Genomic DNA, 72,089 nt, shown 5'->3' with positions numbered 1-72,089 from the left:
AGGTAGAGTAAAGGAGGGAGCTTGCCTACTGTTGCATCAGCATGTTAACCGAGGGCAATATGATGAGAATAAGCTGCATAATGAAGCGTGGAGGCAGCAGAAGGAATGTGTCCAGGAAGCCACCTTGTCTCCTCTGCTCTGATGCTACGAAATCCATCAGAGCGGCAGTCTGGCAGGTTTGGCATCCTGATTCACACGACACTGGAGATTAAACACACGCAGGCAGATGAAACCACTAATCTTCAAGATCCTGGTTTATTTTTGGTGTGATGTTTCTGCGGAGCCAGATCGGCTGTCAATCAAACGGTGTGGGCGGCGCTCTAAGGTCTTTGTTGGATTTTGGAGGTCTTTGCTGCGATAGGCATCGCTGATCTTCCAACAAGGCCTCCAAATGTTGTAATTGCCTTCCAGAGCGACACAAATAAGTGTTTTCTCACCAGCAGGACAACATCCGTTACAAATCACAGATTTAAAAGTGTATTTTGATCCTGAAAAGTACTTCATCTGCACGTAAGGGTCAGCAAAGTCTATGACTTTGACACTTCAGGCTGCTGTTTGCACCCGTTTGATAATAATAGTGAGTGATGGCGACTTTTAACTATGACCACAATCTTAACCAATCCCTAACCACGACCACGTTTCCCATCACTCTTTCCTTGTTTATTGACCTTTGACCTCCAAAGTCGAACCGGTTCATCCTTGATTTCAAGTGGACGATTGTTCAAAATTTGAAGACGTTACCGAGATATTATCTTCAAGAGAATATACGGACAACCTGAAAACATAATGTCTGTCGCCAGCACAGAGGCTGAAAAGATGCTTCTACTTCTAGGGTTTGCCTGGTTTGCATTTACAATCTTCAAATGCCAAAAATATGCAGATTATGTCTGTAGAAATCCAAAATGAAGACCCACAATGTTAAAGGGAAGACACAAAACCTAAATTGTTGAACCCTCGCTATGCATCCAATGGACAAGTTTAAGCTTTGAAAATGAATATAACATCTCCATTTAAACCGTTTCTTTTGTGTGTGTCAAGATAAACCTGATAGAAGTTATTGTATAATTCATAAGAAATGTACTTTGAGAGAATGACTAAAACATCTTGCAGTGTCTGTAAAATCCACTCCTTTTTATTTCTATTAAATCGAATGATTTGTCCGTTTCAATGAAGACAACACAGTGATCTGCTTTACTTTCAGACAACCAGAACAAATACAAATAAAACATCAAGTGCGTTTTTGAGTGTGTGCATGTGAAGCAGGGGGATAAGGCTAATACCTGTTGCATAGGTGTGGTCGGTTAGATCTCCTGTTACCTGGTCCTCCACTGCAACCTGAGCCTCCTCTGTTTGGACAAATTGACACACTGAACCGAGCTGACAGGCAGCCAGATTTCCCTCTCTGTTTATCTCCATCTCTCTATTTTTCTGTTTACCTATCACTCACTTTCTCTCTGGTGAAGCAGATCAACAGAGTAGAAAGAAATGAGGGCATCATTATAAATGGATATATGCTTTTTTGGGGTCTTTTTTTGTCTTGTTTTGTGATTGTTTCTCTCTTTTTTCTTTTTGATTCAGAAATATAACTGTCTAAAAGTTTTCATAATTGCTCTGTCATGTTCTCTCTCTCTCCCTCTCCCTCCCTCCCTCCTTCTCTCCATCCGTTTAGGGTTTCCATGATCTCATTATGTGTCTATGAAAAGGGACAGGTAATGCAATCTGGCCTGGCGTGGCACGACTTTGTGTGTGTGTTGATTACCTGAACAACAGTCAACAGAGTCTCTAGTCTCTATTTCACCCACTTATCTCGTCTCGAAATAATCATCTAATCAGGCACACGCACACACACACACACACACACACACACACACACACGTAATGTATATTAATATGTGTGTGCACAGCTTCTAATCCTACAGTGCATACAGTGCAAACAGGCATGAACACAGGCTGCTCACACACACACACAAACCTGTTTTACCTTTTTGCATTGACTCACATTCATTCCATGGAGACTGAACCATAATGTCAACTCACCCTGAGAATAATATTGGTAATATTATATATATATTTCTCATTGTGATCAAACCCCATGAAAAGATCCAAATAAATAGTGTGGACGTTCTCCACAGGACTAAAACTCCTCTGTATCTAAATTGAATTATTTATTGTACCTTTTCTCTAGCTATAAACGCCTCGTACTTCCCACTTGGAAACATGCATTTCCAACCAAAACCTAATTTTCATGCGCTGACTACATAAGCGTCTTGGAACCCGGTAACGTGCGACCGGGTTCACGTCTCATCAGCGGCATAACAGACTTTCTTGTTATCGAATTCATCTTAACAGAATGGCAATTTAGCCTTTGATCTGATTATGCCATACGCCATCTGTGTGGCATGTGGTGTACACATATTGCTGCATGTCTTTGTTTTCTTTTTGTCTTCTGAACTTTCCAGTTACCTAATGTGTATTTGTACTGTTTACGTATGCTGGAAAGGGAGGAGGGGATGCATGCATTTGTGCTATGTTAAAAAAATTGAAAAATCTAATCAACAGCGACCAAAGAAAAATCTGCAGCGAACACACGACAGCTCGAGAACTGAAAAATAGATCAATCGGCCGATGGGAGAGGGAGGAGAAAGCGGCGAGAAGAAAAGGGAGGTAGAGGGAGGGAGGCCGATCGACTGCAGCTCTGACCTCTCAGTGCACACAAAGCCCCCCTCCCTGAAGGAAAAAGGGCCTCAGAGCCCTCCACAGCCAGGACATTTCACTGTATCAATTGCCCCCCCGCTCCTGCGCCCTCTCAGCCACCCACCCCACATGGTTGGACAGCCGATAAGTTGGAGCTGAGGACTAAAAGCTCCCGCAGGGCGAGCGACAATAGGACTCCTACAGCCAAGGAAAGCAAAGTGCTCTCTCTCCTCTCCTCCCTCACTTTATTCTCTCTCTCTCTCCACACACAGTGTGAGATGAGGAGAATTAAGAGTAATTCTTCATCACGGAGTCCTCACTTTTTTTTCCAAACGGAGGACCAATGTCACACATTTTACATTTCACACGCGCGCCTATAGTATACGGTACATTTTTAGTAGTTGAAATCAAATAATGTATATTTAGAAAACTAAAATCTTCCCGCTGAGGTCTTAGTTTTAAATAATTCTACATAACGATCAATAGTTGGTGGATAACAGGCTGAGAAAGAGCACCATTGATGTGATGATGCTCATTACTGTATGAGCACAAGCTGAAAACACTGACACAGTTGTTGGCTTTAACACACACACACACACACACACACACACACACACACACACACACACACACACACACGCACACACTCCCCTGCTGAGTATCAAAGGCTCTTAAAAAGTTTTCCTCCGCCGTAGACGACAGCAGCGGTTGCCAGCTATAAGACGTATATAAGTTGTGATAGAAAAAGAATAGAAGCCTCCTCTGCTGCAGAGGAACGCGTGCGTGACGTTGGTCCAGGTGAGGCTATCAATGCGTTGGTTCATGCCGACTGCAGCTCTATGGAAAGCTGCTCTTTCTTTGCCAAAATCCCACTTTCAATACCAGTATAAACCCCAGTCGGTGCAAATTAACGGGGAGCGTTCGCCATCAATCACTTTCTAATACACAGAACTCGACACAGAAATCACGGCGCCACAATCCGAGGTGAGCAGTTATACAGGAGAGCGATTCAGATGTCATGAAGAATGATGCACCGACTCTGTGAAGAACTAGATTTGCCGTAATAAATTTTCGAGGCCGTACCAATTACACCTAATCTAAATGTTACAGCCAGGCCAGGTGAGGTTGGCATATAGCAAGCGAACAAAACGGCAAAGACGAGCAGGGTATCCGTTTATGTGTTTGCCAGAGAGGCAGACGCAGTCACATGACGGTACATTTCACATCTCCTCATATATTACATGGCTGGTAATGGCTGGTTTTAAGTGGGTTAATCCCAGACGGACTATTTTGTGAGGATGCTTTGTTACCGGGTCTTGCATTGCAGGATGGAGCTTCGTTTCTTTAGCTAGTTGAAGGAAACTGACCCTTTTTATCAGTTATTAAAGTTTGATATTTATTCCAGCTTCCATTTTCTAAATGTCTTTTGTTCAGTTTCTTAAATGTAAAACATGCATTAGGTGCTTTATCAAGTTAAGAACGTGAACAAAAGTAAAAGTGAAGTGTGATTTGTAAATCTTAGGAAACTGTTCCTTTATTCAGAGAAAAATAATCATCACCAGTAAATCTGTATCCCTGAGTTATCGTCATCATCGCCTTTGTTTTGTTACTGATGCATTTCATGTTAAACGTCATCATCAGAGGTTTCCTTCTGCCGTCATCACCTCTGCCATTTAACGTGATGATCACCAGAACCCTTATTGTCAACCTCATCATCATCACCGCTGTTGTCGTCCCCTTCATCATCCCGACCTCTTCGTCACTTTCCATTTTAAGGCCTTTGATTGTTCTGGACCTCTTGTCCCTTTTTGGCCAGTGCCTGGAGAGGGCCTTTAGCTTTTAGGCTGAGCGACTGATGGTTAGAGAGAAAAGGGGATACAAAAAAAAGAGGAGAGAGGGCGGAAGAAAGAGGGGAATCGGCTGTAATAGGAGACACACAGCAGGGGGGCTGTTTACTGTCACTGAAGGAGGACAAGAGAGAGCTGGGGGGGGGGGGGGATGCAGGGAAACGGACAACGAGAGGGAAAGATGAAGAAAGGAAGGCAAAGAAACAGATTGCACAGCTTCTATACAGAGAGAAAATGTTTCTTTAGGCGCACAGAATGCCTCACTGTACAGCAACAAAGAGCCTTTATGTAACGTCTCCAACGCAGTCTGGTCTGCCAGTTATGTGCCGTCACAAATATTAGGAGTTTTTAAAGCGAGCTCTGAGCCGGCTCCTCCACGGCATCTCATGTGCCGCCCCGTAACGGTGAGACTAAATGACACAACGTTCAGATAAAGCTCGCTCCCATTGGTTGTTGGTCGTTCCACCGGTGGATTAAGGAGACTGGAGATCATGTTACAAGATGCCACTTCATTCATGTTGGTGAACGTTGCTGATCAGGCACATACCATCAAAGGAGTTCTGCACTCGTGATGCTTTTCTAGCTAGACTGGTTGACTCCACATTTCTGTTTTTTGTTGTTTTTACCGTAGCATTAAACACAATTTGTTTACCCTGAATACTGAGGATTGTATGAACATGAACTGGGACTTGGCTCATTAAATAAAACAAGATATCAGGAGATTCTTCGAGGGTTCTGTGAAGCGCCATGACCAACCAACATCCAAACCATTTAACCCGACTCGCCTCTTCAATGCCTACGCCTCACTTCCCAGTTCTTTGAGACGCACGATCTGAGTCACGATGTGGGCAACGCACCAATGTGTGAGGCGTGACAGGAATTGAATAAAGCACCGCTTACTGCCATCACATTTGGAGGTTTTCAGGTTTGACCTAAGCATTTTCTGTTTTCACGAACAATCTGCCAACCAAAATAGCATCTAATTCAAATGTATCCATTGGACAAGCACTTAACAGTTAGTTAAGTAAGCCGTAATGCACAAATAGGAGGTTAAATATTCAGCTTGCTTGCTCAATATTTGTCCATAGATGTGGAAAATAAAATGTTGTGTCGTCTACTCTTAACTCCAGGGAGAGAAACGAAAACAAAACAACACTTATACTGATTTGAAATGAAGACATTTCCAGTTCTGTATCTGGAATTAGATCGTTTTTGTACCAACGCTCTTAAGGAAATGTCTCTATGCACACACACACACACACACACACACACACACACACACACACACACACACACACACACACACACACACACACACACACACACACACCTCGAGTGTGTCTTCCAGACGCTGTTGGGAACATTAACACACTGACACTAATGTATGCTGCTGCTTTGAAGATAGCTGAGCAATAGAGTAGGAGGGAGGAGGGAGAGACAGAAAAGGAAAGGTTGATGAGGGTCTTACAGTGCTTTCCAGCAATCAATAACAAAAAGTCTTCCAAGAGTAAGCGGAGACATGTGTACCGACATGTTTGGCTGTAGCTTCTCAGTGAAAACGACTTCAACTGTGTCCTTGCTGAGGATTCAACCTTCATCAGCGTTTACTGTCAAATGCGTTGACTGGATCGTAATTGTTGTCTCTTCTTTCTAGTCAAGGATTCAAAAATCCGCTCCAAAATGATTACCATTCATATTTTTATTTTTCCTAAATGCACGTAGGTGATACACTCCTGGTGTATCTTGGCGTGGCATTAGCCCGGCAGACCAATGGCTGAAATAAAGCAAAAATATAAAGTTTTAATGCAAAGCTCCCATCTCATTGAAAAACACATGATTCATTTTGTCATATGACCACATTGCTCTGACTTGACTTGCACGCTAAATTACTCATTTTGGTAGAGTCTCCCTTTGCATGCTATTGAACACGGCTTTCAGTGTTTGTGGGTGGGAAGCTGGTGAGGGATTATGCTTATTGTTGCTGTATTACTTGTCTGTGAGACTCGTACTGGACTGTTTCAGGGAGTCCTGGGCCTTATGGTACAACAAAATAAAAAAGCTCTGCTTTCACAAGGTAAAGTTAACATTTGTACAGTTTGCACTGACCTCCAAAACTAAGCATGAAATATTCTACATCGCATTTATATAAACCGTAAAAAGACCCGGTCAATGCAGATGAACTTCAGGTTCCCACTTTGAATGGTTAGCAGTATTCAAACTGGGCTTTCAAATCCTCAAAGGTTTTAGAAGAATAAAATGATTTCCGAGAAGGAATAGACTGCCTTGAAAGTACTTGATGTATAAACACAGCATAGGAAGTCAGGGAACTTCATGTCCAAATGACCGTGAGAACCAAATACCTTCACATTATTTTAATAAAAGCATCGTCATGCATGATGGGAAACCTTTGATTGATGTTTCTTATTCATCAATGTTATAAGGAGTTGTTCATTTTGAGATGGCAGCAGCAGCGATTTTATTCTCTGGACTTCATTTCCAGTGTTGTGACTGTTTGGCTCGACTCAGTTTATGTTCGAACATGCACAGAAATCTCAAAGTTATAAGCTGAGTTCATTTTTCCTCTGAGTTCCTTCTGAGTTCCAGATTTGACAAAATATTGTCTTCATTTTTCTGCACAGCTTGGAGTGCGATACTCCACACTGCCAATGAAAGCTGGCAAAGTGGAAGCCCCATTCATCCCAATATAAGCATTTGCTGTAGTATTAGCCTTCATGCTAAGCTAACAGACTCTGGCTCTAGCTTCAAACATGAGCGTGGTAACACTCTTCTCATCTAACTTATACCGTTTGTTACTGAAAAGATGCTTTGAGTAAACACTTCAGATGCTCTTCAGACAAAATGATCCTACCATAGATTAAAGAGGGCTTCCTGCTTGTTCACAAAAACACTCTTAACCTTTAAGATTTCTTGTCATCAGATAACGCGGCCCTGCACTGCACCCAGGCCTCACTTTCCACACAAATACATCCACTCAAGCTCTCACCTGTCGAGCTCTTCCAGCGTTCTTTACCTGCCACTGGGCCCGGCTCCAACAACTGTCAATTATCCGTAAACCAATCCCACAAGCGATTGACAAGCCAGTAGAGCCAGGGATCGAGTTCAGTCTCTTGGGGATCTGTGTGCGTGTGTGTGTGTGCGTGCGTGTGTGTGTGTGTGTGTGTCTGTGTGGAATCAACCAGCAACACTACTAAGCTCTGACTTCAAGCAGCTCAGGTTGACTAGAAGTCGATAGGCTGATAAAACTGCCAAGTGTGTGTGTGTGTGTGTTTGTGCGTGTTTTTGTGCGTGAGTGTGTGTGTGTGTGTGTGTGTGTGTGTGTGTGTGTGATATAGGCTCTTGTTGTCTGAAGACAGAGACCATGGGAACACATGGACGCCACTAATCCTGTAACTACCATCGAGAGAAACCACACCAAACACACACAAGAAGTCTGTTCGGCCCCATTCAACGTTTTTGTGGAGTTTTCCTAACGACATGTATATTTCACAAAATAACGATTCAGCTGGTTTCACTCAAAGGAAGCCGTTCTGAACACCTACGGTATGAAGGTGCCCTTCGTCTCGAAACAAATGTACTGAACTTATCAGAAAAACAAAAGCATCGGCAACTTATTCAAACGACCACAAAAAGTCGCCGTGAACATTCACATCTTTTTAAATCGTTCCTTTAATCAACTAATATTTATCGACGCTCGCCTATATGTGATCATGCAATGAGTGCAATCTCGTACGAGTCGCTTTTTAAGCGTCCTGTAAACGAGAATCCTGGTTTTGAAAATCAGGGTTGAGATTTGAGAAACACAATGTTCCCAGCATGCTACATTCTGCCAGAGAGGGAGGACTTCTTGACCATGAAGACGCGTAACTGGGCGTCTGACTGGTGTTTTACATGTATGCACGTGTGTGTGAGAAAGACTTCAGACAGGTGAGGTGAAGGGAATTGGAGCAAGTCGCTACCCCAACATAAGGATGAGGATAGCATGCAACATTTCATTTCACAGACACCAGGTCTGTCACATGTCGCAAAGGAGGACATGGATCCATGTGTGGAGGGCGTGGGGCCGTATTAATGTCCTGCATGTAACACGGGGATTATTCACCTTCTTTGTCTCCATAATACTGGTCTATCAATCATAATCTGACTGAAGGATGAATCAAAGAGGAAACGTTCAACTCCTCTCAGATGACTGCTGGGAGTGATGGGAGGAGCTGTGGTGGAAGGAGACGGATGAGGGAGATTATGTTCTGTACCGCTTTGTGTATTTATCAGTTCATTGCAGATGGAAGACAAACTAAATGCCCACAAACATTGTTGTGCAACTTCACTTAATGCATCTGACATATCTGGCAACTAAAGAAAGATAACTGAGAGCATTTTGACTGGTTTATTTGTATTTGTATTGCTCTTTCTGACATGGCTTCGCAGCTCAAGAGGGACTGAATGCCAAACCACAAACGTATAAATCAGACAAAATACAAGCAAACAAAATAAAGAATCTTGTAAAATGATGGAGGAGGGTTTGGAACACAGAAGACATGTTTTGGGAGTTTATTGAGCTCATTCCACATCATTAAAGTGTGAGGCCTTAGCACCTTGCCAACACCTTTATCATAGTCAGTTTAACCTTATATTAAATGCTTGTACTAAACCTATTAACTGCTGTGGTCAGGGAAGAAGCTTTGCAATAATGAACCGAGTGACACCAATTGGCTCTACCTATCAACCCACCATCCACCGACACCGTTTCCATCTCCACAACCTTGAAAACTCCCAGAGGTTAGAAAACTTCAGCAAGTACCACAGCTCCATAGACATGTCCCATTGTCAACGGAATAGCGGCTCTCTGAAGCGTCCAAGGTTGGAGAAGAAGAAGTAGAAGAAGAAGAAAAAACAGAGCTGGAGAGGCCAGCGAGTGGAGAAAAAAAAAAGAGACGAGGAAGAAAGACGAGAATGAATGCGAACAAAAGTGAATACAGTTTTCCAAGGCTGCTCAGATTGGATCAATTCAGCAGTGACTGAGGACTGTGAAGAGAGGTAAACATGGTGTGTGTGTGTGTGTGTGTGTGTGTGTGTGTGTGTGTGTATGAGACTCAAGAGTGCAGGAGTTTCAATTCAGTCAGTGAGGTCTTTGTCTTTAAGTGAACTCAGTTAAATGGAAGGACTTGGTGCCACGGTTCAGCGCCACACTTTTCTTTAAGTTATTTTCATCCTGTCTGCCTGTCTGTATTCTAACTGTCCTGTCATTTCAGATCCTGCTGCACGCCCCCTTCATCAGTCACTCCCTCCTCGTCAGTCCTCATTCCTTGCACCTGGCCCATCCCTGTCTCACCTGTAGCACATCCCCTCATTAGTCTTCACTACTTAGGTCCCCTCAATTGCACTTGTCCCCTGCCAGATTGTCTTGTGCTTTTGAACCTAGCTCTCCCTGTGTGTTACCTGTTCAGTAAAAGACTTATATTCTTTATCTCTGTCTTCCGGAGTCGTGCTTTTGGGTCCTTGCGTAATCGGACCGTTACACGAGGAGAGATGTGAATCATCGGTCGGAGCCAATTGGACACGCTTAGCTAATGCAGCAGTAAAACCTGGGACAGACGGACGGACAGTCAAACAATGATGTCACAAACCTCTTTTCTCTGGGTGATCGTCCTCGCGCCTTCATCTTTTATTCCTCGGTCGTGGATCGTCGAGTGTAAGGACGTCACAGTCCACTGCGTTCACGAGACCGACCCCCTTGACGCCACTTAAAATATAATTCATTAAACCTATTTAGCGATCAATGAGCTGCTTTTATGCTATAGGACAGTCTTGAAGCTTAGTTTTGTGTTCCTGTCTCAACCCTTTCGTGGCTCTTTAACATGAAGGTGTCGTCAAAACATCGGGTCACGACTTATATATAGTCTTTGCATTTAGAATATCAAGTTATTGCTAAAACAACTTTGTGCTCAAATCCAGCTCCCATCCTGTCAGGTCAAGTCAGGAGCTGGGTCCAATTTCAAGAAGAAATGTGGCCAAGAAAATTCTCAGCATTGAAGGAGAATACCAATCCTTTAAAATGTCTGAATGTGCAGGTCAGGTTCACATGAACAGGGCCGATCACAAACCAGAGCTCTTTCATCTCTGTTGCTTTTACGTCCCTTTTTTGTTTGTTTCTTTGCTTCTCTTGCAAATATATTCTTATTTTGTTAATAGTCATTTTGGAAAATGCAGGAACTTGCTTTTTTTTGCAGAGTTAACCGAGAAGATCGACATCACCCGTCTGTACGCTAAATATATTTTTTAGAGCCAAGAGACGCTGCTTAGCTTAGCACAAAGACTGGAAACAGGCAACTAGCGCCACACTGAAGCACTTGCTGTGGTTTCACAGGGGTTATGTGCTGGCGGCCTTTCGACTGAAACAAAGACCTTCCGCCATGCCAGTGAAAGTTAATTGGTGGAGCAATAACTTTATGAAGTTAAGTATCATGCAATCATCATTCAATCAACAGCAGGTGGCGACGACGTGAGAAGAAGAGCCGTAAAGCTCCAAGAACGTAAAGAAAGAAGGGATGGAAGTAAAAATACTTTTGTGTTGCTTTCATCAAATATTGTATCAACTAAAACAGTGATTCTCAACTGGTGGGATCCGTTTTCAGTGGCTCTGGTTCCAACTTGTTTTGCACTGGTTTCCATGTTTTCAGCAGCGTGTGCCAGGTTGGGTCAAACCATCCTGATATGGGGGAGACTCTTGGTTTTTAGGATAATTAAATTTAACAGCCTACTGAATATAACATTCACAACTGATGGCGCTGCCTGCATGACAGGAAAAAACTCAGGAAATTGAGTGCTGCTTATTTTTCTGTAAAGCACAATGTTTTTCAGTATTTACCTACTGATGAGGTAAGAACAGTTAATTTTGCATATATGAATCCGATTGAATGGTCGTTTGAGTCTTTTTGAAACTACTTCTTAGTTGTTGGACTTTTTTGTTTGTGCATGAAAGCTGTTGAGTCTGTTTAAAAATGGCTGAAGACTCTGAATCATTATGTATGTTGTAATTCCTCATGTCCTCAAGATGCACTTTTTGTTTTTTAATTAAAAGCAGCTAATTGAGTGTAAAAGGGAATAGTTCCCTCTCTAGCATCGCCACCAGCTGCTCGTTTTGGTTCATCATTAACTTCTTTTTGTGTTAGCATACATATTCTGTACCATCTCAGGTTCAAACTGCAGCATCTTTTCATTCAATACATTTGAAAAGTTGAGAATGTTCCTCGATTTGGGTCCCGGAGCCAGACCAGTTGAGAACCACTGAACTAAAAGATGAATCAATGAACAGATTAATGCATACTGTCTCATCACAACGTACCGCGCTCCGTCCCCTGAAGGCCACTCCTTCACTGACAGCATCCGGAGAAGGACAGAGCACCTGAGGAACACAATAAGTACACAAAAGTTGTTGATTACATCTGGAAGGTTTTTGTGGCAAATGATATTCAACGATGCTGCCTGGGCTTTTCAGAATGAGGTCAATACTGTAATTACATTCTGTGTTACATCCAAAGAGGAGGTTTTTTTTATTTGAAGTCCTTTTGCCGACCTCTTCATTGATAAACCAAGACAGTGGCATTGGACAAAACAGGAAGAGACGCATCTCTTTCACTCCTTCTGCGAGTGTGTGTCCAATATATATTTTCAAAAGCTGCATGATTCAGACAGCTCCTCTTGAATTCATTGGAATTGCCTTCTTGTTTTCTTCTTTCTCTGGTTGACCTGGCCTAATTATCCATGTAATGATATAACCCTGGGGGGAAAGGGGATCTCCCTCTGTCTCACACACACACACACACTCAAATAAACTGGGCCTCCCTATTCCCACAGAAAACCAAAAAGCCTCCTGCTGAAAGAAGCGACGGCAGGGAACGAATTTCCCCCGCTAATTAGACTCGACCCTGCCTCTTATTCACAGCGGCCATGAGAACAGAATATCATCGAATAGGAAAAGTACACAGTGTCCAAGAAGGAGTTCTACTTTTATACGCCTCAAACCCTTTCCAGGTTAGACAAAGATGCTTCAGTAAATGATGAACAGAGAGATAAATGGGCAGATACCTTGAAACCAGCAGCACAGCCTTGTGGGATATGATGGACAAACCTGGACCTTCAAAACTTTGGCTCCTTTGATGCATGAATTTCAGGTGGATTTAGCGGTTTTAAGCGTTGGTTTTGCTGTCCTTTGCTGTTTCTTTGGTCTTGAGCCACATATTTAGCTTATATATCACATAGATCACCAAGATATTATTTTTGTCAAGAGGATGAACCCTTTTGATTTTATTGCCAACGTCAATATTTTCCTGTGATGCCATTTTTATATTTGAACCACGTCATTAATTGTGTCGTTGACTCAGATAAGAAAAGTAGTCCTTTAAGTGATCCTTTAGCACGGATAAAGAAGCCCCTTCGCTGATTTGAATGAGTGCAAAACTTGTCAAACTACTGTTTACCGACAATCTTTACGAGTCACGACAAAAGAAAACTACTTCGGCTTGGACTGTTGTCGTGAAATCCTTCCTCATAATATTATAAACGACCGCACAGTGTTTTTCATAAGACTTCAAACTGATGGATCTATTACTCAAACTGGACTTCCTGGATCGTATTGCATCCTCACTCCTGAAGCAAACGCCCACCGACTCAAATCTGTGCGAGAGTTTAAATGTCTTCATCTTTCTTCCAAAAGAATTATCAAAGAAAGAAAAAAAAGATTAAAATAAATAACCATCAAAAACACAGTACAGTGTGTTGCATTGGGCATCAGAGCAAGTACAGTTTTCCTTTTTCTTTTTTTCTACAGAACACATCCATCAACAGCCCTTTGAACAGTGAGGCAGGTCAGAGCAATTATGTGAGATTGATAGCGTCTAAACTTACACACACACACACACACACACACACACACACACACACACACACACACACACACACACACACACACACACACACACAGCATAGAGAGGCCCACGGATAGAGACAGTGTATCTCATCTTGCTCCAGTGTCTTCATCTATATGTGTAGCGACACTGCAGCTAAGGTTAGCATGTCAAGTTTAGGAAGTAAGATCACAAAAAGTGTGTTCTTTGTTTATTTCCCTTCTCTCAGTGTGCTACTCTTCTTTTTTTATGACACTGTGGTCATAAGACTTCTATCAACAAACAAACAAAGCTGGCTTTGGTGAAAAGCTACCAGGAGAGAATTCCACAAAAACTGAATGATGTGGGTTTTTAGTCTGCGGTCGTGTGAAATTGAGGAAAAGACTCTGGCAGGGAAAGCATTCTGGCACATTGTCAAATGGTAAAACATCTGAACTCATTGAAATGGCAGTGAAGCAGAAACACAGCAAAAAAAATGTATTTAACTGTTTGTTTTTGTAAAATGTGCAGAGCTTCAGGTACAATTCGGCAACTGGATTTAAAACAAATCCCAGCATGGGGCCACGACTTGTTTTTATCCTTCACCGACAGATCAGCAGGGTCTTATACAGCACTATACAGTTTTAACATTATCTGTTGTAACCAGCAGAAGTCCCTGGCTATTGATGATGGAGGAAACACAACGAAGAAACTACAGCTGAAATGTTTCAAAAGTTGAAATATACAAAGTCTGTTTCTGAAAACTGTGCAACAATAAAACTTGATTTTTCAGGTTCAAATCTTTTTTTTCAAATGAACAAAACATATGACCTGGATTTAGCTCCATAATCATTCCAATAGGCAGAAACCTTTACAGCTTAAATACAAACTTTGAATGACACAGGAAAGGAGTGAATTATCTGTGCTAAACAAATAATAGCGGAACACTACAACTGTGTGGTAAAATGTGCATTTGAACTAGTCTGGACATTGCAAACAGAAAAACACAAACTTAAAATTCCTTGAAGGCGAGTACAGTTTAAATACCATTAGTGCACCATGCGGTAATGGGCTCTTCACTGCCCCCAGAGGCCAGAAGAAACCCACTGGTCCCCCAAATGGCCACAAGGGGCAACAATGAGCCTTTTCATAACTCGAAAACTATTACCGCAGAAAAACATGGAACTCCATATTCAAAGCTGACAAATAACAAGGACTAGCCTGCATTCTCATATGAAACCCACATTTATGATTGATGCCTTAAAAGATACCAGGTCTCTTGTGATTGATAAAAGTCAGGATTAGTAAAGTGACTACAGTAATAATATCAAAGGGAACCCATGTGGACTCCGAATAAAGATTTTTGAAAAAAGCAGAAAGACTGAATTTGCCCTGCGGTGTGTGTGTGTGTGTGTGTGTGTGTGTGTGTGTGTGTGTGTGTGTGTGTGTGTGTGTGTGTGTGTGTGTGTGTGTGCAGAGACAGACAACATTTATTGACAACGGCCGCCCCGCTCGATAAGAGGAGGCATTCAAATCAATCAACCTGATTGGTAGACAAGAGGGAGGGTGAGAGTACAGACTGGAGAGGAAGTCATACAGCATAAAAAGAAGGTTAATTATTAAAAATAAAAAATACCAACAACACCATGTACAAATACTCCATTACAAGTAAAAGTCCTGAATCTAAAATCCTATGTAAGTGACACTACAGTAAAAGTACAGCTAAACTTAAAAATACTAATTTTGAAGAAAACCTGGCTTGTGACTGATATAATAAAAAAAAAAGCATTATTAATAGTGATGCATCAATGGAGTGGAGCTAGTTTGAACAACTTTGCACTACTTTAGTCCAGCAGTTGCCAACCTGTGGGTCTGGGCCCCCTAAAGGGACACGAGATAAACCTGAGGGGTCGTGAGAAGATTGATGAGAGAGGGAAGGTTTTTCAGCATCGAGAAGAGAGAGTAGGAAGCGGCGGCTTCTCTGTGGCAGTTTAAAAACACTTCAACATTCTGAATCACTAATTGCGATTCAGAGATTGGGGAGAGAGAGGGAATGAGTTCGTAGCTAACAGCGCTGCTTGGAAGAACAGCAGAGAAACGTCAGTTTTGAGCCACTGGCACTTGGACTCCGTTCAGCATTGAGAAGGGGGATACACGCTAATCAGATTAGTTTGTTTCTGCACTTGTAAGAGGAGACAGTCAGCAGTGTGATGCAGTCTGTGTTCCACATTTAGCCTCCACCAACAGGAAACAGGCTATCACCTCCTGTTAAATGACACTGTCCCACTTAACCCCGGGGCCAGACGGGGGCAAGCTAAACAAAACAAGTACAGGTTATTGTTCACATTAAACACAATGCACGTATTATAGATATTTCTTGTGTATATTCCCAGTCGGAGAATAGATTTTGGGTATACTGTATACAATTGTGTCGCAAACTGCAGAAAAAAAGAAGAAAAAAAACGTTTTTTATTTGAACCGAATGACAGTCGTATGTGTCAAGTGTCCATCCATCCTGCAGTGATACTTTGAATGAGATGCTTCCAGTATTTTCTGCCGTAGGTTATGTAGCCTATGAAAGCATATGTGAAATGGAGAATTGAGCGGTGGCCTTGAGTGAACAGAGAAGGTATAATGGTCTTGTGTATTCCAGATGACGCCTCAAGCTTTCAGTGAACTAGAAGTCTTGAAGCCTCAGATTGTCTTGTTTTGTGTGTTATCTGATTCTATTGTGTGTCAAGACATACATTGATGAGAGTGACAAAGGAGTGACAAGACTGGAGCACAGATGGAAGAAAGTTTCTGCACAATTTCCCTCGTTCGGAGACTGAAGGTGAAGGGGAAGAAGAAGAGACAGTAGGGGCTACTATAACAGGACTTTTTTTTTTTTCAGTGTCAAGTGTTGCAGTCTCTACTGTGTGTGTGTGTGTGTGTGTGTGTGTGTGTGTGTGTGTGTGTGTGTGTGTGTGTGTGTGTGTGTGTGTGTGTGTGTGTGTGTGTTAATGTTCACTAAACACTATCAAATCAAATGCAAAAGCAGCCTCCCTGTTGGTGAGCTTGTGTGTGCATCCATCCTCAAAACATTCCTCTTTAAAGGCCAGGCCGTAATAATGAGACAACCCTTTGTGCGGACAAAAGAGGAGCCTCTCCCCAAGGCCCCCCCCCCAAAAAAAGGAAAAACAATGTGTACTGAGTCATAAACAATTGGAGGCAAATAACAGCAATTTCACAGCTAATTCATAGATTTCACGTGTGGATGCCTCCATCACCTCCCTCCGTTTAATGCTGTGAATAGAGACACACACGTTGACACCACGACCACGAGACGAGACATGTGTGTGTGTGTGTGTGTGTGTGTGTGTGTGTGTGTGTGTGTCAGACCTACTGCTGAGCACAGACATGTGCAGAAACACACACACTCTGTTGTTACTACAAGTGTCAAAATGACCGTATTTAAGAGGCGATTGGTAATTGTTAATTCCATAAAATCCACACAAATCAGATCCCATTGATTTTTTTTAGATCGTCAGTTTTCTTCTGTCGGCCTCTGATGATGTGCGGAGGGAATGAGTGACCATAGGGGAGTGGCCATATTAGATTACATTAAGTGATGGGAACTCTTGAGGTGAAAAGGAGCCGGTGAAGCAAAGTGTTGGGCAGCAGCTAACGGCAGAGTAGAGGAGGAAGACGAGGAAGAAGAAGAGGAGGCCCAGGACGGAGCCTTGTGGACCCTCTAATACCAAGCAGCGTGGTTTAGCCACAACAAGTTAGATGCGACTTCATATCTGGCGACATGTGAGTCATAACCATTTTTCATCCAAGAGCAAATAAGCGTAAACGTACCCAAACGTCAAACTTTTCCTTTAACCCCTCATCTCACAGCGGAAGAGGATGTTGCGCATGGCACCTTACAGGATTACTACTGAATTCTCACATTTTGAACAGTCACCTGTTGCTTTATTACAGCTTCACACAGATAAGTATGACTCTTAACATGATGGGAAATGAAGCGATATCTACTCAGGGCCTTTGATTTCTCTGCCAGTCCCATTTCCGTCTCCGCCGTTTCATTATGTCTTTTCGATATGCCGAGTATTTTTTTGCTTGATTGGAGGTGTGAATTCATCTCAATCTAGCACACTTTGTTCCAGCCCTCAAAAACACACACAGACACCTACAGTACCTTAAAAAGTGTGCTACGTGCTTCAAGCAATCGAACCTCAAGCAGTTCAAGATGAAGGAAGCCTAAATTGGTGGTGAAGAGGTTGTAAAGGACTTGGTTACACCTTGAATTACACCTCCCACCTTGCTATAAATTTCTAATCTATACAAAGTAATACACCATAAACATGAAATTAGAGTGTATAAGTCAATGCATATTTATAGTTTAAGTTTTTAGTGGTGTTTTGATGAAATAGGCGGTAAAGCATTAAGACTTTGGTCGCTCTGCTCTGTTTTAAAATGATTTAATGAGTCATTGCAATTTAGCAGCAGAAAAAAATATCTGGGATGGTAATGGAGGTCTGTTCAACCACAAAGGGAATGCACAACCACTTTTCATATTTCTTCTTCTTCTTCCCCACATCTCACCTCTTGACAGTCTTGCCCTAGATATTCCTCCATCCCTGTCAGACACACTAGCAGGTCTCATCGGCTGCCAGCTGTGGAGGAGAGGACGGGGAGATCAGCGCAGACGAGAAGTGAAAAGGATGAAGAGAATCCAATCGATCCGAAACCTCCATCCTAATCTTGTTGACGTCCTCAGATGTGTAGACGGCAGCCCTGAAGCAACTTTGGGGAACAAATTCAATCGAAAAATTATCTTCTTTTTTTTTACGATTTAATTCAGTGTCATTTACAGCACAACTGTTGGTTTAGTTTGAGCAGCATATGCGAGCGCAGGCTGGTTAAAAGCTCTGAACTCTACTAAATATCCTTTTGATCGCATCTCATCAGCTCCAGATGTATAGAAACTCCTCAGGTGCGTTTGATTTGTCAACTTTGAGCCTTAAAGGCCTCAGGAAGGTCGGGCACATCAGAAATACTCTACTGCATCCCTGTGGCTGAGGCATGAAGTGCAGCTGAAAACAACAATAACACATGAGAGAAAATAATATTTATATTTATTTTATTTTCAAGCAAAGGTACAGTTGTTTGCCATCAATAGCTACAGAAATGTTGGCAAAAATCCACAAGTAAATCTTGATATGACTGTTAAAAACTGTATATAAAAAGACCCCAAAACTGTACATCAATTAACATAACTACATTTATATGTATTGTATATATATATATATATATATATATATATATATATATATATATATATATATATATATATATATACTGTATCTGAGAGTACAGCGATTTATAGATACAGTTGGTTATGAGAAATGTAACACTATACAATAACACATTGTAAAAGAGAAAGATAACATTCTGTTCGAAGGCTGTCAGTTTTGTGTTTGTGTTGAAAGATCAGGGCAGTGAGACCTTGAATCCACCGCTAATGGCTTTGGAAGTTTCTACAGCAGAGCGTCACTCGTCAGACACGTGACGAGTGACAGGGATCTGTATTGAAGCATTAAAGCTATGCAAACGTACGTCCAGTGTTGCTTTGTCACAACTCAGTTTGGTTGTTCGAAGACTCTTCTACGTCAATAAGACACACACACTCACACACATCAAATACTGTCTCCAGAATGTATAAAAAGATCTCTAACATACATACAAAAAGCACTACGGGAACCGCGGGAAGCCTTTTGTAATTCACTCAATATGTTATGTGGATTCCACAGTTCTATAACAGCCGGACGGAGACACAGGAAGTACCCGACTATCTCTTGCACAGATTGCCTCACACAGAGAAGGAAGGGTTATGGCAATAATTAGGATATCCTGACTTCCAGATGCCTTGAAATGCCAAAAGTTAGTCAGGTTTGATCAGAGAACTCCAAATCATAAAGAATTTTCCGTTTGTGGTCGATAGTACTCAATCCAGAAAGACTAATTAGAATATTTAAACTGCTTCTCCCGTAATACATGGTGTGGTGGATTCGTTTGCGGATTGCAATAACCGATTCTCCTTCGTAACATGAATGACTTGAACATTGTAATACTTTTCACTACAACATGGCAAGTGTTCTGCAAACACGTTTTTTGTTGTTGTTGCAGTGGATCATTTACATGCAAGGCAATATTTAAACTGTAGGTATCGAACCATGCAGATAGTTTGGTTTTATTTGCCCAGGTTTTGAGATGTCGGTCCAATCCAGAGACTGAACTGTGAAACGTTTTCATCGGGATTATATCTTTGGTACAATGTGGTTCCAATCTGCACAGATACAACTAGAGGTGAGTGAGAAATAGTTTCTTTTTTTGTCATTTGGTTGAAGTGACCCTTTGATTCGCAAGTTCAGAGACAAATGATGTGGATTTTTACCATGGAATCCAACAGTATATTATGTTCATTTGATATAAATATTAAAATAAAAATCCCACATTTTGAGAAGTCAGAGACGTTAAATTAAAGAAAACTGCAGAATATATATCTCAAGTTTTCCATCTTGAAGACAACATCACATCTGACAGACATCGTTCCAGTGTGCTCCGACCACCGACTCATGGGGTAAAGTGGATTTTTACACAAATATAAAACAATAAAAAATAACATTGCAGAGACCCCATGTGACATGTATACACATTTGGATTAGAAATGAAGAAAAGAAACAGATATTAAACACAAGTCATTGAATGTTTCTGTTCTGAATTAGTCTTCATGGACAGCGTGATCCTGCGGAAAACTGATTTTTCACGCACACATTTCACTCGCGGATCCATTCCCTCAGTCACTCCTCAGTCATGCATCCGTTCATCCATCATCTGCGGCGTGTTCGCACGATCCAAATGCCTCTTATTAGTCGTGAATGTACCATAAAGCAAGCAAAGAGAGAGAAACTACCACAAGGCACCTAATGTAAAGCAGCTAAACGCATCTCTAGCGGCAGCAAGGCTTTGGTTCAGAAGTGCTCTAATAACGCAGAGTAGAAAACGTCTTTTCTACTCGGGTCTCACAATGATAGATGGATAGATGGATGGCCGAGAAGATGCGGAAGAGGACACAGGAGAGGATGGTCAGGCGGGTGGAGGCGGTAGGAGAACTCCCACAGCAGCATCACTTCACCACAGGAGAATGAGAGAGAGACAGAAAGAGAGAGAGACAGCTAGAAAGAAAGACAGAGAGGTTAAATGTTGAAGCAGGAAAGCGTGAGACAGAATTCAGAGACGATCCCTTTTCAAGGTAGATCATCTCGTTAGACTCTTGTAGATGTTGAAGCACTCTTTGGGGGCATCAAGCTCCATTTTCTATCTTACCTGTATCGACCTCTGCTTATTAATGTGCATTCCATCAAACAATCAGAGGAGAAGATGGATACCGCCGGAGCGAGTTGTTTCCTCCAGTCTTTATGCTAAGCTAAGCTAAGCTAACCAGCTGCTGTCTCCAGCTTCATGTCTATATTTCAAACGATCAAATTGAAGAGAAACTGTGCTTTCAATTAAGGCATCAAGCAGTCCAGGGGCACTTGATATAATTATATCTATAAAAGGAAATATTTTTGCCTGTTCATTTTTAAGGTGCTTTGAGGAAAGTGAACGCAAAATCAAAGTGCTAAACGGCTTGACAAGACATGCACCCAGTGTTTTTAACATCTAAGTTAGGCAGCTGTATTTTTCTACCATAATATCTTTAAGTTTACTTAAAGACCTCAACTACCTTTCACATTCTTTCTGCTGGCCACTTTCCTTTAGTGTTGAACAGAGCCATGAGTGTGTGTGTGTGTGTGTGTACATTGACCTATAGACACACACTTCGCCCGGCTCGACAGTATATCCAGCAGTCGATGTCTAAAGGGCGCCATATTGTATTTTTGTTTCTTTGGTAAAAGGTCTCTGTGGAAGATAATGTGCTATTTACAAGGTGACATTAAGGCGTTGAGAAACAGCTGGGAAGCCGTAAGCCATTTCTACCAATTCTAAGCCATGAAGACTTCTGTATACAGCTGTATAGATACATGTAAGAAGAAGCTCTACAGTGAAAGTGCTTTTAAGACAACAAGACAGAAAGGGATTCTGCAGACATGAATGCAACAAGCTAACACGACTGCTAGCTAACACACATCTCTTCCACCAATCACTCCAGGCTACCTACATGGGAGTTTGAAAGCTTAGGTGTTGAACGTGCAGCGAAAGTTGGTTTTTCTTTCTTTGTTCCTTGAAGACATAATATGCACTGACGTTTAAAAAACAGGAAAAAAAGACCAACTCAGACCCACTTCTACCAACACTTAGCTCTACCACAGCCCTCCTTACAATGTTGTAGAGAGTCCTAGGGAGTATTTCGGGAAAATATGTTTGCACACAGGCAACACCAGTTAGTCCTGAAAAGAGGCAGAACGAGAAAGAGAGAGATGGAAGGAATGAAGAAAAGGAAATGTTTGGTCAGAGAAAGCTGGAGCTGGCTAAAGCAATGTTACTGTCTTCATCATCAGCAGTCACAACACATCATAACTGCTCTGTAAAAAGTCATAGAAATCATTCAAATTGGAGTAAAGTACACGTCAGCTGCCAGCTATCAAAGGCAGGCAGGCTTAAAGGGCCAGTGCACATACATATACATACATATACATACATATATATATATATATATGAGTCTGTTTTGCTGTGACATCGGTACGCTGAGCCCTTTGCACGTTGTGGCGGCGAGCGAAGCCCCTGCGGATGGAGTCCTTCTCAGAGCCGACCCACAGTGCTTTGCGGCATACTTGGCTGCTGACTTGGTAGCAGTAGTGAAGGTCACTTTCATTGTCGCCCCTTAGAGATGGATTACCCGCTATTAGCAGCATAGTCAGTTATTCGCCTCCAGGAACATAAATAAATTAGTTTTTCGTCACTTTTCCGTACTCTTTACTTTCCAGTGACCTGTTCGGCTTCTGGACCAATTTGTTTAATCACTCCTTCGTTGAGTTCAACTCCAAATGGATGCTAGTGTATCCGATATCAGAATAGGAGAACAGAGATAAACACCAGACAGAAATAAACTAGACGGAGGTCTCTGGCCCCGCCCCGCCGTAGGCGTGCCCCTGCCCATCGGCGAATCGGAGGAGGGGGCCGAAGGTGCAGTAGTCTGGCGTTCTTCGCCAGCGCGTGAACATGATTTTCTTGTGAAAGGGTTCAGACCTTCGAGGGTTCGGGGCGTTCCTTTGGTTGGCCGAGCCTCGCCGGCGGCTGCCAGCCTTGGACGGAGCGTGGAGGGACGCCAGGGGGGTGAACTCGGACAGCTGGCCGTTGTAGAGTTTATCAGCATTCTGTGTGCGAAGAGGGAGGAAGAGGAGGAGACACAAAGTGAAAACAGAGACGAATAGATGTTGACTGCACCGAAGAGGGCCAATGGCGGAGACACATGGAGGAGACATTGTTATCCCAGCTGGCCAGGAATCAAACTGTACATACATTTGTGTATGTTCATGACGTTTTTCATGGTTTGGCTTTAGTTCCAATGAATGGAAATCTTCGGCGGTATGTACAGTAATACAGTAGCATCTGCTTATCTTCTTCTGTTTGCTTCTTTTTCCCGCTACAGCAAATTAAAGCAGGAGCTTCATCTAAAAAAGGCCAAATGAGCTCCTGCAAAAAACAAGACACTTTCCTCTGTCAGGAACCTGAACCTGCGTCAGCCGGCAATTCAATTATTCATATGATTTAATTAATAAAGTACGTTAACCCAATTGGCCAGCTGTGATGATAATATCCTGCCCATCCTGTTCAGACACATGCAGCCAGAGCAACGGAAGTACACACACGAGAAAGAGTAAATAAATACTGGAACGTCGCACAGCGGCATACAAACAAAACCATGCAAAGGAAACATATTGGAGAAACATGCATGAACGTCCAGTCCAGCTACGTGTGGAGCCGTCTGGCTCTGAAATGAGTCACTAGAGGGCGCCAGAGCTCCACGTGAAGAATCACCCAACAGGATGCGAGTGTTTTTTAGACATACCTGGAGGATTTTCAGATCATCGAACCTTTAAAACCCTCACACACACACACACACACACACACACACACTCACACACTCACGCTATACCCATGTGTTAGTCAGGTAAAACTCTCAAAAACTGTGAAACTTCTCACCACGGCAAAGTAAACCCCATCACTGTAGGATGTTAACATCACCCACCGTTACCAATACACACACACACACACACACACACGGTAGCAGGGTGTGTGTTTTACCGTGCTGAAGCCCTCTAGGCTTCTGTGACAGCTATTCCATCTAATAAGGTGACAGAGCTCTGGTAGGTCAGGGCCCTCTCAGACCCTCTATAATCCTTCACACGCTGTGGACACACATACGCACACACACACACACACACACACACACACACACACACACACACACACACACACACACGTATGCAATCAAACACAAACATATTAAGGGTCTAACACATTAAAACACACACAGTCTGACATCACTGGCATGCAATCGGACTGTTGGACAAAGGAGTCACTTCATGCAAAAACAGCAGCAGGGATAAAGTAACAGGATACAAAAAAAAAGGAGGAGGAAGAGGAAGAGGAAGAGGGATTGTATACAGGTTACAGACAGGAGGAAAGGCAGAGGGTCACCTCTAGGAGGGCTGGGTTAGAAACTCATTCTGCTGGAAGTCTGGGACAGCATAAAGATGGTGGAGGGCTCGGAGGCGAGGCACCGGCGCTTAGTCTGCCACGGAGGAGAAGACGAAGGGAGGAACCAGGAAGTCAGAGGGAGGAGGAAGAGTTAAAGCTCTGAAGATCTTTTCAAAACGACACACGAAGGTTCACATTTACAGAGGTGAGGACATGAAGCCACATCTGGACAAGGTTCAGGAAGGTGAAGAGAAAGGAGCAGTTTGAGACAAGGAAGAAGTACGGAAGGTCAAAGGTCAAACGTCACTGCAAACAGCTTGACAACAAAACACATTAGCTACACATCTACAACAAACCAGAAAGGTTAATAACCAACAGGTTTGATGGACATTTAAACATATTTGAAGTGTTTTGAGTCTTTTCTTTATTATTAAGGAATAAAGGAGCACTGCACACAGACCGGCAGACTTACATCCAACAGAGTAGGGACGTAGTCAAAGCCGGCGTACATCTGCTGACCCACAGCCACCAGAGACATTTCACACACACAGTCCATAAACAGTATTATAGAAAGCTTTAAACAGATATTTAATTAGATTAAGACCACTTCCAGTGTCGCAAACGTCTAGTTCTTCTCAAAGATCAGAAGTAAACGTGCTAAATTGATTTATGAAACACGACAAGCAGAGGGCGCTGTTTTACCGGAGCTTGAAGGAAAAGATTTGATTAGTAATTATTCCCAAAATGATTCAATAAATTTGACAGATAGATATTTAGATTTAAAAATGATCCCTATTATTCAATCATGGATGCAATTCCCAAAACGTTATCATATGCTTGGCGGTAAATATGTATGAGTATGCACCCACCTGTATGCGCTCAGTCGTGGTGGGCCACAGCGTCCTACAGATGACCTTCTTCAACACATCTGGCAGCAGACTGGCTGTTATCAGGAGGATTATGCTGAGCCAGGCCGGGCCGCTGGACAACATCTGCATGAACACATAGTACATCCTCTGGTAGTTGAGGAAGGGCCTAGAGGAGAGGAGAGGCAGCCAAATAAAGAAAATGAATGTATTTTTCCTCAGTAGTTTATTAGGTTTCAGGCTGTCACATTAGATCATGCCTCCATTATCTCAAGAGCTCGACTCACATTTAAAAAAAACATTTATTTCAAAGCTTACCAGATGATTCCTCCCCACAGCAAAGAGAAGACCACAAAGAAAATCAGTGAGCCCCAGATGACAAAATGGTTGATCCAGGTCCAGTAATGAGTATCTAGAGCCAACTACAGGAGAGAGGGGGGTAAACCTTCCGCCTGTCAAATGTCATAGCTCACTTTAATGATGCGAGCCGAGTGCTTCTGTGAGTGCAGACTGAATGTGCATGCGTGGTTTACCTTGAACGTAACAGTGAAGACCAGCACAGTGAAGACGAGCGTCCCAAACGTCCAGTTTCCAAACATCTGCAGAGGCAGACAACAGATGCTGTTAGCGATGCCGATTTCTGTTTCTTGGTCACTCTACGGGCCCCGGTGTTGATGTGGCACACGGAGATAAACTAGTGCAGGTATTCAATCAGTCAAACAGATGGCAGGGTGCTCAGACGGCAACATTCAGGGGAAGAATATGCCTGATGATATGCAGGTGAGATGAGTACAACCAGAAGAAGTGATGTGCATTTATTGTTGACTTTATAGAATAAATCTAAAACGTTTAGTCATGTCAATTTGAAACTCTGCAATGCGGGGTCTCTACTCGGATTTGGAAAGAAACCTTTTTGTGTTGCTTTCCAGCCAAAAAGGTAAACGCCATTACCGCAACTAAACTTGTGCATAACTCTTTTCTGGGAAGCTCGGAATGGGAAAGAGCAATAAAAAAATCTATTTCAGCCGAAGAGAAAAGGATCTAAAAGGCTCTCTGCTCTTTATGACCGAAGGCTACAGGGTTTATGGGAAATATGATCTTAATTATTAATATCATAGCTCACAATGCTACTGACATAAGACTTACAGTAATTATGAAAAGGGCTTTTTCCATAATTATCCTGACAGAATAGGGTGAAGATGATGACCTGGCTTAACTAAAGAAGCATTAATGTATATATAACATTTTCATTTTTTTCTTTTCTTAAATGTCCTTAATCCGTGAGAAGGAATTAGAGATGTGATGTATAAATAAATTAAGTAAAAAAGAACATAAAGGTAAGCATGAAGAGATGAAAAAAGCAAGCTCTTTTTCCAGGCCACCTGATTAAGTGTTGGTTTTAATGTTCATGTTAATGTGAATGTGATAAATGAAATGACAACAGTTATGACTTATAACAGACTGTATGACTGTGGTCACATTATAAACGATCCAAAGTATCAAGAGAAAACAATAAAACATTCAAATGTTTGGATTGCTATTATTAAACGTAGAATTACAGAGATATGATAACATACTTTGTTTATTATGGATCGGGGATCATTTACGCATCTGTGAACCTTAATGACGGAGTTCAGTCAATAAACCAGGACCCTTCCCAAAACTGTTGCACCCACCTGTTTCTGATACATAATTCACGTTCACACTGTTTTGGGTTTTTAATCTGCATCAATAAAAATCACTTGGCGCCACAGAACAACTTTTAAACCATTGATCTGTTGATTTATTTTTCATCGTTCTGGTGTTTTTCTGTGCAGCTGTTGACAAAACGCAAATGCACTAAATTCCCTTTTACTTTCTGTAAAAATATAAGAAATGGCCCATCTCCGTTATTTCTTTCCAAAAAGGCCGATAAATAGTCCTGATGGCTCAGAGAGGAACCGCAAATGTGACAATGTTCTTTCTTCTGCTCTAAAAAGAAAACTAGATTAGAAAAGATGGCCGAACGTCTCGAATGTCATGTAATGGAAGTAGGAGGGCAACTCTTTTTCTACATTAATGCTTTTAATGTTGCTTTTTACTGAAGCTGGAACACACACACACACACACACACACAGAATGGAGAGTGTTGGATCACTACATTAACACCTGGACACATGAGAACTGCACAAACGTCTACAGCTGATGTGTCTACAGCAAGCACTAAAGGACATGAGATGAACGGTGGACGGGTGATGAGGTTTAGTATCAGGCTGTGTGACGGGACCAAACAGGAAATTGGAAACTGAAACTAGGGAGAGATGAAAAGAGAGACAGGGACAGGCTTACCATCTGTGTGTTGGTTGTCATTAGCTGGGAGGAGGAAAGAGAAGCAAAAAAGAAAAAGCAACACAAAGGTAAGAGGAAGAGGAAGAGGGAAGAGGAGAAGGCTAGAAGAAGAAAATCATAAGAAAATAAACAACAGTTTTGTGGCTGGAGAAGAATAAAAATCCAACGCATAAAACAAGTGAAACAAAGCAACTCAAAGCAGTGGTCACTGTGGGAGTAACGCTGCTGGAAAATGAAAAGAAACAAATAGAGAAACACAGAGGAAGATGGAAACCCTTGGATGTGAATGGGAGAACGTCTCATCTTTTAAAGTCCACTTGCACCGTCTTTTTAACTGTTTAAGTCATTTTTTATTTACTAGCCTACAAATTAGACCTCTTTAAGTGTTGCGTTCAAATGAGAACACAACATCTAAAAAGCTATCTATCTAAAATCTATCAGATGCTTCACATTAAGAAATCCACTTTCAAAGCAATGGTGTGTCTTTCAGTGACGGCTGCAGCTCAAACACTGAAACTGGGTGATAAAACAGGTGAGAATAAGATGAGATTTAAACCACAAAGAAGAATATTCTTGGTTTATATGTGTTAAATAAATGTAAAACATCTTAAAGACTCTGAAAAAGCCAAATGAGAAGCAGCAAATTAGATGTGAGAGATGTGTTTTTTAGAGAACTGGACTTGATCTAAAAAACAAACATGCGGCGCACACTTTTATATCAATTTCAAAACGTCCATCATTTATGTTTTTTTTCTTCGAAACAACAGCCTGTGGATGTTCTCTTGTCCAAGACTGCATCTCTGTCACGTGGAGGTTACCTGTCCGTTGCTGGTGAAGGTGGTGTTGTCAAACAGGAAGTAGACCCCGAAGAACATCACGATGGCGTCATACACACCCAGGATGGTCCAGTATATGAAGATGGGCCAGCGCAGCAACGAGTTCTTCGCAATATCTCTGAAGACAAACACAAGAATACAGTGAACAGAATGAATGACTCATGTTGACTACCTCACATGTTAATCAATACTACATTAGCTGCCTTTGGGAGGACCTTAACCAGAAATGACTGTCATAAAAAATTCTAATTAGATTTAGCTTTCAAACGCAGTAATTCATGAATGCATCACTGATGTAGGCGCCTCATGAAGACTGAAACACTAGATGACCTGAGACTTATTATGTGCCCTCAGAAGTCTCGTTGTTTAGAGAGAAAGTCAGATTATGTGAAACCTTGAGTCCTCTATTAGGAAATATTTGAGCTTTGACCAAATTGGACCCAATCAAACCGAGTTAAAGTGGGAGGGTTCTGCGCTCCAAGGCCTGATCTGATTGTATTGAGCAAATGTCTCCCGTGAATGGATGTAAAAATCAATGGAAAATGTTTATGCCTGCAGTCTATTAGTCAAATTGATTTAGTGTACTCTTTTGCTTTTAAAAATACCTCAATCTTCTGCTATCACTTTGTACATAAACACTCCAACGGAGGGTTTTATGACGTCTGAGATGTATTCACGTGTTACTTTTGCTTATGAGGTTTCAGTTCACTGTGTTTGTTGGGGGTCATCTCTGGAGGAGGTCAATAAACCCCAGGAAGTCAGCAGATTAAGAAGAGAGCAGCGGGTAACCGCTCCACATCACAGACTAGATAACGGCAGTAACCTATAGAGAGACGGGTCCTTCCTCAGGATGTCCATGTGAATGTGCTGCTCGATGAGACTGTAGAGCAGGATGGGCAGCGAGGTGAAGCTGATGTTGTACAGAGTCAAGTAGGCTGTGTCGTACAGCGGCTGGGGAGACGGGCGGAGAGCATGAAGCATTGTTTTACTTCTTAGGATTGTTTATTTTGTGTACTTGTGTGTGTCTGTGTGCACCAACCTGTTGTGAGAAGCCACAGAAGAACTGGTAGAGGAACTGGGGGAAGATGAAACAGACATTCTGGGAAAAGAACGGAAACAAATGAGATGAATGCAGGCAGCAGGTTAGCAGTTGTCTTATTGAGTCAAATTGAGTACTTAAAAGTTCCACCTCTACCAAAAATACCACACCTAGAAACTAAGTAGTAAACTCAGCAAGAAAACTATAACTACCGTAAAAGTCGGGTTACACGCCGCTACTACCTTCGGTCAGTGACAGTGTCCCCTTTTGCTCCCCGCTGTAGCCAGCTGGCGCTCATGCTAGTTCTCTGCTAACTTCCGCTAGCTCACCAAAGGTAGCGGGACCAGCCCCGGCTTGACACCCCACTTGGGCAGAGGGGACACGGGCAGCGGGGAGCTAGCAGCAGCAGCGCTAGCAGCAGCAGCGCTAGCAGCAGCAGCGCTAGCAGCAGCAGCGCTAGCTAGCGCTGCTCCTAGCTTGCCACAGCGGGACACTGATTGGAGGTTGGAGCGTCTTGTAACCCGACTTTTACGGTAAGCTACAGCCTCACAATCAAACTACCCTGAAGTAATAATAATCTAAATGTATACGTAATATACTAACGGACTACCTTGTAGAAGAAGTATTGCACGAGTTCAGAGATGCGTATGTAGTAATAGTGTCCATGGACGAGCAGCATCTTCTTGAGGTGTTTGAACTTTGGGATGGCGTAGTCGCTGTTCCTCACTGCCTGACGACCCTCCTTACCCATGATGCCTTGAGACGCACAGAAAGGACACGTTGCACACATGTAGGAGAGGTGAAGGGGCGGACTTTCACGGGGATGTCGGGGTACTAACCGATGCCAACGTGGGCCTCCAGGATCATGCTGACGTCGTTGGCTCCGTCTCCAATGGCCAGCGTGATCGGGTGCTCCTTGGAGGCTTTGATCAGCTTCACAATCTAGAAAAACGAGTAAGAGGATACCTCCTTTTTAACCCCTTAACAGATCAGCACAAAGCATCGCTTACATTTCAATTAAGACGAAGAAGAGAATAAAGAGTCTAAAGAGAACACGGGTCTTTGTACCTGGGCTTTCTGGAGCGGCGCCATCCGGCAGCAGAGCACGGCGCTGCAGTTGCGGCAGATTTCTAGGAAGATCTCTTTGTAGTTCCCCGAGCTGGAGTCCTCCTGGGCGGGCCTCATCACAGCAGAGAGGGTGGCTCCGTCGATGATCAGACCATAGTCGGTACAGTCACCTGATAAACTGGACAAAGAGAAGACCTGTCAAATACAGGACGCCGGGCCAGAAAAATGCTACACAGCATGAAGCAGGTTTTTTTCTCAGTCGACCCTCACCCAGAGAAGGAGTCCCTGGTCATGCCTCCCTGCTGCCGCAGCACGGTCCTGCTCAGGTCAAACAGGACGTCGTGAAGGCTCTGCTCCTCGGTGCGCTTGGTGGTCAGCTCCAGGATCTGGGTGTTGCGGTGAAACAGCTTGCTGGCGTAGCAGGTTGCAGCCGCCGTCTCCATCTTATCGCCGGTCAGCACCCACACCTTCATACCTGCCTTGTGGAGGGACTCGATGGTGTCTGCCGCTTTTTCCTGGAGCCTGTCGTGAAGGACGGTAGGGAAACAGACAATATACTAGACTGGATTTCTATAGAACAAGCAGCAAAATGTAAACGAGATCCTCTACCTGTCCTCCACAGCAGTTGCTCCCAGCAGCATCAGGTCTTTCTCGATGATGTCGTAGGCCTCGGCCAGTCGCTTGTCTCGGTCCTGGAGTGCCAGCTTGGCCCCGTTCAGCAGGTGGCAAACCTCCTGGTACTGCTCGGGACTCAGAGGCCGATAGGCAACGCAGAGTGTCCTCAGACCCTCCTGGAGGAGAGGAGGGAGTCAAACTGGGTGAGACTGAGATAGCAGGGAAGAATCAACAGATACAATCACTTGAAAGACTTTGAGTTTGGGCTCTGGATGCGAGTGTGAAGTGTGTGGGCAGCAACTGCTCTTTCCATTTGAACCTCATCAGCACAACGCCCACATACTGAAGATCTGTCTGTTCCTACGATGAATATATAGCGAGGTATTTATGTAATTCATCTTAAAGGGCATGCTGAACTACAATCCTCCCCCTCAGATACTTTTATTCTGTTTCAATCAACCCGTCATATTCATTGGTCCATTTGGAAGCAGTTTACAGCTATAATGTGCACTTCCCTTTCCTTCTTCTTCATCAGTTGGAATTCCCTGCATTTCTAAGGAGAATGTTGGACAATCACATGTGTGTGTGTGTATTAAGATAATTATATATTGACGACTAGCCCAATGACACTTTGTGGCTGCATGTTTTCGGGTGGATTCTTTCTCTATTGGATTACGTGTAACCCTGTAATGAGCAGAAACACGTGTTCATCAGCTGCAACGTCCAACAGCCGACGGACATGCTATCTTATGTCTATTAGAAGTCACATTGGACCGTCCATGGATAAATACAGAACAACCGTTTAACGAAAGTGGGCCGTGCTTCCTGTGGTAACCGTGGAAACCACTGTGGTCGACCAAGCTCGAAGCGCTCACAAGATGAATCATGGGAACAATGTTGCAAGAGAAAAATACTTTCATGAATCTATCGTAGTAGATTATGGTGTGTGTGTATCCGTGTGTGTATCTGTGTGTGTATCCGTGTGTGTGTGTGTGTGTGTGTGTGTTCTCACCACTGCGTTGTGCTCCACCCGAGCTCTGATCTGCTCCACCTTGCCCGATATGACCCTGGGGAAGATGGCGGAGTCCGCACCTTTACAGAACAGATAGAGCTCACCTGCACATAGAGGCAGAAAAATAAATGTATGAGAAAGAAACCATATTAATAAACCTTAAACATACACATGCACAGTTTGAAGCGCGTTACCTGTGCTGGACCTGACAATGACGCTCATCCTCCGCCTGACGGAGTCGAATGTCAAAACCTCCAGCAGCTGAAACCTACAAAAAATAAAACATACAAACATTTAAATTATCCTTAAAAATCGTATAAACCTTTAAAAATCGGACTAAATGAACCAAAACATAGATGATCAGTTTGAAAGCTGAAACCACATTCAGCCGACATCAATCATCTCCGTTCATCACTGTTCTAAATTTACACTCATAGCTGACAGTCGGTATGTTCAAATAAAAATGACAATTACATACACAACAATAATTAAAAGTACTATATGCGCTTTAATTAAAATAATGAAAAGCTGATGGAAGAACTGCTGCAGAGGCTGAAAGAGATAAACAACATTGTCCTAAAGGGACACACTCACCTCTCAATCTCATCCTCCCTGTTCAAGATCTCCATGTGGCTGTCTTTCATTCTGAGATAGGTGAAACCGAGTCTGAGGCACAGAGCAAAGCACCGTTATTGGAATTGGAGTGGCATAAGTTAATGTGTGTATGTGAGCGAAAACCATAAAAAGACATAAAAATTAAATGTTTTTAAATGTGTGTTCAGATGGGTTCGCAATTTAAAAGTCTGATTATCACTGACATTAGTGTGAATGTGTGTATTAGTGTGTGTGTGTGTGTGTGTCTGTGTGTGTGCGCTCCACCTCTTCATGCCTTCCACCAGCGCCACCTCGTCCGGGGAGGAGGAGATGTAGAAGGAGGTGGACTTGCCCTGGTGGATGCCTTGCTTGATCCCGTCCACCGTCTCCTCCTCCTTCACCTGCACCGTGTGGCACAAACACAGCGCCCGGAAAAACAGCTCCTCGTGCTCCTGCGCAGCACGACACAGTGTTACCCTCACGCACACACACACACACACACACACACACAAATACACTCTCAACTGAGGCTATGCTCACCCTGGCCCCAGGGCCTGGCGATGTGTCAATCATGTCCATACTTGTTGCACCAGGCATCACCTAGCAAAAACACACATGAAGCACATTTATATAACACGCGTCTAAAATATAGTATAGTATATAATATAATCACAACTTCACCATTAGAGGGATTAGAGTAAGAACATACACATAAAAGCAGAGGCAAACATGTAAAGTGTGTATGACAGGTGCGCAAAACATTAATGGAAAACAGTGAAATAGAGCTTTTTGGTTGTTGTTGCAATTAGCAAGTTGAAAGGTCCAGAAAAGGCGATAAAAATAAATCAATGTATGACGCTAGAGCTTTAGCGGGTCGCTACCTGTCCGTTGCAGATCACGTTAGGTACATAAACGTGTCCGTCCACGCAGCACTCGATGAACTCCATGTTGTTCTCTGTCAGAGTCCCCGTCTTGTCTGTGAACACGTACTCCACCTGAGAGGAGAGCGGGATACGAGTTACAGCGGGACGCGCCCCCACGTGACCTCACTGCGTTCTTGTCCCAGGTGCTCTTCGCTACCTGCCCCAGCTCCTCGTTCAGGTCCGACGTGTTGACCACGGCTCGCTCTCCCAGCTCCTCGTCGAACATCTCGTCGTCCCACATGATGAAATAGGATCCCAGGAACTTCTGCATCTCCACGGTGACGTACATGGAGACCGGAATGATGTAGTTGAACAGCACCATGAAGGCCAGGAAGTCTGTGAACGCCCTGATCACCTGAGGAAGAACAGGAGGTAAAGAGGGGATGAAGAGGTTTTTTGCTTCATTCCAAACTGAGGGATTCTAACGGACAGACTCACGATGTGTCTCTGTCTCTCGGTCTCCGTCCTGTCGTTGTACCAGGGCTCGTCTCTGTTGGCGTCGGCCTGCCACACATACTTCAGCACCGTGTTGATGAGCGCCTTGCTGATGAGGATGCACAGGTAGACCACCAGGTAGGCGTTCATCGACCTGCAGAGGGAGAAAACAGGGTTTTTTTTGTTTTATATTTGAGCACATTGAAACCCATAAGGACCCACAGTGTCACACGTCCTTTAAGTGTTCTGGAAAGTTCCATATACAGCTTCATCCTTGATTTTAACTCATGAAGTCCCAAAGTGACAACTACTGAACATCTTGGTGGGTCATGTGACAGGGTCATGTGATTTTGTGTTCCCATAACAACCTTTCCAAAATGGCTGATCCAGGTTGTGACAGATCTGAAGAAAATGCTAAATTTAAAAAGCTTGTTTTTCATTGTTAAAGGTAATATTATGATGCTTAATTGTATTGCATTTCTTGAAGAAACTGATATAAAACAAATCAGATAAAAATTATTGTGACACATACGTCCCTAATAATACCCCGAAGAACCCAGTGTGACATATGTGCACAATGCAAAAAATAATTATGATCTGCTCAGTTAATTTGGCTGATTCAATAATATTTAGCCAACATATTTTATATTGTTCAATCCAAAGCATATTAAAACAAATAAAAAACAAAAAATCATGTTGTAATTATGTCGTTATTAAAACCATGTTTTTACCATTAAAGCCCAATGTGACATATATGTAACATTTCAAATATTTAACACAATTTTGAAAACAATGTCAGAAATGTGTTCTACGTGGTCTATTCAGTCTGTATTATGTCCCCCATCATTTTCCTTAAAGGAGAAATGGGTCCGGGTTCTTATGGGTTAACACAACACATATCTCATAGATAGAAAACCAGAAAACCAGAAAACCAGAAAACCAGAAAACCAGGCGCAAGGAAGAGACTGGATTTGATTGCACAGATACTTCAGCTCACACAACATTTATTCAGAGCCAAGTCCATTTTGGCAAAAGGAAGACAAAAGCCATTCCCACGAGTTAATCAGGCCCAAACTGTTGCCGAGTGTAAATGTAATCGACCTCCAGTCAGTCATATCTACAAGCCATCTGGATGCAACACGCATGTCAACGCCAGATGGAAGGAAAGCGATCCAGTCAGTGCAACACTGGGAAGAGATGGCTGGGTAAAAAATATGAATGATAACCTTTACAAATTCATGATATGTATATGAGAAAGTGAGAGCCTACTTTTCCACTGCGGACCGTTTCTGAGTCTTGGACTGGTAGTTGAGAGCCATCTTGGTTTCCATACCGGTGTAGATGGCGACCGCTGAAGGGGATGAAGAGAAATGTTTACTCTTTGACAAAACATCTTAACTCAAGGTTCTTTTACTAAATTATTCTCGAGCTTTCAATCGCATCTAGCGTCTTCATCAGCGGATCGAGTTTCCATTGTTCAATTTAAGACAACTGAGACAAACTATCTGCCGAGGGAGGGACAGGGAGAAGCAGTTGAAAGCTCATATGCTGGTTTATTAGTGTATTTAATGTGATATTACCATAGATGAACTCAGTGTTCTTCAGTGTGGCTCCTCTGAGCAGCAGGTTCTCTGATCCTAACGGCCTGAAAAACAGACAACAGCTCATTGTTACACTGTCTGATCGCTCTTATTGTGAAAGGGTTGCAGCTGCATTCTTTTCCTCCTTTAAACTACGCCCCCGCTCAGGGACAACCGTGAAAAGAAACTGATTCAAACTCATTTAGAGACACATTTTCACCCAAAAGAATTAAGGGAAAAGTAACAAAAAGCAACATTTGTCATGTCGTAAAAAATGTGAAATTCAGTCATAGAGCTGTGATTTAATATGATGGGAAACAATTGGTGGACGGATGTGATATTTTGGAAAACTCTACCTGGCCACTGGCTCGTTGTCCATGTAGATGTTGATACGGCCCACGAATCTGTGAAGGAAAGACGGAACAGGGAAGAAGTCGTATTTCAGACATGCATTTGTCAAGTGTTTTCCCAGGTGTGTGTGTGTGTGTGTCGTACTCACTTGTACAGGTCCGGCTGCGGTTGTTCACATTCTATAGTAGCGTGGATGGAGTCCACCTCCTTCTCTGTGTTGTAAGCTTTAGTGTCCTGAACCGCATGGTATGTCTAGAGAAGACAGGACGGAAGTAAGATTCAGGTTGAACGGGGTGAGCTGACCGGCCTGTACATTAACACACACACACACACACACACACACACACACACTGTACACACCTTGTGGCTGCTCTCTCCGTCCAGACTGGCTGTAGTAACGAAGCAGGTCCCGTCATCGCGAGATGAAGACAGGAGGATGAGGTCGCAGGGAAAAGTCTCATTTTCTTTCATGAAGACGACGTCTCCAACCTGAGACGCAGACAGAGGAGAGGCGTCTTAATTCTCATTTAATTACGACCGCGTCTGGAGCTCCTGAATGTAGCGTCTTCAAGGATGCTAGAGAAGTTCACCTAGCAGTTCAAACACACGTAGCAGTAAAATCCCTCGACATGAGCCAATGAAACGAATGCACCAAGGCTCTACATGGAGTGAGAGTGAGATACAACATACCCGGAGCTTGCGACTTTGCTTGCGGACTACTTTCCCGTGCTGCACCACGTGGACGGGACACTGGTTGACAGAGTTGTCGGCTTTGTGCCTCAGCCAGTCCTCGTAGCCCTGACGGAGAGAAACACACGGGGTGAGGGTGTGACGGTGCCGAGACGAGGAGGAAAGCAAAGCGGTGGCGAGAACCCGCCGGGTCTCACCTGTTTGATGGCGGTGACGGTGATGACGAAGAAGAGCGGCAGCCCGCTGGTGATGGGACTGGTGGGAGTGTCGATGATCAACTGGAGGGACACACACAGGCAGAGGGGGTTCAATGGCAGACATGGATTTAGTATAATAATACATCAAAATGACAGACAGATAAGTAAATGCTGACCTCTAAAGGCCTCTACAGGGAGACAATAAGAAGAACAATACTATTTATTTGAATTACGTTGGATAAAACTTGTTTTCTTCATGTCAAGTGGATTACGTGAAAGTTGTATTATTTTTATTATTAATTGTTTTGCAGGTTCTGTAGTTGTTTTCTGCCAAATAACAGGTCACTCAGATTACAAACATGAAATCATGTGCATCATGTCCATTGATTAATTATTTGTTTTAGCATGATGGTCTCTCTTTGAGAGCTGTGTTACCAAAACAAGTAAAACAGCTCTATTTGCATATGAATAAGATCAATAAACAAAAAATGCATGGACCACAAATCCTTTAATCACAGCATGAATGTTGAAGCGTACTTTGCAGAAACAAAAAGCAGTGAAAAGACACATTTACAACGTCTGTGATTAATGTAAAAGTACCAAGAAAAAAGTGTTTACCTGAACCAGAAATATGATGAGAAAGTAGAAGTTGGCGACTCTCCTGAACTGCTCGAACATATTCTTCGGGACGAAGTTCCAAAATGTGTACTGGAAGACATGAGACAGTTCAGTCACAACAACACAAATGTGTTACCAGAAGATTTACAGCTCAAGAACGTCCAAACACCCTCAGGATGATGCAACACGGGGACAAAGTGTGACTTCTTGCCACAGGAATCAGACGCCAAGAAGGTCGGAATAGATTAGATGATGAAATGCTATTTACTTGTTTTCACCATGAGATCGGAGACCAAATGTGTGTGTATGTGTATATATATATATATATATATAAAATCTGATCAATAGACTAAAGAGGCTGAACAGATTTGATTTAATAATTTAGATGTTGAGTCCCATTATCCACTCTTTCCAATAACTGTGTCCTGTTTCCCAGAATAACTCACTCGCACTACATGCTTTGCTATTTCAGTGCGTTTCGATCGTTGTGCGCCCTCGCTGACCTTGGAGGAGACTATTCTGTTGTCGGGGAATCTTTGCGGTATGAAGGCCTCCGTTCCTGAAGGAGGCTCCTTGTGTCCGATGTAAATCGTCCTGCTGTCCACCCAGTTCTCCTCACCAGCGCACTGCAGAGGGACAAAACACGCTGCATGTTGTAGGTGTGAGGTATATTCAGTGTGGGTCAGCGGGCGACGCTTACCGTAAATTGTGGGTTATAAGGCGCACCATTTTATTAGCCGCATCTACTAAAAACCCAAACAAAGTTGTATTTAATCAGAAACAAGCCGCGGCGGTTTATAAGCCGCTGTTGCTGCTGCTGCTACTGAGTCACTAGATAGTGCTAGCTAGTTCGCTAGTGCTAGTTAGCTCGCTAGCTAACATGTCTCTGCAACTGCTGCTAAATTTAGAATCGGAAAAATCCACAAATTAGCCGCACCAATATTTAAAAAGGTGCACGGGTCAAAGTTGTGGAAAAAAGTAGCGGCTTATAACCCGAATTTTACGATACATTTAACTCGGTTTCATGGGAGATGAATAAATGTATGACGGACCTCTAGAATCAATACGCTCCCACACACACACACACACACACACACACACACACACACACACACACACACACACACACACACACACACACACACACACACACACACACACACACACACACACTGATAACAGGATACTGTGACACACTGAAACAGACGTTTACACAGAGTCAGGATGAATGAGTAACTTCTCCGTGAATGAGAGCTTTTGTTACCACGGCTACACGGACCTGCATGTGACTCAGACTGGAATGCAGCACACACACACACACACACACACACACACACACACACACACACACACACACACACACAAAAGTGTTTTCCTCGTTCGACATCTTTTTCTTTAACGCTCATTTTCCTGCTGCTGCTGGAGTATCTCCACAGTATGACAGACAGTTATTTAAACAATAACTAGTATAAATTAGACTGGCGAGGCCAGTGTGGGATTCTAATACTCCAGTTTAACCTGAGCTATTTGAGCTTCAGGTATTTTTTAGGCAGCTCTGAACTTGTCCTGGATTCACACACATTCCTGGGTATTTGCTCAATGCAAGGAATGTTGAAAAAAAAATCTGTTTTTATGTGCCAAAATGTAAAATGTGGGTGCAATGTTTAGAAATGACAGATTGAACCCCGTCCGGAGGCCGCAGCCATCTTTAAGCAGCCGGTCATTTTGAACTGCGGAGACCAGAATGAACTGCAAACACACCTAATCCTCTCCCTCTGACGTCTCGCTCGCTCAGCCATCAAACATTTCCTACAACCATAGTCACTAAATAGTCTACACACACACACACACACACACACACACACACACACACACACACACACACACACACACACACACACACACAGGCTAACTAGCAGTGACAGTAATCTGTGGCTGGTGAATGAGATGAGTGTCAAGGGGGCTGTGTAGCCCAGTTTCTACACACTCTCTCCGTGTCTCACACACACACACACACACACACATATTATCTCACTGCTCTGAGATTACCTTGTTTAAGATGGAGAGCTATTTATAGCCTGTGACCTCCAGCTATTTATGGAACGAAGGAGACATGACATAGGAATAAAAATGTATTAATTGAAGACATACATCTTCACTGCCCTCTTCTTTTCCTTTTTGAAGGCGAGTATCGATGCGGTCTCGACACTGAACCATCATCACATCACGAGGGCTCTTACTGACCGACTGATATCTGATTTCCAGTGAAGGAGGAGATGAATATCAGAGAGCATGGAGTGCTTGCCAGCTCTGTTTTATTGTTCCTCCTCTTCTCTCCCACTTCACCAACACGTTTCTCACACACTTCCTGTTAGTCGTCTGCGTATGAGCCATAAATATATACAGGAACACACAAGCTCAAGATACTGTACATTATGGAGATGCTACTAATTGTCATGAGCTCGTTAGTCCGATAATTACTTAATTCATGACAATTAATTATTGACTCATCGTGCGATTTTTTGGGTTGTGAGGTTCTCTCTTGTTTATGATTTACATATTTAGGATATTTGAAGATTTTTCCACATTCTGGAATATCAGTCTGAATCTTCTTATAAGTTAAAAGCTTATTCTTTTAAAGGGTTCCATTATACCAGTGGAATAAAATGATCTGACAATGAGAATAAAACTGTTCACCGCAGTTATGTTATTATTTAAAATAATATTATTATTGTGACAGAACTACTTAGAGGGACAATTATAAAAAAATAAGCAATAGGTAAAATCTTTTAAATTATTTGTCAGTAAGCTACAGCACTAATGTTCTAAAAGGAAATTCTAAGTCATTTGATAGTCTTTAAATTCAGTGCAGTATTCATAAAACGGTACAAATATTGTCTTTATCAGTATTATTAATGGTATTTTTGTGCCATAAACAATTGACTTTTAGATGTAGTTTGGGTTATGTGTTAAAGTGTTTTTTGTGTGGTTGGTTGACGATGATGTCATCACTTGTGCCTGCTGTGTAGACATCTTGCCACAGAGATCAAAACCACTGTCCTGGCTGAGAATCCGTGGGCCTCCTCTCCTACCGTCCTCTCTTCCATGTTTATCCTTAATGCAGCTTTATCGGTTTTCTCACCTCCTCCCTCTCCATCTCTCACCACAGCATGGATGGACTCTAAGCAGACGACCGCTCGCCTATCGATTACGTTTAGCTTTCATCCGGATTCAGGTTTTTATATGAAAGCCTCTCAGTCGCTAATCAAATAAAACCGCATCTTCACAAAACAAAAGCATGGCTTATAAAATAAAACTGCTCGGGCCTTTAGCCGCTTGGATGTAACGGGAGACTTTTGGGCTATTCTGGAGCTTGATAATCACGTTTAGCTGCGTTTCACGTTACAGGACGCGGCAGGTTTCAGGGGTGTATTTATAGTTAGAAGGGAAACATTTGTGGTCAGGAGAGAGGGATGGAGAGAGCTCGCTGCCTTTGTTTCTGTCTGTCCCACTCAGCACCCACATCCATTTTCCTTTACGCCACATTAGTAGAAAGCGCAGGGAGCCTTTCAGGGATCACACACACACTCACACACACACACACACACACACACGCAAATGCACCCTGCAACATCAAACATGTATATTTAGACCAGCAGACTGCTATTCGTCTTGTGGACTGTATGTGTATGTGTGTGTGTGTGTGTGTGTGTGTGTGTGTGTGTGTGTGTGTGTGTGTGTGTGTGTGTGTGTGTCCTTACTGACGACATGTGGGAACAATACAGTTGTGGGGACTTCAGAGTTATGATCTACTGACGTTTAGAGGAAAGGTTAAAGCCTGAATGTACAAACAGGTGCACAAGGACTCGTGGTGTTTTGAAGAAGTGAAACTAACACGTTGCATGTTATTTTAAAATGCAATACATCCTTTTAACTGACTCTTGTGTCAAAATTACCTTACTATACAAAACTACATTTTCACTCTTTTCATTTCTCTCTGTATTTGAGATTAGAAGTAGAAAATGCCTCTATAGACGACGCTCCATGTGAAAGATTACACCTTCATCACCCTGCAGAGATAAGGGTGAAAAATACTGTAGCAAATGGGATCGTTACTCTCAGGAAACAGGCACTAATTAATTCTAATAATAAGAACTTAAATATGTGTGTAATGAACTGAGCCTGTGCTGTTTGTGTTCATAGTCCATATATATATTTCCGTTTCTCTGTTAGATTTGAAATCATAGATGCTTATGAAGCACATCACATCTTAATGGCCAAAATGTTGACTGAAGCGTGTTAAAAATAACACAGATTATTCAGAGCCAGAAACTGAAGCCCCACTGTGATCAGGAACAGAAGACCGTTTTGTAAACAGGAAGAGCTGGACTCACGATTTACTCCACCGTAAAAGAGATGCCGTCCTGATCAAAGACGTACAGAAAACTTTGAACACATCCTCCAAACTCTCCTTTTTCCATGAGATGAGACTCAGTTCCATGTTTGTGGAACAAACCGGGCGATCACAGATACATCCATTAAAAACCCATTATTACACATGACTCACAGATTGACACGATTTAGACACACATCAACAACATTGCAGAGCAGAGGCAAAGCAACACAAACCACTACATACATCAGAAAATATGTGAAACTATTTTTTTTTGGGGGGGGGGAACATCTGTCATTTGAAACTATCAAAATAGTGTTTAGTCTCTGCAAAAAACTGTAGTTATTGCTTTACGATGCCTGGCAAGGAAAGATAACATTTACAGAAAAGTGTGAAGAGGAAGGAGGAATCACTGCAACCCACACACACACACACACACACACACACACACACACACACACACACACACACACACACACACACACACACACACACACACACACTAAACACACCCACGGCTATTGTCAGCTTTAAAAGCTGAGCTGTTGTTCGACTGATGACCAAAGTGTTTTATCTCGCGCTGCAACAGGCGGCGCTGAAAATAAGTCCCGGACGACAACCTGCTCTCTGCGATACCGCACACACACACACACACACACACACATTCCTCACACACTTACACATCTAAATACTGTGTCACATATCAGGGTTGCATGTGCAAACATGATTGGGACACATGGACACGCGCTGCAGGAGCGTGTATTATCCCCTCTGCTGCCACTGAGCTGCGGAGATAAGAGAAACCCGGACCCCTTCACTAAATCATTAGGCATTAAATACAGACATATACTGTGTGTGTGTGTGTGGCGGTTGACTTCTGCTCTTGAGATTACGTTTGGGCTAACGGGGCGAAAGGGGTAAATAAATGCAGGGGTGTGGAGATTGCGGCGGCATGTAGAACAGCTGAGCGTCACCACTTTCTTCTCGGCTGCTCCCGACGGACTCAAGAAGTTTAAAAGCGGCACTGGGGCAGGTAGGAAATAGCAGCCAACGCGTGCTCCACACGCACGTCACGATCTTGCGGTGAATAACTGCAGAGAGATGGTGTGTGGAGGATTAAAGATGTGTTTGTGCGCGTTGGGATGAACATCCAGATATCTGTGCGTTCGTTATCTGAGGCACAGATTTAAAGGCCAGCCGCGCTCCCCATCATGGCACTATTGGTACTACCTCATTATGTTTTCATTAATGCCGTCAGTCTGGTTTCAACTTTTGAAGTCTATTGAAGCTTCATTCAATAAAAAAAAAAAGCAGCATCAGCCATTACATGAGCCTCTGTGCGTGTTACAGCTTCATCGTGATGCTGGCAGGTGGATCTGTTTCTATCAGAGGAAACTATCCACACTCTCCACATGCAGGACAGAATCAGGAGGATCATTATAAAAGTATTAAACTAAAAAAACAACCAGTGAAAGAGGGACTATTGTGTGTGTGTGTGTGTGTGTGTGTGTGTGTGTGTGTGTGTGTGTGTGTGTGTGTGTGTGTGTGTGTGTGTGTGTGTGTGTGTGTGTGTAAAACACTCTGGCATTAGATGAGAGAGAATACTAATCAGTTAAAACCAAGCCAGTCTATAAAGCAAACTGTGTGTGTGTGTGTGTGTGTGTGTGTGTGTGTGTGTGTGTGTGTGTGTGTGTGTGTGTGTGTGTGTGTGTGTGTGTGTGTGTGTGTGTCTGGGGGATTTAGTGATCTGACCCTCTCGTCCTCACTGTTTTGTAACCATCCACACACACACACACACACACACACACACACACACACACACACACACACACACACACACACGAGAGCACTGCTGTCGTTAATCAGAGCCAGTCAGACTTTAGGAGTGAGCATTTGTACTGGTGGCACACGCGTGTGTGTGTGTGTGTGTGTGTGTGTGTGTGTGTGTGTGTGTGTGTGTGTGTGTGGATATTATCATAACTCTACACCTGCATGTCTTCACAAGCCCAAATAGCTGAAGGAGGGAGAAGGAGAGAGAGAGAGAGAGAGAGAGAGAGAGACACCAGCAGTTTGTTCGATGAAAGATTTAAATAAAGCATATTTTGTGTATCGTCACTACTTCTACAATTCGTATTGTTAACACTACTTCTGCTACATTTAGTCTCAAGTTACTGTCACTTCTTGTTGTAATGCTACTGTAATATTTGCAATAGCTGCTACAATTAGCAACACTTCTGTCTCTATTAAACCACAACAGCTCCTCCTCTTCCTCCTTTTACTGGCGACTCGACACACAGCAACGCTTCAGCTTCCTGCTCCTCCTGTTACTACCGCTATGTTTGCTCAGCCGGCATTCCCTGTGTTCAAGATGTAGGATGTGGGAGTGGCGGTTGCAGGGACTGTGTGACTCTTTGGATAAATAAAATCAGAGCGACGGGACTACAGGCGCTGGTAGACCGCAGTGATCAGAGGCCGTGGGTCACTTTGGAGTCGCAGGGCGTCCCAGATGGTGATAATGATGATCTACTCCAAATCAAATGGGGCTTTGAAGGAGGAATATCTGAGCATCAACAGCAGGGCTGCCTACTCTCTGGAGATCCTCCAGCATAGATGCTCACCTGCTTCCATTAGCTATGTGGGTCAGCAGACCGCTGTGTGAGCGCGTCACAAACAGCGTAAATAATACTATCTATTATTAACGAGCACTTGGTGAGCGCGATTCCTGCAGCATTTGCGTTTTTTTTTTTTAATTTCTCGTAGGCGCCGACGCACTTTCTTCAAGTTTAATCACGTCTGCAGAGCATGTCCGGAAACTCCACAACATCACTGCGGCGTCTCAGAGCTTTTAAAAAAAGCTTTAATCTCACCTCCGCACACCACTCCTACAGGAGCGACCCGGCCTGCTGAATCACTGCTCGCCCTCTTTGGCAAACTATTGAAACTGGGAGAGGAGCGACCTTTTGACCTTCTGTCAGCTATACAGAGAACTTCATTAGCCTGCTTTTCACAGAGCAGATCTCAGTAGGGAACAGAAACAAAGCGCCTGCGTCGCCACACTGCATGACTTCTAGCTCTAGATTCAACTTTTACCACTTGCACACAATTACAAATACTGGAGCGTTGTTCCTGTGGATAAGCATAGCCATTCTTAGCCATTCTTCGGATGTCAAGGGGGAATCAACTAGCTGTTCATACCCGCTTCATTGTGTCTGCTACTGAGCGCATGTGAGAGGGAGGGGCTGGAGGGGAGGGCTGCTGATGGTCACATGGTTCCCCCATGACTTCACCTAATGCTGCTTTCAGGTCACATGAGATGCATGTGCTGAAAGTACCAACGTGGAAGCTTTCAGTGCAGTAGGAAGTCAGTAAGTTCCCGTGTTGGAGCCCGTTATGAAGCTGAGGTGGACGGCACTTTTGAGTCTGGGCAATTATTTCTATGACACACAAATTCGGCACAACAGGAAGCCGTTTGCTCTTTGTGTGTCATTATTCAGCTAAATGCCAATGAACAGTCCGACTCAGACTCAGTTAAAAACTAATCACACGAACAAATCTTTGGACGTCCTCGTGAAAATTAATACCACCAATTCCAAACCTAATTAAAAAATAAGTGGTGAAGTAAATGGAGTATAAATGCATCTGGAACAAAGCGACTTCCCTCAGCAAGCTCTTTCATGCCTCTGTTGGTGCACCCGGGTCACACTAAGTGACTGCATTGATCTGTGGACACCCGGCTCGCTTTAAATAACGCCAACTCTGCTCCTGAACGGGCGGTAACACCACAACTTTAAATATCAAATATTTAATAGATACAGAAAACGATTTGGTCTGAATAATCACTTTTGTTATGTATCAATTAACTGAAAACAAATGATGTATGCACACTCAAGTAGTCTACAGTACAAAAAAAAGATGTTTCTTTCATATTTTGAATGTGTTTTTAACTGACTTGACTCACCCACAAAGCACTTATGGGAAGAAGCCGTAATGCATTCATATTATTGGGAACAACCTTCATTATGCGAGTCCGTTCTGTTCGTCAGGCTTTTCTATTTTCCTCGGTGTGACGTCCCATTAGCTGCTGGTGGAGCGGCGTGCACGTGTCTAGCATCCCTCTCATAGTGCTTTCACTTCCTGCTGGAAAGCAATGCTGCCTATTGTCTCCGAAGAGCTCGGAGACAAGTACCAGAATGCTTTTAATATTTTCAATCTTCCCCCGATGTGTTTATTTCCAAACTTTTCAAACGCCTCTGCTTCTCGTTAATGGGAGCACTTATCGGTCTTCCCAAATGTCTAATGTCTGTCCTGTGGGCACACGGCTGCTCAGTGGAACATTACACTGTTTGTGTTGCCGGTAATCATTAGCACACTTGACACAAACCCTGAAGAAATATATATATATATATATATATATATATATATATATATATATATATATATATATATATATATATATATATATATATAAATAAATAAAGGCTGTGTCTGCTGCATCTCAAATCACTATTTCCAATTTCCAGCTGCAAAAAAAATGGCATTCATCTTCAATTACTCCGCCTCTCATTTCTTGTTTATTCAATTAATTGATTATCCTTCAAGTGGCAGGAAGCTGTGAAACGTTTCTCATGCATTCCTCATTTTAATCCCACAGTGTGTGAAGTTCAAACTCGTCTTAATACAACAAGTGGAACAGGATTTATGGAAACTTGACAGCATTTTTGGGAGCGTGACTGGAGGCCTTTAAGGGAGACCATTAGTAGACCATGAGCTCTCTAGGTTAAAGCTATGCCACATCGGAGCAAGGTCAACCCAGAGTGCAGCCACACGAGGACTGAATGAAACCAAAAAGGTAAGGGGTGAGCCTCCCGGGCCTGATTATTCAGTCTGTTTGACCTTCCTCTGTTTCCATCTCCCTTTCACTGACTGGTTCAAACATCTCTCTCTCTCTCTCTCTCTCTCTCTCTCTCTCTCTCTCTCTTTGTTTCCACTCAGTTTGAATCAACTCTGAGATGCTGTTGCTCGATCATCAGTGTTTCCTAACAGGCTGTCAATAAGAGAAAAGTTTTTCTTTCCTCCTGAAGACCAAAACAAACAAAAGCACAAACTGACAAGCACTTTATTTTGAAACTTGACTACAGCTTTTACATTATAAGATTCAGTTAGTTGCCATTAAGCAATTAAATAATACTAAAACATTTTCCCTCCACATGCTGTCCCGATTATATTTGTTTGCTGGTCTGATCTGTTATATGCCGTTACATCTTTTGACACTTTAATTCTCTGCTTTTAGTTTATTCCCCTTCAGCCGAGTTCAGTTTCTCAGTCGAGCCTCGCTGCCCCTGGTTCTGTTCCCGGCGGCTCGCGGTCACATGTCCCCATGAATCCTGCTGCCCTTCGGTGTCACCTCGGGAGACCGACACAACTCAGCGTGTGAGCGGGTGCAGGAGAGGAGAAAATTACTAAGATGGTCAGTTTGTTCTTCATTATCTCCCCGACAACCGCGAGATGAACGGTCCCGACAGCGACGACACGCAGGCTGCGACTCGGTTTATTTTAATCCTCCAGTCCTGAAACTGCTTGGCAACGAGTGTGATTACACATCTCAGTGGGAGGGTGGAGATCACAGGACGAATCAGTGGGATGAGGGGAACCAAACGGCGTCATGTGGCCCTCGCGAGAGCGGTCACCTGACGAGGGCCAAGGAAATGGATCCCTAGAAGTGAGACCCTTAAAAGTTAAAAGAAGTGCAGCAGATAACTCCAGAAACACCTTTTATCGCCTGTGACTGGAGGATTTTATTAAGTGCACTCTGTGTCACACTGCTGCAGTTGAATTTACTGTGTGTGGATCTTTAAGACCACTTACAACTTCAGAGGGAATTTACTTTACAGCAACGAAAGTTCTGTAAGATGTTTAGAAAACAGTAAGCAACACACTGTTGCTGCAGAATATTTACTGCTTTAAAAGTAAGAGCAACAATGTCCATCAATCAGATGGACATTGCAGATTTAGTGCCTAATCCAACCTCACGGCACACGGTATAAAAAAAGGACAGCTGGGTTGCAAATTTAGCGGTGGCCTCTTTCGTTTGTGCCAATTACGCTCAAATATTAATGCGGCGATTATTTATTCATATTGAAATGCTACACAAAGCACATTTAAAAAGGATTCCGTGTTGTCATTTGGGTTCACTTTGTGTAACGCTGCACTCGACCATAGCTCCATTATATATATCGTTGGAGCATTTTTCTGCAGTTTCTGCCCCCAAATTTTTTGGGAGAGCCTTTGTTCTCATATCCATCACATACTGCAGAACACTGACAACGTTTCGACCCAAACTTCCAGATTGAATAACTGTAGTCTTGTCTAAGTGGAAACCTAGAATGAATACATCTATGAAGCTCGCTTCGGCTCCAACGTGACAACATGCCATCTCAATTCTAGAAGAGACGTTTCCAAGCGCAGTGGTCTGTGTGATCTCAGCATCAGATCACTTGGCGCTGCTCTGCTCGGGCAGCCTGACAGTGTGAGGGAGGATCTCAGTCGTCTACTTCACGGCGGCTGCCAAAGTGCATCGATAATGTTACAGAATAATCGATGTTGTTTCATGTGCGCGAGTTGTTCAGCTATGGGAATCACTCCAGCGCTCGGCAGCTTAGAACCGCATGCTATTCCCCGCCATGCATCATCTGCGCTTCCAGGAAATAATAAACACAGGTTTGTAGCTTGTCGCCTGGCAACAAATGCACATTCAGGAAGAGGATCTTTTATACGGTGTTGCACTGCAGCTCGCTGCAAAAGTGGCTTCACAAGTGCTCCCTTCGCATGCCATTGAAAAGCTTTTAACTCTGCCTCAGGAGCTCCCTATTCTGTAATAAAATCAGTTTAAAAACGCACTCAAATGTCAGTATTATTCAGAGAAAACTAAAGATAAGATACATGCAAACAAAGCCTGTGACTACATGTGGTCAGCTTTCCATTTTGCATGTATGTAAAGGATCTAAAAACATGTCTTTTTGCAGATGTTACAGAGAGGACAGCAGCCTCTTCAAAAGTGGAAAGAGGGTTGTTACACAGAAATAAACTGATTTACTTCCCTTCCTGCCTTTGAAAGCAGGACCTTTAATAAAGGCAGGGAAGCAAAGCTTGGAATGATCACAGTTTAACTTCACTTTTTGTTCAAATATGCATGTAACAAGACAATTTAAATCCAATTAGTCCATCCAACAGAACTAAAAGTAGTGCATTTGAAGTCCTGTATTAACCGATGTGGGTGCAGCACCTTCACAAGTATACAGTCTCATATCGGGATGAACACACACACACACACACTGCAGAGGCAGCACAAATACGAAACAAAGTCAGGGAGCTACGACTTCACCCCGGCGTCGATCCAACTGAAGCGTGAGGCGATGCCGTTGAACCTGAACCAGACGTTTGTCTGAACGCCAATCAGCTCCAAAGGCTGCACACTGGGTGTGTTCATCACAGACACAACACCAAAGTACCTCCACCAAATCAGCGACTCGCAACGGCTGTATTACGGACAGATCAAACCCCCTTAATGGGACTAATGGGGAGGAGGAAGTTAACCAGAAGCCATCAATTTCTTGCAAGTCGGGAAAAAGTGAATTCTGCTTCCTTTCCTGTGTGAACCTACAAACCAATAATCCAGATAATCCATAATGATGCTAGTGTCTCAAGACAAGAGTTGGGGCTGAAAGGAAGAGTGCATCGTCAGCATTTAGGAAGAGTGGGAGGGGGGGTACACTCTCCCTTCACCTCTCTCTCTCTGACATGAGGGCCGGGGGGAGTCGACCAGCCATCGCTCCCTCAGATAGGAGAACATTAAGGTGTACCTGCACCTCTCAGCACTTTCACCGGGCAACCCGGAGCAAAGTTATTATGATGACCCAAGTTCAAACAGCTCTCTCTTTCTTTCTGGATATGCCTCCATGCACCATTACCGCGGGGCTATCCATCATCTGTCCGCTGGTGCAATGGGCTGTAATACACCGTTAATGTTACCGCAATGACACCGAGACAACCCCTTAATGGAGCTCACGCTGCTCAGCCGGTACCGTTTTGGGCAAAGTGAGGAGGAGGTAACTGCTTTTAAGAAGCAGTAATACAGGAAGGTATGCATCAGCAGATTGGACGGTTTAAAAAGCAGCTTCAGAAAAGGGAAATACAAACAAAAGACACCAAATTAGCTGGATTCTTTTCTGACGTTTCTCTGATCTCAGCTTTTTCTTTTGAGTTCTCAAGTCAAATGAAAGGCTGGGAGCCTTATATAACAAGAATATATATTTCAAAAACATTTGAAATAACTACTATTTTGTTCCACCAACAGCCCAAAAAAAAGCTCTTACAATGGTATCAAACACATTTGATGTGCAAGTGTTATACATAATGATAATAAACAACACCTAAACATTATATATATTTACAGAATATGGGTTTATAGACGCAAATTAACATTGTATATACACTGTACTAAATGTAATTGAAAAGTGAAGCAGCAGCTAGTCAAGCGGTGAAACAATCCAAAGACCGAGTGGCTTAGATAGAGCAGTAAATCCTGCAGGTAAAGAGGTTAACTGTGTGGATTGTGGGCAGAATGGACGGCCAGGTGTTAAATGATTAGCAGGAGGCTGAGAGGAAACCTGCCACTGTTGGTACACACACACACACACACACACACACACACACGCATCAAACGCCACTATACCGCTTCACAACAATATTGATATCCTTCAAAATAAAACACCTTTTTTACTGAGTCCTGAGAAGGAACGTATACACACATCAAGTGAGACACATGCTACTTGAGTAGTATTGGGTTATTAGATCTCTATTATTAGAATGAAAGAAATTGTTCGTTGCAAGTTTATTTTGGTTGTTCTGTTGGACTCATATTTGATGACTGAGCTGTAATTCTGCATCAGAAGAGTTTCCATATGACAAAAATCCTTTCTGGATCAAAGTGCTGCCTGATTGTTTCCTTATTTGACTTTTACAACACATCATTGTTTGTAATACACTGTGGCTACTAATTAAACCTGTGCCACACACACACACACACACACACACACACACAGCAGCCTTGCTGTGCGATGACCCCATAAGAAGCTACACAGACGTCAGCCCACATTATCAGCCAGTCTGCTTATGAATTATTGACAGCCAGACAGAGCCGGGGAGTTCATATGATCTGCTGCCCTCTGCGTCACCCGCTACTACTGGATTCCACCTGCTCGCTTACCGGGAGCACGGCGGAGACAACCGTATGGTCACCGGTCCTCAACGGTTATTCCTGCCTCGCATGCTCAGGCCAGCTCACATGGGCCAATTAGAAAATGCAGCAGGTGGAAAATAGGCAGGAGGAGATAAGTGATAGCTGTAACAAGGATTAAGTGCGCGAGGGTATAGTGAACACCAGTAACCCTTTAATCCACTATGTGAAGGCAGGAAGTCAGACAGAGAGGCAGGAGACTCACTTCCTGTCCAGCAACACAGATTCCTGAGCAGCAGAGGAATGCTGCCCGGCTGCTCGTGACTCACAGACATGATCTAGTCTGGTTCAGTCACGGCTGCAAGCTACACTGCAACTGTTAATTATGCATTATTAAATAATTAATTGAGATTAAGATACGATTACCTTCTAACCATCTAGATTTCCTCCTCTTTTATATTTACAATTGAACATAATACACATGCAAGAATTGCAACTTGGGCAAAAAAAGGTTAAAAAATCCTTTTTAACAAGCAGTGAACAGATTAGCACATTTATTTTTTAGAAAGTGTGAACAAACAACATCTTGTTAGGCACATGGGCAACCATCAGGAAACTAGTAACACCGCAGTTGTGCAGTATTGTTTTGAAAGGAGCCGGTATGTGTGTCAAAGTGATGAGTTGGTTTCCTCTTTCTAAAATAAATAGGTCGCTAGTGGAGAGCAACTAAAGAGGGGAAAGAGACGGACGCTTGGTTTGTCACATGAAAAAATCAAATGAGATGAAGAAAAAAAGCAAAGAAACAAGCTATTTATTATGATTGAAGATAACAAATACATAAGCTTGATACAAAAAGGACTCAGATATTTGAAGGAAATGGTGATATGGGGAGAAAAGCAAGAACAAGACCACTTTGTCTATAATTCAGCAAGATAAATTGTACTTTAAAAAACCTCCAGAGCCTAAAAGTACCCAGAGAAGAGCAGAAGACAGCGAGTGAGTACAGTACAAGTACACCGGGTCTCAGCGCTCCTACGTCACTGTGATTACATTTAGTTCCCGCTCAGCCCGGAGAGCAGCGACAGCCACAACCATTACGACTCCTTACACTCTCAGATAGCCGGGGGCTTGCGCAACATCCTCCGCCTTCTCCCTCCATCGGAGACACAAAGTAACCCGGCGACAGTTCATGAGAGTTATGAGTTCATCAAAACATCAGGTGAATTAAAGAATGCTTTCATATCTGAGATTAAATGCATATTTTTAAAAAAAAGAAAAAAGGTGAGGGTCTGGGGCTGCAACTAAGAAGTTTCTTCACTGCGATTAATCCGCTCATCATCGCCTTGATTGATAGATTTTGCTTGGAAAATAACGTCAAAGATGAATCGATTGTCAAATAATTCCCCTCGTAATTTAATAATAATTTATTAATGGACGAATCGTTTCAGCTCTGTGTGTCTCTGTAAACATTTGTGTACCTCCTGCACACTGACATGACGAGGATGAAACTTTCTAAACAGATAAAAACACTGAAGCGCACTGGGTCCACTCTGATTGTTTGACAGCGATGTGTGCATTGGATACGGATTTATTAATACAATATACTGCTTTTAGTCTGTTAAGTGTTCATTTCTTGTGAAATCACCTGGAAACGCATCACCGCAGGACATGTGGACGATGTGAATCACAGCATCTCTTCGCCTGTTTACTGATAAAAGATCAAATCTCGACATGCTCAAAGCGACAAGTGATGCCGTTTTAAAATCAGCTGCATCAAACAAACTCTCGTCACGGGCCGTTTTCCATTTTTGTTCTCGTGAAGAAAAATAACTTCGATGAGCTTTGGAGCAGAGCAAATGGAGACATCATGCCTTTAAATAAAGAATGCATCTCTAATCGGCTTCATTTTCAGATGCGGTCACCTGAACCCTCCATCACAACGCTGTCTCCTGTTATTGACCCACATTTCATAAAGTACTGGTATTGACAACCAGATAAATGTTCCTAAGCCTCATCTTAAGCATTCAGCGGTCCCTCTGCATCCGGGTTGTTGTTGTTTTTTCTGCAGCGGCGGTGCAATCACTTTAACCCAAACCCATTTGTCTAAAGCAGTTATCCAGATCAATTACAGCAGCAGACCTCATCAGCATCCCACATCCTCCCGGTCACCGGCATGTTTCTTACGATAAGGCTCCATTTCGCCCTCCACGCGGCGGGGATTTCATCTAATCAGCCATTTGCAACAGTTGGGAGACTGCGTCTGAGCCCCGGCTGAGCGTGGAGCCGGGGCTCAGACCTCCTGCGAGCGGTTTGCTCCGTTTGGATTACTGTCGAACACATTACACATTACCGCGGAGCCTAATGCAACTCTTATGGGCCGGCTGCTCCACTGCCGAGTATCGATCGGACCAGAAGGGAGAAAAGAACTGGATTACATAATTCATGTTTCCATTTGTAGTCTTTTCAACTGGGAGAAGAAGCGCAAAGAATATGAGTTCAACAAATCTCCAACAAAGTCATTTTATCTGATGCTAAACCAGTTTGAGTGCAGATATTGTAAACATAGACACAAAGTGATTTGTTTACTCAAAAAGTTATTTTGGAAATGTAAAAACAGGTCTGCAAATCCAAATATGCAAACACATACTTTTTTTTTTAAACAGTGAATACATTATAATGTATTTGAAAGTTGTCAACATTAGGAAGATGTTCACACACGCCTTCATCAAGGATTTGTAAATATTAGTAATGTATTCACAGATATTTGTGGAGTTTGTTTGTGTATTTGCAGATCTGTTTTATAGTTGTGAAATGTGGGGAGGTATGTGTGTTTACAGACGACACATTTCGACACAGATTAATCTGTTCACACAAATATTATTGAGACAAATCCTCCCCCACACGATTTCACCTTCCATTCCATAATTTGATAATTGCTGTTTGTCTGCGTCTCTTTGCATGTTCTGTCATGAGAAGCCTGCCTCACAACCCGATAACTCCTCCTCTCATTTATCTGAGCTCCATTCTGATTTGTTTTGCTGAATCCGGGTGTTTGAACATGACGTGCTACAATATTTGAATGAATATCTGCAGATGCCAAATAATAATTGGGAATATTTACGTGTGGAAAATCTCCTTTAAATATCTGACGTGTTAACAGCAGATCCTTGGTGATCAACAAACCCCCAAATAGCACTTCTAAGAATATTTTAATAGTTTTACAACACACCAAGGTGAATGTTAGGACGATTGGAAAATACGTAATCCACTATAAAACAAATAAAAACATCAATAAAGAATATCTGGACGGGGTTTTGAGTCCTGGTGAATTGCTAACTTCAAACTGATGTTTATGTGTAAATAAACATTTCAAAACACAACACAAATGATTCATATAGAAGGTGTTTTGTAGCGTCAGTTTCCCAACGAGATTATTTCCACTCCCTTTCTGAGTGTAACTTAATCAGGATGAGTCGCTGCTCTGTAGGAATTTGAAACCAATTGTAAAACAAAATAAAAAATAAAAATGTAAATCTGAGAGTACACGCGTAATAACAACTCACAAATCTGCTGATGAGGTTCCGAAGAGTGCTGAAGTCCATCCCCATCCTGTCCCTCTTTCCTCTCCGGACACTTCTTCTCCTGTTTCTTTCTTTCCCAAAGGTGACTTTACTGGAGTTGGTGCTAACTTCTCTTTAATTCTCCTCCTTTGTCCATGACTTTTTACTCCCTTCTCTTCTTCCTGGATACAAAAAAAAAGAAAAAAATAGAAGAACAAAAAAAAAGGGCTCGGTCCGACAAAAGCTGCTGCAAACAAATGTAAAGCTGAACTCACCTCCGGGGACTGAGAGGCTTTATAGAGGCGGGAGGAGCGTGCTGCTGCAGGCAGAGAGGCTGCTGCTCCTCTGACACCGGGAGGAAACACGAGTCACCGTCTCTTCCTCTCAGCCTCTGCGCGTGTACTAATAATCTGCTTGTCTCGCGCCGCGGCCAAAGAAGCTTTTCTCTCACTACGTCACGAGGAACCAGGTGGTGGCGCTGGCTCTAGGTGAGCGCATGCGCACTCTAGTGTTTGTTTTGTTTTTGTGCGTAATTGATTCAATGTTTCAGGTAATTGATGTGTTTGCTTCTGGCTGGTGCACCAAAGACAACATTGAAAATGACTTTAATTAAACTGATCAAAATGCGTGGACAGTGCATAATATTTACAGTGTGTGTGTGTGTGTGTGTGTGTGTGTGTGTGTGTGTGTGTGCGTGTGTGTGTGTGTGTGTGTGTGTGTGTGCGTGTGTGTGTGTGTGCGTGTGTGTGTGTGTGTTGTCCAGATGTGGGCACCCCACTGGTGCTGTCCACCCAGACGGTGCTGAAATCATTCAAAAGAAATCTCATGCAATCTGTCTTTTTTTCTACATGAATATGTTCCTATTAAAACATTTGAACTATTGTGTGGCTACTTTTTCATTAGATATATTCAACAAGTCCAAGTCTTAAGTAGGTAACTGCAAATTGGCACAGTTAACATAATATTTTCAGATATATTGTATGAATTATTGACGAAAAGATAATATGTAAAATAATGAATGCATCAGTTTGTAAACGTTGATTGTTTCGGGGAGGTCAGACGGGTCAGAACTACAAATCACGGTGCTTTGTTTCCGGGGGGGAATGTTTTCATCCATTTGTCCAGCCTCTGTTTCCTGGAGACGCTTTTCGGCGGGTTCTGCTGGAACACCAGCGTCAAAGTTTCTATGACTACAACGACTATATCCGGTTGGATCCTTCAAAATAAGATAAACGATACACTTGTGTCACCTACAGTACAGAGTAATTATAAATAGATTGAATATACATTCAGTTCTTTATTGTGGTTTTAAAAAAATGTTTTTTTAATATTAATTATTTTTTAAGGTCAATTTTAAATTGACATGATGTCATTGTTCCAATATATATATATATATATATATATATATATATATATATATATATATATATATATATATATATATATATATATATATATATATATATATATATACAACCATGTTCAAACTACATTTAAGTGCATTAATTAATATGCTGTATTTTTTAATCTAGTTCTGTCTTATTTCTGTTTCTCTCTCTGCCCGTGGCTTTTGGCAGTATTAATTGGACAATAATCAGACAATAATCAGAATGAATGAATATTCAGCTCATGTGTTGTGTAATCCCCATTACATATACTCATATATATATATATATATATATATATATATATATATATATATATATATATATTCATATTTGTGATTCTTTCAGTAGTAATTTGTGAGTAAAAAATAAAATAAAGAAATGTAATAACTATTATAATAATTATCAGATATACATTATAGAGATTATGATATCATTTAGCTGTAATCATTGACTACCTGGTACTATAATTATTATATTGTATAATATATTATTCTATTATAATACTACGAGCAAACCGAGTGAGAAGTGATATGCTCTTATTCTGAAGGAAGTGCGCCGCTCGCTGTGGTCATATTCTTCCCGGCTTCATTCGACTTGTCAAGATGGCGCTGTTCGTAGTGGGAGACCTGAGTTAGTTCAGATTAGTCACTGCCATTTATTCAGTTATTGGGCTACAAACACAACATCAGCCACGACAGCATGGCGACCTTGGATCAAAAATCTCCCAACGTGCTCCTCCAGAGCCTCTGCTGCAGAATCACGGGGAAAAGCGAAGGTACGCCCGTTAACGTTGAGGCTCGCGGGCTCTGCGGTTGTCCAGGAAACGCCATTCAAAATCTCACTTAGAAAATCCGCTTTTTGTCGTTTCTCCTCCCAGTTTTACTCCTCCGCGTTTTACACCCAATATAAAGTAATCGGCTGAGTCGTTATCGTCTCCTGGAAAATTCGGCGTATCATTTACACACTTAACAATTCATATTTTGATGATAATCCAAACTTTTCACACCGCTGGCGCCAGACGAACCGCCTGTGTTTCAGTGACGTAAAGTAGTAAAAAACGGTGTAAATTCTGCTGAAATTCCAGCTGCGTGTTCTTTTGGACATATGCCGAATTCTAGAGAGCATATTATGAATGTGTTGACCGCCTTGCAATAAAGCAAGCACGCACTTATTTATCAAACTGATTTAAAAATAGAGAAGCATCAATTTTTGGTATCACTTTAGCTGCTGGACGGCGTTAGCGAGGCTAGGTCCCCCGTAGCTGTCAGTCAACGGGCTTGGCTCCACAGTGCACACTCGCTGTCACTGCAACACACTGTTAGCTTTAATTTAATAACGTGGGAAGTTGTTTACTGAAGCTTGTGATGCCCAGCACTGTGTGCACGGTTATGGGATGCACTGGCTAGCTGCAGGCCTCCATCCGGTGCATGCATGCAGCTCAGGGTTTGCACGATTGATCAGAGATAACATAAACATATCTTTGTGTTCACATCCTAGCTTTGTTTTTCTCCAGTCTCTGCAACGCGGTTGCATCTTTCACTTCACAATCAGAGACGCCACAGCTGTGCAGTGTGTCCATGTTGGGAGAAATGTTGGCTCTGATATCACAAATACAAAGAAATAGCTCATTCACACCAGTGTCCTAGTATCTGAGACTAAAGTAGTATACTCTGCACCAGCTGTCAGTCATTTCTACTTTACTTCAAAGTGCTGCTTGCTTGCTTTGACCTTTTTATTAATGACCTGTTGTTGTTGTTATTCCTCCAGCTGAAGTGGCTCACCAGTTCCAGTATGCGGTGCGAGTCATCGGCAGTAACTACGCCCCCACCATTGAGCGGGATGAGTTCCTGGTGTCTGAGAAGATCAAGAAAGAACGTGAGTGCCTTCTGCTCTAATATTGTCCCCCAGTGACCACACATTCATACTCGCTGTTACATGAACACTGCAGCGTCTTATTCCATTTAATCCGTGGGACATGTTTCCTAATCCGCCGAGCGACTCGGCACGTCTCTGTTGCCGTCAGGTGGTTTGCAGATGAGCTCCCTATTTGCACTTTGCCTTTTTATGTTGGAGCCACGCCACAAGAAAAGTCTAAACTCTTTATTGCGCCTGAAAGAAAAATCCCAGTGGACTTTCATAGTAGTCGAGAGAGATGGCATTAGTGGGAAAACATTGATCTCCGCTAAGAAACTGAAATAGCGCAGCACTGATCCGAATGTTTATTTATTCCAGGTCTGCAGGCGGATTTATGGGAATTTTGTTAAATATTTTGTTTGGGCGTTATGGAGTTTCCGTTGTCATCTGTAAATTGTCAAACTTAAAAAAAGGTATTTTCCCATTCACAGAATGCACAGACGGACTTCATGTTCCTCACCAGTTAATTTCCTCTCACGCTGTGGTTTGAGTTCAGATCCCAGTAGGCTTGTTGCGGGTCGGTTTGGTTCATCTCTTTGTCTCGTTGCAGTGCTGAAGCAGAGGAGAGAAGCCGACGCTGCTCTCTTCTCAGAGCTGCATCGAAAGCTTCAGACGCAGGTTGGTGTTTCTGGTTAATGAAGGGACAATTGCTCTGATGCAGCATATTTACTGAACTCCGATTAGGGCTTTCGTTTGAAAATAAATTGTAGCATTGATCATAACATTTACATATTATATTAGGATATTGTAGTGCTTTGATATTTACCCAACAGATTCTGATTTTGTTTGACAGAGTGTTCTGAAGCATCGCTGGTCGGTTCTCTACTTGCTGCTCAGCCTCTCTGAAGACCCCCGCAAACCATCCGGCAGGGTGAGACACACACACACGCACACACACACTGTTCTTCCGTATTAAGTACTTGAATCTGATGACGATAATAAACGTATAATAATAATAAAGCACGTGGTTGTGACTGACTTGATTCGCTCCCCGTCCTTCTCAGGTGGGAAACTATGGAGCCCTCTTTGCCCAGGCGCTCCCGAGGGACGCCCACTCCACGCCCTTCTACTGCACCCGGCCCCAGAGCCTGGCCCTGGGCTACGGGGACCGGAGCGCCGGTCTGTCAGCCAGCGTGGGGACCAGCGGCATCTCCAGTCTGGGGGTCTACACTCTGAACGGGCCCACGGCCACGCCGCAGTCACTGCTGGCCAGGTGAGCATCCTCGCTCCTCGAAGACGCCAACAAGAGGCCAAGGTCGTCTTTCTAGTTAATGAGTTACACCTTCGTAACTGATTCACACTCGTCAGCTGTGTTTATACAGATTCACCCTCTGGAGAGAAGAGAGTTATTTATCCGACGCTCGTCCTGTAAAAGCACTCAGCGCTAGATAGAGGAGGCATCAATTAGCGCCAGAAAACACACTTGCCTCCCAGTCCGACCTCTTGGAAAATCTGTTTTATGAGGCATCGGAAAGCCATTTCATTCCATTCATCCTTTTTAATAATGCACGAGTCCTTTAGTTACAAAGGACCGTGAAGCTCTCGCCGGGCTCACCTTTTCAGTCACGAAAGGGCAAATCCTCACTCCTCACATAAAACAAGGTCTCGTGGGATTGAAATGTATTTCACACTCCAGAAAACACAAAGTACCAGTGCGTCAATTACACAAAGATTGTTTTATCTGCTGTTCCGAGTGCTTCATTCAAGAAAAGACCTTTTTTAAATGCATGCTAAGGCTTCTACTGCATTTCTGTGGGAGCACCAAATTCAGAGCAAAATCCAGATCATATCCAGATGTTATTGAAAGGACAAACGTCAGACTCTCAGTCTTGAGTGTATCTGTGTGTGTTTCAGTCAAGCCTCTCAGTCTGCAGCAGGCGGCCAGCCTCTGGGCTCTCGGCTGGCCTGGGCTCTTCCCGTGAGCTGCTCCTCCTCCTCCGCTCTGGCCGCGCTCGCCACGCGACCGGCCCTCGGACCGCCGGTCCCCTCCCGAGCGATCCGCCCTCGGCCAGACGGTGAGGGACATGTATGAACCCAGGGTGACGGCTAGACCGGAACATGAATATGTTGTGGTTTGTCTGAACTGCATTTAAGGCCCCAAAAAAGTCCATATAGGTTTATAGTCATAACTGACTGTGTTCCTAGTGCATCGTAACTTCTGTCCTCTCCTCTTGTCAGGGGAGGTGAGCGAGGCGGCGCTGGTGCGGGACATCCTCTACGTCTTCCAGGGAATCGATGGCAAGTTCATCAAGATGAGCGGCCAGGAGAACTGCTACAAAATAGACAGCAAGGTACGTGAATCCGGCCCCGTAAAGCTTTTAATAGACCACTCGGTGGACGGTCAACCCAGAGTCACCTCTCAGTGCAGTGCAGTTCAGGTCATCATCATCATCATCATCATCATCACCACCTCAGAGCAACTGGTGGTGGCTGTTTTCTTTTCATTTTTTTACATGAAAACAAGCTGTATGTTGTCTTCTTTTGGGGATAATTTGTTTCCGTATTGGACAGGTTTTCCCCCACTATGCAGAGTACAGTAGAAAACATGAAGACTGCCGTTGTTGATTGGACATCAAAAGAATTATTCAACAGATCAATATGAAGCTCTTTGGCTCCGGGCCACATCGACCTCTCTTTTGTTTTTTATCCCCCTTTCATTTTCCTCTCTCGTGTTATCGATGGGAAGGCCTTCGGTTGAAACCTGTCCCATATCATCTGTGGTGCTAAACTTAGACTGGTGTTTAATCTGCTGTCACCGTCCTGATGGACACGGAGCCACTGAGGCCAAGGATGGAGATGTTTTGGACTACTCTGTTTCCACTTAACTTCCCCTTTTGTAAAGCTCTCAGGATAAGAGGTTCTGTTAAACGGATACAAAATTAATGCGTCTTTTAAATGTGAAATCTTACTCAGCCGGAAAACAAATCTGTTACAAGGCGGCCAGACAAGTGATTGCGGCTATTATGTTATAAATCTGTCAGAGCTTTCACAATGAAATTTGTGACGGACGATGCTTGCTTTAAGTGTAGTTACATTTTTGTCTGCCTATCTAGTCGATGCCATTCCGGTGTGTAGTACTCTAAATGCTGCGAGCACGGACGCAAAACACAAAGCTGCTTTACTGTAAAAATATACACATTTTAATGCAGGTTTATTGCACCCAAAATGTGTATTACACAGCTGTATTGTTGCCTAAGGAATATAATCATTTATATCTTTTTGTAGACACAAACAATCATCATATAATATCCGTCCTGTTATATGTGTAATGTGTGGTCTGCCCCACCAGGTGGTGCTGTGCAAGTCCCTGAGAGACACCAGCAGCCGACTGGCCGAGCTCGGCTGGCTCCACAACAAAGTCAGGAAGTACACCGACGTCAGGAGCCTGGACCGGGCCTTCGGACTGGTCGGACAGGTGTGTCTGCGTTTTACCTCGCGCTCGTTCTTTCTCCATCTGATCCACCGCTGACGCGCATCTTTCCGTCTCCGTGTCCTCCTCTCTTCTTCTCCCCCCTACAGAGTTTCTGTGCCGCCCTCCACCAGGAGCTGAAGGAGTACTACAGGCTGCTGTCTGTCCTCCACTCCCAGGTACGCGGATCAAACCGCCCCTGGCAGATTAGGAGATGGGCAATATAATAGAAACGCTGGTGGATAAGTAAACTGCTATAATGTGTGTGTGTGATTTAGTTGCAGGTGGAGGACGAGCAGGGTGTGATCGTGTGCACCGAGAGCAGCCTGACTCTCAGAAGGCTCCTGGTCTGGATGTACGACCCCAAAGTCCGACTCAAAACGCTGGCCGCTCTCGTCGACTTCTGCCAGGGTTGGTTGGTTTTGTATAGTGAAGGTTGACACGCTGTGTTTACTGCAGTATTTGAGTATTGCAGAGTGATTCATTCAGTCCATCTGTGTGCGTTCAGGTCGGAAAGGAGGCGAGCTGGCCTCCGCCGTCCACTCTTACGGGAAAACGGGAGACCCCCAGATGAGAGCGTTGGTTCAGCACATCCTCAGCCTGGTGTCGCACCCCATCCTCAACTTCCTGTACAGGTGGATCTACGACGGAGAGCTAGAAGACACCTACCACGAGGTACGCACTGGATGTTTTTTTACACCAAAATGTGGTGTCCGAAGCTTAATGAGAGAGATGCATCCTGCTTCCCGGAGGTCCAGCAGGAATTTACTGGTCATTGTTCCGTTCAGCTGCTCTGACGTTTGACCCCAGAGAGAAAGAACATTACAGGGCGGGTGAGGGGAGGGGAGGGGGGGCAGCTTCTTCAATGAGGACGGATGAGAGGAGTGTAATGGAGAGCCAGGTGATGGATGCTTCTCCTTTCTTTCCCCCTGCGGCTCTTTCGCCTTCTTTTTCACACACACACACACACACACACACACACACACACAGTATTTATGTGTCCAGCATTAACCATTAGTCATCACTGGACTCTGGTCTTAAGTGCTATGTTGAGGAAGACTGAGACAAAGTTATTACACCTTTCAGAAGGGAGATTACCCTGTAGATCACACACACACACACACACAGTGTCTGTTAAAGTACGTGCCATAAATAACACCTGTAATTATGGAGTAAATACGAGAGGTTTTAAGTTGCACCATGAGACACAAATTAATGCATGTTTAAAATATTTCTTTGTAGCACACGAGGAGTCGGGTTATGCGATGACGGATCTAATTTGTGCGACTTTTTTTTTCTTCTCCTGAAAGATATTAGCCATTTAAATATCAGAAACCATTTACTAAACGAAGCGTGTCATGACTCGATGTAGTTGGTGCACATCATTAACAGCTCGTGGTTTTTTTACTTCACTCTCGTCAAAGGTTTCATGAGGATTCTCTCAGTTTGAGGTTTTTGTCGTCCGTGTGATCAATCCTAAAGTATGTGATCATCCTTTTGTGTAGTTCTTTGTAGCATCAGATCCTAACGTGAAGACGGATCGCCTTTGGCACGACAAATACTCCCTCAGGAAGTCAATGATCCCCTCGTTCATCACCATGGACCAGGCCCGCAAGGTAAACACACACACACACACACACGTCTCTCCACATCCATCCAAGACCGCTCCCCTGAAGTCCCATGAACGTATTATCTCTGTCCTCTCCAGGTTCTGCTCATCGGTAAATCCATCAACTTCCTGCATCAGGTCTGTCACGACAGAACACCGCCGAGCAAAATCACGCCGGCCTCCACGTCTGCAGACACGCCCAAAGATGGTGAGAGACTCACTTTCTCTCTTGTTTACGGCGGGAAAAAAGATTTCTCAGCGTGTTTCTGGGTATAATTAGGACTGAAATAGCTTGCGTTAGTTCAAAGCAACATGCTGAATATGTAAACGCTGATGGTATTTCTGGCTTCATTGGAACTCTGTTTGGTTTCTTAACTGCGTCGCTGACCAATAAGACGCCTGTCCTTTTTGTTTTGTCCTCGTATCGATATAGTTATATTGATGTCGGCTACTGGACACTGATCGATGCTCTTACCGCTGGCCTTGTGCTGCTCTTTCGACTATGAAGAGGAAAGAGGCATACTTAGCTGCGTTTTATTGATTCAGTCTGAAGGACTTCATCTGACCATTTTGATCTGCAGCTTTTACTGTATCCGCTGAAGGACATCGCGCTCTCCTCATCGTCCAACAGCGGCGGTCTAATAGCCAGAGGATGCTTTCAGACTGGACCCCAAAATGTGTCACTAGAAACTAGAAACGGCAAACTAATAATCGGCCCAAAAAATGAAAAAGTACCGTTTGATGTTTCCTCCCAGCTGCAGAGCTGCTGTCAGACCTGGAGGGGGCGTTTCAGGAGAAGATCGACGCCGCCTACTTTGACACCAGTAAATACCTGCTGGACGTTCTCAACCGTAACTACCTGCTGCTGGAGCACCTGCAGGCCATGAGGAGATACCTGCTGCTGGGCCAGGGAGACTTCATCAGACACCTCATGGACCTGCTAAAGTTAGCAACACACACACACACGCGCGTCGAATACATCCTGAGCTGCTACTTTGTGTGTCTAAATCATCTCATTTTCTTTTGTCCCAGGCCGGAGTTGGTGCGTCCTGCCACCACGTTGTATCAACACAACCTGACTGGCATCCTGGAGACGGCCGTCAGAGCAACAAACGCCCAGTACGACAATGCAGAGATCCTCAAGAGGCTGGATGTCCGCCTGCTCGAGGTGTGGGAGTGTGAGTGTGTGTGTGTCTGACTTCATTATGTCCCTATTCTTTTTGACATCTGTCCTTTTTTTGCCTCCAGGTGTCTCCTGGTGACACAGGCTGGGATGTGTTCAGTCTGGACTACCACGTTGATGGGCCCATTGCTACGGTAAAACACACACACTTCCCAACATATTGTCCATGTATCGCCGCTGCTATTGTGTATTTATATATGTGTGTGTGTGTTTCAGGTGTTTACAAGGGAGTGTATGGGCCACTACCTGCGTGTGTTCAATTTCCTGTGGCGGGCCAAGAGGATGGAGTACACGCTGACTGACATCTGGAAGGGGCAGATGTGTAATGCCAAGCTGCTCAAAACCATGCCTGGTACATAAACACACACACAAGAAGATGTTCAGATGAGGATTTTTGTAGTGAGAACATTGACAGTAGTATTCTCTTAAATATGTGTGTTTGTCATTTCCAAGCTTGTCTTTTCTGTGTTTGTTTTTTTTACCTGCCTTCTTGCTTTCTACCCTCCAGAGTTGAACGGCGTGCTGCATCAGTGTCACATCCTGGCCTCTGAGATGGTCCACTTCATCCACCAAATGCAGTACTACATCACCTTTGAGGTCAGACCATTAGCAGCGCCGGCTGTAAAACACGAGTTAAAAAAAAAAGTAGTAATTGCAGCGGGAGGCGATCTGCTGCGTCTGTTAAAGGCGACGCTGAATGAAAGTGATTCACAGGATCAAAGTAGCCTGGAGGTTAGTGAGGTTCCCTCAAATAGAGAAGGCTGCTGGTTAAAATCCAAACCAGTGAAAATCAAGTCGGACTGAAGCGGTTGTTATAGATGGAAAAACAGTCCTTTAGCTAATTTAACTGCAGCTTTTACTGTAAGATTTCTCCGTCCTTTCCAAGAACCGCATTGACCTTGGACAGGGAGGCGCCACCATCGCATCTGATTTTTATTAAAAGGGCAACTTCGTTCCCGGGGTTTGCGTAGGTGCTGGAGTGCTCCTGGGACGAGCTGTGGAACCGAGTGCAGCAGGCGCAGGACCTCGACCACATCATCGCCGCCCACGACATGTTCCTCGACAGCGTTATCTCAAGATGCCTGCTGGACAACAACAGCAGGGTAACACACACACGCATTCTGAAAGATATTCTCTTTTATTGCTCTGCCTCCTCTTTCCCTCACACACTTCCTTGAGCTCTGCTTCTATCTGTCCACCCAGTCTCTTTTGAACCAGCTGAGGGCCATATTTGACCAGATCATCGAGTTTCAGAGCGCCCAGGACTCCCTCTACCGCTCGGCGCTGGAGGAGCTCGCCCTGCGGCTGCAGTTTGAGGAGAAGAAGCAACAGCGGGAGGAGGAGGTAGGGGGTCTTCTGGGTTACAGATGAGCTGGATACAGACAGAAAAAGGAACATATTGGTATTTAAAGTGACACCGTCCTTGTCTGCGAATTCAGGGTCAGTGGGGAGTGACGGCCGAACAGGAAGCAGAAGAGAAGAGGAGGATTCAGGAGTTCCAGGAAACCATACCAAAGATGCGCTCCCAGCTCCGCATCCTCACCCACTTCTACCAGGTACCAGCCTGAGCCTCCTCCAGGAGCAGCTGTCCATCTTAAAGCCAATCGGCCGTTTTCTCCTTCTCACACACCCGCCTCTCCCTCCTTCAGAGCATCGTGCAGCAGTTCCTGGTGTTGCTGATGACCAGTGCGGATGAGAGTCTGCGGTTCCTCAGCTTCAGACTGGACTTCAACGAGCACTACAAGTGAGAACAGGATGCAAAACAAATATAACTACAATAAACATCAGAGGTCTCTTTGTTGTACAACAATTTGCTTTAAATTCAACTTTTCCTTCGTCTTCAGGGCCAGAGAGCCGAGGCTGCGGGCGTCACTCGGCACCAACCGAGGGCGACGGCCGTCCAATATCTGACGACGCGACGATGGCATCAACAAGCGAGGCTTCCAGTCATTGGAGCGTTGGGGATGACATCACAAGGGACGGTGCCGGCAAGCTGACTTTGAAGCGCCTCGCGTCGAGATGATGTCATGCCTTGGAGGAGCGACCCCCCCCCCGGCCACTGCGGTCGCCAAGTGATGACATCACAGCGGACGGATCCCTGCGTGGGAGTCCAGAATATTCAAACTTTTTCAGGAGCTCGCCGTGACACGCGCCGTTAAACGGACTGCTGGGAATTCTGAAAACGAGAGGTGAATTTGGGGAAACGGAGCGTGAGGAGGTCAGACTGAGCTCCCCGAGTCACACAGGGCCACCTTACATGGCATGCCTTATTAATGAGAAAAAAAACAAAAAGCGTTTGTCTCGGCGTGGTTGCCAAATCTAGTCCCAAACACACATAATGTATGTACAGAGTTTATGCAAAAATGTATGTATGTGTATATAGTATGCGTCTTTACACGTCAGCTGTGGCTTTGCATCTTCTCACTAGGGTTCAACCGATATGGGTCTGATATTGATATTTTTTCAATTTTTGTATTTGTAGCCGCTCTTAAAATGAAAAAGATTTGAGCACTTTTTAGTACAATTCTTCCTCGAGACGCAGTGTTTCCGCGATGGGATTCGCTCTCTGTGAAACACGTGCAGCCTTCACAGGATGTCTTCAGCATATTGAATCCTCGGTCTAACCCTAGATCTCCACTCTCCTGCTTAACATCCAGGTTTTCGGTTTTTATTTGAGCGTGTCGGGTCAGCTGTCCAATCACAATCACACAGAGGATTTGCATCACGCACACCACCGACGGACAATTCTGCTTCCATTGACATCATGGTCTAGAAGTGCGGTTTCTCTGCTTGTGTACTTCTGTCTGTCCGAGAGATGGATGCTGTCAAAGAAACAATCCTCACAACAACCACAACAACCTCACTCTTCTCATATACATAAACAATAGGAACGATATAAAGTTTCTTTCAAATGTGTAAATATCCTGACATAAAAGTCCATATTTAAAGAAGTTAATGGTTATAAATGTCGACTTGGGCGGTTTATTTTCTGAAAACCGGTATATTCTGACATTGTAAAGCAGAAATCAAGAGTGTTGTTAGTCGTGTTATGTGAGGTTTGCTCCATAGTGAGATGAAGATGCTGTGGTTCAATATAGTGGATCAGCTCCCCAAACGGATCACTTTTTATTAATTGGACATATTCGCTGGTAGAAGACAGTCAAATGCTTTTTTGCTGTTTTAAAAAAAAAAAAAAAAAAGCAAAATGTTTGAGATTGAAACGTCAAGTAGCGTTTTAATCACCCAGTTATACAATCATATGAACATTGATCTCGCATGTAGGACACATTTCTAAAAGCCAAAAGGTCAAAACCACACATGCATTGTTTAAAGGACATGGTTAATGTAGTATAAGAGATTACAAGGAGGATCTGGACCACGACTTTCAAGTTTTATCGTCAGTGAAACTAACCGATGCTGCACCAGTGAGCTGCTCTCTGGCGGTGAGTTCCTTCATAAATATGAATTTGAATGAAACACCAAACTGAACCTGGGTCAGCACTCCTGCACCGTCTATCCCCTCCATTGTATAGCACATAATGTATAGAATACAGGGAAACAAACCACCCTGTTCCTCTTTAATAAAATGTTTTTTATTCATGTGTGTCCTGTCTGACCTTTTTCCCATGATGCTGAGCGGCTCGGCCTCTGAGTTCACAGGAATGGGCTTGAACTTACTGCCACCTACGGGCCAGACATCAGAGAAGATGGTTGGTCAAGTCGAGTTTAAATTAACAGTTACAATATAGAATATAATTTGTTTCCTCATCGGAGCTGTAAGATTCTCCACCAAAGCTTAAAACACCTTTATTGACAACTCAATGAATAGTTTAGAAAGTAATTACTTTAGGCAGTACTCCATTAATGGAGTATTATGGTTCTTAAAATTGGGGGAGTTTGGATTAAATCAAGAACGGTCCAAATTGCAGCAGATGCGGCAGACATTTCCCATAATGCATCTCAACAGTTTATTAAGAAGAGCCACCCTGCTTTGTTAACAAGTCTGAGATTTAGTTTGCATGAGGTTCATTCTGAACTTTTAGTAAAAGCGTTAACAAAATAATCTAAACTCAAAGCTTCACTCACATTATCTCACAGTATTCCACAGAAAGTGCAGCTGGATCAGCAATGTGAGTCAATAATCGTATGCATGCTCCAGTATAATCCAGTGGGTTGTGTATTATATTGTGTACTCGGGTGTTAGACATGTTTGTACTGTGTGCTTCAGACTGAACTGTGCAAGAGGAGAGCCACCAGAGGGAGTAGCAGCTCCTCTTTTCCATCCTCCATCCTCTCCACCGCTCTGTCTCCCTCACACACATTTATCCCCCCCGGCTTTACATTCCCTGCAATCAAAACGCTGTTCAGCACACAGAATCAGACCTGACTCAACACTGACATTAAGGTATTCTGTTGAGCCGTCGTCCATGAATATAACTGTTTGTTCATTCGCTGCTGGAGGTTTGAGGAAGACGTTCACACAATGCAGAGGCAGCAGGGAGAGGAAGGTGTGAAAGTCCCATCACACACATCCGTATGACCGTGGCCTCTTCTCCCTGGAGAAATGTGTTCTGTCTGCCTTCATTCCTGTCTCAAAAACAACACTCTTTCATTAAATAGCAGTGTATTTGTCCAGAGAGCCTTCCCTTCCAGGCCGATACATAACAACCCCTCTTGTCTTCGTGGATAACACTTTGAGAAAATTGTCAATTTGGAAAGCTGGAGTATCTAGAGGATGAGAGTCCGGACTGCTCGGCTGGAACAGACAGCCTGGGATCCTCATTTCTTCTTTTCCTGCCTTCCTCTCCTCACTGCTTCTATATGTGAGAATCCCCAGTATTCCCAGCACCCCTCATGTCTCCGCCGACCTTTATATTGAGCAATACCTCCCCGACAAACTGACCTTTTCACTCTTAAAACATAAACTCGGACTGTAACTCTCATTATTTGACTAAAAAGTGATCAGTAGAAAATCCTAAAAGCAGTCTAAATATATTTTGTGTCTCGATTCTCTCGATGCACTCTGACCTCTGCCTTCGTTCCTCGTGCAGTGAACCCTACAGTAATAAACAGTAATAAACGTTCACGTATTTTAAGGCTTATTTTAGATTAGTGTGTTTGACTTAAACGTCTTTTAGGCCGACATATTAGTTTAATAAATAAAGGCTTTTTGGCCAGGAGTTAATTTCGCAGCAGACAGCTTTTAATTAGCCTTTCCACCTGTTATGATTATTTTTCCTTACATTGTTCTAGAGTTTCCTCAACAGAACCATGTCATATTGTATTAACTTTAGATCAAATAGAGACAAAGTAAGCTGTGTTGAGTTATACAGTGAGCTGCTGTTGGTTGAGGAATCAACAGATGTTGTCACTCTTATCTGCAAATTCTTGTTCTAGTTTGATATTTAATAAAAAGCGCTTACTCGCTTTCTTACAGAGAGTTAAATGAGACGATAGATCCTCTCAGCCTTAGCTTAGCTTAGCATCAAGGCCTGGCTCTGTCTAAAGGTAACAAAATGACCGCCAGTAGCACTAATTAGCATGTTATATCTTGTTTAAACTATTCCTTTGAGAGTTTATTCCATTAATGAGACATGTTTACATGTTCACAAATCTCACAAAAGGTTACATTTTGAGTTTTTAGCGAACAGCGCCATGAGGATGACACATGGCCCGTTTCCTCAGCAGCAGGCTGTGTTCATCTCTGTTTGACCCGCTGATACAAAGCAACAAGACCGACTGTCATATCCCATCATGCATTAGCCGGGCTGCGAACGCATGAATACCAGCTGAAGAATAGTCCGCCAGCCATTCTGTCCTCTCGCTGTTCCCTCATTATATTCAGTGAATGTCATTAAAGAAACGGCTCGTTCATTTCCCTACGACTGACTCAAGCTCAGATCTTTTGTGCGACCTTCTATCACTGTTTTAAGGTGAGACAAAGACGGAAGAAGAAAGAAAAAAAAAAAAGCTTTTCTGTGTTGTCGAGCCAGGAAATGACAGCTGACATTTACTGGCATTTCTGGCAGCAGGTGTATTTGAGGGAAATCTTGTTCCTTCTTTTCATCCCTCTTGTCTCAGTGTTGAGCGCCAGCTGTACCCATAGTGTGCTTTAGTTTAACACAATGCAGGAAGCACAAGCTAATGCAGAATCGCTGTAATATGCACTAAATATGCCCAAACTTCCTGCTCCTTGAACAATCTGGCATTGTGTGCGGGACCTCCACCTCCTTTGTTCACAGTTGGCTTTAACAAGAGTCTTGAGGATAGATGTGCGGCATTAATTGGACATTTGCATGTATGGGATTTTAATGAGGCTAATGAGGCTAGAAGATTGTTGCTACCACTTAGAGTTTTGCCCAGATACTGACCAAGGTGTGGGAAGTACTCTCAGTGGGGGATAATTGTCCCCTCGTCCAACCTCAAAACCTTGCTTCCCAGGTCAGATTTTCAATAATGTCAATAACTGCTGATCCCACACTTTCCAGCGCTGATTATGAACCAAAGTTCAGGAAATCCTCAAATCCCCGACCCTCTCTTCTATTTTGAAGAGTCAAATACGTAGAAACAATTATGCTAATTCTATCCGATGTTATTCTGAAGATGGCACGGCCCTCAAACGTTGACCCTGAGCCCAAATTGGTTCATGAGGGCTTGAAATTATTGCAATACAATTATGTGACACTCCATCGCCTCCTTCAGTGTGAAACCTGACAGACAACAGCCAGGAAGAGGAGAGGAGTCAGTCCATTCCTCTCAGTAAAGCAGTCTGACATTATTAGATGTGAATTATATCAGAGAACACCGTGAAACAAAATATGAAAAGGCAGATTGCAAGAGAAAACAGGGAAACAAATATGGTGTCCGATCTGAAGGAAGCCCTTCAAGCACATCTCACCTCAGCTGCTTTTCACCTTTAACATCTCAGGTGAGCTCGCTTCAGCTCGGCTGGATGTCTTGATGTGTCAGCAGGGTTACTTCTTCCTTTTCAGGCTCCGAGCCTCGCCGTTACTTGACTCCTCCGCACATCCACATCGTGACAGCTTCGCTCTGTAGTTCCCTATTTTGAATTTTAAGCAAGTCTCACAGCCGAACCATCCACTGGCGCTTCTTTGAGACGCTCACATCTCGTCTGTCTCAGACACTTCTCTGTCGCTCGGCAGTGAAACTTTGTTTGCTTCCTGCTGCATTCACAAAAATAAAGACCATGTGGTAACTTTGCCATAGAATAGGCCTCTATTGAGACCACAACAATCCACTTTCAAGTTTCCATTTGCCTCCTCTGGTTCTGATTTATGTGAGCAGAGATCAGAGCATCTCTGCAGGCGGCCAACCATGCAGACGGGAGGCAGCGTTCAAGTCGAAGGACAGACGACATGTCGACAGATCCAGCTGAGCTGCCATCACTCTGGTCAAATTATTTTTCGGTTGCGGATGGTGCTGTAGCTCCTGAGTGTCCGCGGGACCGCAGAGCTGCCCGTCAACATGCTGCAGGGAGACATGACAGCGCAGCCTCTGCTGGAAGTTGTCTCTTGTTATGCTCCCAAGACATAAGGACGGCCCTCGTCTGAGACAATCACACACTGTAGTGAGCAAGCACAACGGAATAAATGCCATATTGCGTGAAGTATGGGGCGATAAGGTGACGCTGGAACAATGTAAGGCCGTCTCAGGGTCCTGTTATGATCAATCAATAGATTCTTAAAAGCAATCGTGAACCGCGCAGCAGGTGACGGCTCAGCTGTGACCGGAGGTGTCATGTTTTCAGGCTGTCAGGTCTGTTCTTGTGAAGCTGATCTCTCAGGAAACGCCCGGAGCGAATTTTTCTTCAAACGTGGCACAAACACCCAGCTGGACTCGGTGGGTGACTGATTAGAATTTGGTGGCCAAAGGTCATTGTGACCTCGCAGGGCACATTTGTGGCCCGTTATACAATAATCCATATGCTAATTATGACAATTTACCAGGATGAAATGATGATGTGATGACATTTTGGACAGACGTGGACTTGACCGGTTGGCGGGGGGTCGACAACAACGAGGCAATAAGTTGTATTCATAACTTAAATACATTTTGAATAGCTTTTAAAAGACAGTTACAATTGAACACT

At 43.4% G+C, this 72,089-nt stretch overlaps 2 protein-coding genes across 2 annotated transcripts; one reads left to right on the top strand and one right to left on the bottom strand.

Moving 5' to 3' along the window:
* Positions 1-24,152: 24,152 nt before the first annotated feature.
* On the bottom strand, positions 24,153-54,518 carry atp11a (ATPase phospholipid transporting 11A; the record flags this gene model as incomplete). Its single annotated transcript, XM_079236860.1, has 30 exons — positions 24,153-24,230; positions 25,006-25,171; positions 25,321-25,424; positions 25,536-25,601; positions 28,149-28,284; positions 28,990-29,117; positions 29,206-29,265; positions 29,816-29,961; positions 30,045-30,147; positions 30,274-30,451; positions 30,544-30,795; positions 30,883-31,064; positions 31,901-32,004; positions 32,095-32,168; positions 32,495-32,566; positions 32,780-32,946; positions 33,035-33,094; positions 33,376-33,489; positions 33,575-33,772; positions 33,856-34,006; positions 35,122-35,203; positions 35,433-35,497; positions 35,789-35,836; positions 35,932-36,035; positions 36,144-36,272; positions 36,474-36,581; positions 36,671-36,751; positions 37,289-37,378; positions 37,792-37,914; positions 54,480-54,518. 30 exons carry the CDS (start codon positions 54,516-54,518, stop codon positions 24,153-24,155), a joined length of 3,408 nt encoding a protein of 1,135 aa, XP_079092986.1.
* A 1,992-nt stretch (positions 54,519-56,510) lies between these two features.
* tubgcp3 (tubulin gamma complex component 3) lies at positions 56,511-67,511 on the top strand. Its single transcript, XM_079236859.1, has 23 exons — positions 56,511-56,639; positions 57,632-57,739; positions 58,329-58,396; positions 58,572-58,649; positions 58,783-58,991; positions 59,633-59,793; positions 59,957-60,069; positions 61,068-61,193; positions 61,298-61,366; positions 61,466-61,598; positions 61,696-61,862; positions 62,693-62,803; positions 62,896-63,004; positions 63,552-63,741; positions 63,829-63,964; positions 64,045-64,113; positions 64,196-64,331; positions 64,488-64,576; positions 64,951-65,082; positions 65,183-65,323; positions 65,419-65,535; positions 65,629-65,723; positions 65,824-67,511. The coding sequence occupies exons 1-23, from the start codon at positions 56,564-56,566 to the stop codon at positions 65,888-65,890; spliced, it is 2,700 nt and encodes an 899-aa protein (XP_079092985.1). The 5' UTR covers positions 56,511-56,563; the 3' UTR covers positions 65,891-67,511.
* The last annotated feature ends 4,578 nt before the right edge of the window (positions 67,512-72,089 follow it).

This window comes from Taurulus bubalis (genome assembly GCF_910589615.1).
Source record: "Taurulus bubalis genome assembly, chromosome: 21".
NCBI classification, from domain to species: Eukaryota; Metazoa; Chordata; class Actinopteri; order Perciformes; family Cottidae; genus Taurulus; species Taurulus bubalis.
The sequence above is the reverse complement of the archived record's forward strand: the minus strand, read 5'-3'. Positions and strand labels throughout refer to the sequence as shown.

Bases quoted from the DNA above. Each gene is read 5' to 3' on its own strand.
- tubgcp3 (XM_079236859.1), top strand. From the start codon at position 56,564: ATGGCGACCTTGGATCAAAAATCTCCCAACGTGCTCCTCCAGAGCCTC. The intron at 61,599-61,695 runs GTTGGTTGGTTT...GTGTGCGTTCAG, and splicing joins TCTCGTCGACTTCTGCCAGG to GTCGGAAAGGAGGCGAGCTG. The intron at 63,965-64,044 runs GTGTGGGAGTGT...TTTTGCCTCCAG, and splicing joins TGGATGTCCGCCTGCTCGAG to GTGTCTCCTGGTGACACAGG.